The sequence below is a fragment of the Rhizophagus irregularis genome, chromosome 12 (genome assembly GCF_026210795.1).
Source record: "Rhizophagus irregularis chromosome 12, complete sequence".
Classification (NCBI taxonomy): Eukaryota; Fungi; Glomeromycota; class Glomeromycetes; order Glomerales; family Glomeraceae; genus Rhizophagus; species Rhizophagus irregularis.
Window position 1 is genome coordinate 798286 of NC_089440.1, and position 72039 is coordinate 870324.

The 72039-nt window shown below is 26.8% G+C and overlaps 11 protein-coding genes across 11 annotated transcripts; 4 read left to right on the forward strand and 7 right to left on the reverse strand.

The window, feature by feature from the left end:
- Positions 1–4270: 4270 nt before the first annotated feature.
- Positions 4271–6133, reverse strand: OCT59_003738 (uncharacterized protein). The gene has a single exon (XM_025332463.2). The coding sequence runs from the start codon at positions 6081–6083 to the stop codon at positions 4413–4415; it is 1671 nt and encodes a 556-aa protein (XP_025171597.1). The 5' UTR covers positions 6084–6133; the 3' UTR covers positions 4271–4412.
- A 2274-nt stretch (positions 6134–8407) lies between these two features.
- OCT59_003739 (uncharacterized protein) lies at positions 8408–8982 on the forward strand (the record flags this gene model as incomplete). The annotated part of the gene is made up of 2 exons (XM_066147844.1): positions 8408–8410; positions 8587–8982. The coding sequence occupies 2 exons, from the start codon at positions 8408–8410 to the stop codon at positions 8980–8982; spliced, it is 399 nt and encodes a 132-aa protein (XP_065996506.1).
- Positions 8983–16437: 7455 nt separating this feature from the next.
- On the reverse strand, positions 16438–17094 carry OCT59_003740 (uncharacterized protein; the record flags this gene model as incomplete). Its single annotated transcript, XM_066147845.1, has 1 exon — positions 16438–17094. The coding sequence occupies one exon, from the start codon at positions 17092–17094 to the stop codon at positions 16438–16440; it is 657 nt and encodes a 218-aa protein (XP_065996507.1).
- Positions 17095–19713: 2619 nt separating this feature from the next.
- Positions 19714–20519, reverse strand: OCT59_003741 (uncharacterized protein; the record flags this gene model as incomplete). The annotated part of the gene is made up of 4 exons (XM_025320324.2): positions 19714–19798; positions 19869–20053; positions 20133–20241; positions 20311–20519. 4 exons carry the CDS (start codon positions 20517–20519, stop codon positions 19714–19716), a joined length of 588 nt encoding a protein of 195 aa, XP_025171592.1.
- Positions 20520–27021: 6502 nt separating this feature from the next.
- OCT59_003742 (uncharacterized protein) lies at positions 27022–27840 on the reverse strand (the record flags this gene model as incomplete). Its single annotated transcript, XM_066147847.1, has 4 exons — positions 27022–27076; positions 27148–27350; positions 27446–27533; positions 27629–27840. The coding sequence occupies 4 exons, from the start codon at positions 27838–27840 to the stop codon at positions 27022–27024; spliced, it is 558 nt and encodes a 185-aa protein (XP_065996508.1).
- Positions 27841–29766: 1926 nt separating this feature from the next.
- OCT59_003743 (uncharacterized protein) lies at positions 29767–30572 on the reverse strand (the record flags this gene model as incomplete). The annotated part of the gene is made up of 4 exons (XM_025333531.2): positions 29767–29809; positions 29886–30088; positions 30179–30266; positions 30361–30572. 4 exons carry the CDS (start codon positions 30570–30572, stop codon positions 29767–29769), a joined length of 546 nt encoding a protein of 181 aa, XP_025171590.1.
- A 2095-nt stretch (positions 30573–32667) lies between these two features.
- On the reverse strand, positions 32668–33656 carry OCT59_003744 (uncharacterized protein; the record flags this gene model as incomplete). The annotated part of the gene is made up of 4 exons (XM_025332461.2): positions 32668–32934; positions 33011–33213; positions 33300–33411; positions 33478–33656. The coding sequence occupies 4 exons, from the start codon at positions 33654–33656 to the stop codon at positions 32892–32894; spliced, it is 537 nt and encodes a 178-aa protein (XP_025171589.1). The 3' UTR covers positions 32668–32891.
- A 4629-nt stretch (positions 33657–38285) lies between these two features.
- On the forward strand, positions 38286–39574 carry OCT59_003745 (uncharacterized protein; the record flags this gene model as incomplete). Its single annotated transcript, XM_066147848.1, has 4 exons — positions 38286–38427; positions 38558–38770; positions 38902–39282; positions 39414–39574. The coding sequence occupies 4 exons, from the start codon at positions 38286–38288 to the stop codon at positions 39572–39574; spliced, it is 897 nt and encodes a 298-aa protein (XP_065996509.1).
- Positions 39575–57925: 18351 nt separating this feature from the next.
- Positions 57926–60118, reverse strand: OCT59_003746 (uncharacterized protein; the record flags this gene model as incomplete). The annotated part of the gene is made up of 1 exon (XM_025324939.2): positions 57926–60118. One exon carries the CDS (start codon positions 60116–60118, stop codon positions 57926–57928), a length of 2193 nt encoding a protein of 730 aa, XP_025183753.2.
- A 4783-nt stretch (positions 60119–64901) lies between these two features.
- OCT59_003747 (uncharacterized protein) lies at positions 64902–65126 on the forward strand (the record flags this gene model as incomplete). Its single annotated transcript, XM_066147849.1, has 1 exon — positions 64902–65126. The coding sequence occupies one exon, from the start codon at positions 64902–64904 to the stop codon at positions 65124–65126; it is 225 nt and encodes a 74-aa protein (XP_065996510.1).
- A 5958-nt stretch (positions 65127–71084) lies between these two features.
- Positions 71085–71369, forward strand: OCT59_003748 (uncharacterized protein; the record flags this gene model as incomplete). The annotated part of the gene is made up of 1 exon (XM_066147850.1): positions 71085–71369. One exon carries the CDS (start codon positions 71085–71087, stop codon positions 71367–71369), a length of 285 nt encoding a protein of 94 aa, XP_065996511.1.
- Positions 71370–72039: the final 670 nt, after the last annotated feature.

Genomic DNA, 72039 nt, shown 5'->3' on the forward strand with positions numbered 1-72039 from the left:
AAATTTATTCGACATGATTCGACTAGTATTTTATTTTATTTTTTTTGTCAAGAATGCGAGGTGCTGAGCGTAAGGGAAAGCACAAGCAAAGTTTTTTTAAATGCAAGTGGGCGCTATTTTATGTAAATCATAGTCTATAAATGGAAATAGAATGATTAACAAGTTCAAATAATTTCAGCCGACAAGGTTTTAACTAATTTTAGTCAAATTAATTTAGTTTTGGTCGAAATGATCAGCAAGAAAAAATTGAAGAAATTTAGATAACGATCTTCACGAAAAAGTTTTGAAGATTTCATATTTTTCTGTTTGGAAAATCGATTAAAACGGGACACCTGACTTATCTGTTTTCATTTGATACGATTTAAAAAATTTCAATTTTAATTACCATTATAGAAAGGTATTGAGGTATCTGATAGCATAATTTTATGATGAAAACTTACTAAAATAGCGTCAATAAGTTTTTTTATTTTAATATGCTTATTAGTTGAATTACTCTGATGTTTATAAAAACGAATTACAGTTATTTTTAGTCATGTCCTTTGGTATTTGGCTTTAATAACGAATATAGCTTTTAAATTTCCTTCAACTGAAAGTATTATCGATGTAGATTTTCAATACAGTAAGCTTTCCTTCAAGCAAAAGCATACCACCATTGTCTCAATTTGACTAAAATCCATTTTGTTCAAATGGCTAATTTTAAACTAAAAAATGATGTTTGTAAATTGTAATAAAGTAAGTATTATTTTATTAAGTTTATTACGCTATAAACGACTGACATAAGTATTATTATTGAAAGAAAGAAATTTCCTAAGCAACACGTTCTGTTTTTACATTTGATGAGAATTTTAAATAGAAACAAGCAAATACTGAGTGCAAGGGAAGGCATAAGAAAGCTTTTTTTGTAAATGCAAGTAGGCGCAATTAATCAAATCATACCTTCCTTAACTATTCTTCTCGTAAAGAACGAAGTATGGGAAAAAAGAATTAAAAAGAATTTAATGTAAAAATAGTCTATTTATACGTAATCATTGCGTCATAATCAAAAATAGTTTATTTTTACGTAATTATTACTAGGTTATTTTTTAAATATATTTCGCTGTAAAATCAAAAATTTTGATTTTCGAAATTTCCTCTTTTAAAATTTCTTTTTATGGTAAAATTTCCTTTATATAGTATAGAACGATGTTATACGTTTTTATCAAAAAAAAGTTTTTTCAAACGAAAAACTCTTAATAAAACCAATTTTCAAGTAAAAAAAATTTAAAAATCGCTTTTTTTTAATCTCTCTTTTTTTTTAATAAAAACAAAAATACAGTTATTTTACTAGAAAAAAGTCCGGAATTCATTTTTGTTCAACAAAAAATGAAAATTACATATTTTCTTATTTAAATAATGTCCAGAATTCAATTTTTAAATGAAAGTGAAAATATAAGTTATTATTATATTATGGGTCGAAGTAATCGACCGGATCAAATAAAACCTATCTGTTGTGGCAATTTTGTTATATATACATGAGCGGATTAAATTTTGTATTACCTTTAAAGAAAAAAAAATATGATAATATTACGAATTAGGTTAGAAACTATTTATTTTTATTTTACTTAAATCACTTTTATTACATTCAGAATATTAAGTTAAATTTAATTTTGTCATACTTAACTACTTATCTGATTTATAGTCAATTATTTTTTATAATAAGAAGGTATATTATAAGAAAATTTCTAACTAAAAGTTTTCAAAATTTTATAACATTAAATGAAAACTTAGGATCAATAAGTTTTTTTTATTTTGATTTATGAGTATTTTCTTTTTTTTATGAGAATTTAATGGTTTGAAACAATCTTATGTTTATATCAACATAACAGTTACTTCAAGAACTTGCTCTTATCTTTTGGTGTTGGCTTTAATACTGATGAACATACAGTATCTCTTAAAATTCCATTTTCTCAGAAGTATAATGTTTGTAATCAAATATTATTTCATTATGCTACGGCTGACATAATATTATTGAAAGAAAGAAATTTCCTGGCTAATTGGTTAACACGTACTAATTATTTACTGTCGCACTAAGTGTTACTCATCCTTAATACTAATTTTTAAAAAAATTGGAATCTTCGTTTATTATTTCCCGGCCTCATATAGTAGTTTAAAATTGTTTCTTAAAATAGTTAATAATTAATGAGTGACACGCTCCAGGGGATTACCCATTTATTTCATGAGAAGGGAAACATTAGGGGTTTTTTCCCTTCGGGAAAAGTCCTATTATTCACAACCCTCCATGAAATAAATCGTACAAATATTTTATTTACAGACCTAAATCATTATACATAATAACCTTAATAATTTTTTATTAACTTTTATTACATTCATTGTATTTTTTGCATTAGATTTTGGTTAATATATGAACAACTTGTTTAAGTTTTAACATTAATAAAGGTTTTATAGCATTTAAGAAATAAAGAAATAATTATTGGCTATTTTAATAATTCAAGAAATTGTATGATTAAAGATAAACAATAAAATTAAAATTTTAAAATTTTAATTAAATCATCAAATCATAAAATAATTTTATTAACTTTTTATTTACTTCTACATAACTTGAAAAACTTCATAATTATCTGCATTCACATTATTTGAATATTAGAATAATTATCGTTACTAATATTCCATAAAGTACCATCTCTGACATGAAAAAATAACTGCTAAACACTGGTCCATGTTGTGTGTAAACAACTCATAGAATATTGATCATTACTATAGCCTAATTTTGCGAATTGGGACGTCTCGGTAAAACTTTGAGAGTTGGTGTATATCCAGAAACCGTATGAAACTTTAAAATATCATCTACTAATTCCTTTGGTAAAACTTTTTCATAAGGTTTAACCTTGTTAAAATAATCATCAGATGATATTTCATAATATCTAATTAAAGGAATTAATTTATAAAGAATTCCTTGAAAATGGTTAAAATCATCTTGATTCCATTTAGTAACATCTTGATCAGGTGTTTTCTCTTGAGCTAATCCCCATTTGATTAAACCTTCTCAAATTTCAATTTCGGCTAAATTCAAATCATCTCGTTTTAAAACAATTTCTAACAAAGTAGCAGGTAAATAGATAAACTTATTTGAGTTGAACAAAATTTTAGGATCAGAACAGATTATTTTTAAGCAATTCTCTTGTAAATTAACAAGTGATTCATTACAATTAATAATTTCAATAAGGATTCTAACTGGATCCATTCGTAAGAATCCTTGATGATTTTCAATCATAAAATCTTCAGTAGTTTTAGTCAATGGTTTCAACTTCAATTCGTCAGAGGCGATCACAATGTCCAAAAGCTCAGTTCCGGTTTTATTATTGAGATTAACTTGACCAGTATAAATATACCTAGAATTAAGATTAATAACAAATTTAATTTTTTTTTTGTAATTTCATACAAAAAGATTGAAAATTAACTTACATAAACATAGAATTAAAAGTATAGGGATTAATATTTTCTATCTTAATAGTATATTTTCCATTTTTCTTCACCATATTTCCAGAAGAAAATATTTTATTAAAATATTCGGATGTTGAAATTAAGAAAACAGAGTTCATATGAAATTCCTCAAAATCATGTTCTTTTCCAACTTGAACAATAACATTATAATCCATTTGAGTTTTAAGATGTTGCATTTTAAGAAATTCATCGAGATCAAATCCAGACGACATGATTTTAACTAATGCTTTATTATTTCTATCAAAAAATAAATGTTGGAGTCAAAAAATAAAATGTTGGAGCGTGAGAAAAAGTAAAGATTGCAAGTTGGAATTGAGAATAGAATGATTTAAATGACTGGGTCACGCTGCGGTCGCTGCGTCTTTTGCCAATCATATTGTATTATGATTTATGAGATCAGATCATGATATATCTGCTGATAAATCTGGATGTCGTCATATTTACATAATAAATTTTAAAAATTTGTTGGTGAGTCATCGTTACATTTCATCGTTACATTTCGATTTGAAATCAAGAAAAATCTTTTCATTTGCAAAATTAGTAAAAGGTTGAATTTAGAAATTTAGTTAATTGATTCACAAAAAATTTTGCAAACTCAGTAAATCACAAAAAATTTTAGATAATTTGAATTAAGATATTTATATTTGTCCCATTTTTGAAATTATAAATTTATTGCTTTGAAAATTAAAGCGAGTCACCGGACTTGAATATTAAAAATCTCATATACCCGGTTTAATACGTCCTGGTAATACATTATCATTAATAATTTTTGATTTTAAAAAATATTTATTTATAATATAAGATAACATGTTATATAATTTGCTACTAAATTGATAAAAAAAAAATAATAATAATAACTTATATATATAAAAATTTAGTAAAAAACAAATATATGACTAAATTAATACCTTTTACATTATAAAATTACGAGCTCGAATATTTAAACTATCATAATTTTGAATAATAATATTATAAAATTCAAATTCCTTCACTTCATCTTTTAAAGAAAATAAATCTTTTGATTTTCCATCAGGGTAAAGACTTTTCATAGCAAAATATCTTACTTTTTTCTCTTTCATAATATAATTCTTTATACAAGGTAAAATATCATCACTATCTAAATGTAATCTATTATATATGAGTAATTTGTTAATAAAAGTATTTTCAGATTTTTTAAAAAATACTTCCAAATCAAAAATATTAATATCATCAAGAGATAAACTTAAATATTCTAATTTATAAGGAAGAATTTGTCCTAAATTAAATAATATAACAGAACTAAGAGTAAATTCCCAATCAAATTGATAAAATTTATATAAATTAATAGTAAGATAATTAAGATTATGTCTAATATTTTTAATTGAATCAAATGCCAAATAAATATTTTGATTATCAAAACCAAGTAAATCAAAAAATTTAATATTTTTACAATAATTTTTTGTTAATTCAAAGAATTGTTGTCTTAATTTGTTACTTATTAAATGTTTAAAACCAATATTTTCTATATAATCACCAGTTTTTCTTAATAAAGATTGTAATAATACAATTTCTAATATATCAGGTTGTTCATTTAAAAATAAAGATTTTAATTTAAATGGTTTTGTTAAATTAATAATTTGTTGTATAATACCAGAATTTAAAGATGAACAATAAAGAAAATGAATAGATTCCAAAACATTTAAATTTTCAAATACTTCCTTAAATATAACAATATTTTTAAAATCTATTTCATAAAGTATAATAACTTTTAAAGTATTTGAACAATTTGAATTTTTTAAATTATTTAAAAAATATTCATCTTGAAATAAAATTTTTTTAAGATTATGTTGAGAATTAATAATTTGTGAAAAATTTTTATCATATGAAGAAATATTTTGATTTAAAGGATTGAATATATAAAATGATGAAATTAAATCACAATTAATATAAAAACATTTAAAACATGTTAAATTTGAAATAATTATATTTAAATGAAATTTTAAAATTTTGATATTATAAATGAAATTTGGATTTTTTAAAATTATTTCAAAAGTATTATTAAAATTTTTAATTCCTATAAAATTTAAAGTATTTGAAATTTCAAGGTTAAAAGTATGTAATTTAACTTCATTTTTAATAAATATTTTAATTAATTTCAAGAATATAAATCCTATAAGTTCACGTGATGATTCAATTTGTAAGGTAAGGTTTTCTATAATTGGTAAAGTTTTATTATTTTCAATCCATTCATCAATAGAGATACTTGATACTTCAGTAGAAAAATATTTAATAAAACTAGGATAATTAAATAATGTATTTGAAGGAAATAAATCACAATTAATTCCATATTCTTTTAATTTTATTTTATCATCATCATTTAATTCATGTAAATAAATTTCAATAAATTGATATTTTTTTCTACCAAGATCAAAATTATCTATAACTGAAAATGGATTTTCCCACAATAATGGAATTGTTAAACGACACAATAATCTATTAACTAAAATACATGATCTTAAAGTTTTATAGTCATTTTTAAAAAATTGAATGATTCCATTTAATAATTCAGGTAAATCCCCTGAAAATACTTTTGAACATGCCATAATGTAAAGCGAAGCGATGGGAAAAGACAAAAGGGTGAGGCGTTTAATCTAACGACCCAATATTTGTTACGCGAGTATTTATTTACGCTGACAAATTGCTGCACTGATGCATGAACCGCAGCTAGATCTAAAATTGGTAGATCAATTTTCAGTAAAGTGAATTTATTATGAAATTATAAAAGAATGATACTTAATCTTTTTAAATTACCTTTTTGGGATACAATAAATCGATAATGTCTGCGCGAAAAAAAACAATATATTATTTACATATTATTACATATTATTCATATTATTTACATTATGAATGAACACCAATCATGCATAGCCACGAATAGGTGTGACATGTAATATTGACTGTCTAAGCCTTGCCTAATATGACATGAATATATTTGTCGATCGTCATGCATGTTATTTGTCACTCATGACAGAATCGTAACACTGTGAAACGCGGAATTTGCGCCTGAGGCGCAACAATAATTAAATATGAAGCTTTTAAGGTCTCACGTTGCGGAATGCGGAAAATAAAAAATAAGCAAAAATAAGCCTTTTATTTACAATTAATACAAGTATACAACAAACAATTTACTTTATTCAAAAATTAATAATTTTTTTTTTAGGAAATAATCGTCACAAATTCATGAGCGTCACATGAAAATTTTTTTAAAATTAATTATTTGTACTTTCATACTTTCACAATTTTTACCTTATTCTTTTCATTATCATTATACTATAAAAATTATTTGATTATAATTTATAATTATTATTTTATTTAAATTAGAGATCATTTAAATTAAGATATTATTCAATTTTTATATTGTACTTTATCTAATTTATTATAATTGTTTAACATTCATGTCGGTAATTTGCGCATTGCATAAATAATTTAATTTAATTTTATCAAAGGGAATTTTCTAAGAATTTGGCTAAATTATTTCCAAAACTACTTATTATCCGTCGATCAGCAAAATGCATATTATTTTTCTAAATTTTTCTAAAGTTGTTAGCTACGGCTGCATTTTGTAGATCGAAATAAAATTTGTCGCACAAAAAATCAAACTTAGTATATAATATATCCCCCTTGAATTTCCGAATATTTATTCATTATAATATTAATTAATTTTCTTTTTAAAAACTTAAACTTTATAAAAGAAAAAAAAAAAAAAAGTAAAAAAATAAATAAATAAATAAATAAAAATAAATATGTCCTACGAATATTATCAGGAAGTTATTATTGATTTAGAAAAATTGTTCACAACAGAAATTGGATATGATGTTATTATATTCGCTGGAGAAAATAAAAATACAGAAGAATTACATGCTCATTCAAATATTTTATCCACTAGGTCACAATATTTTTGTACGGCGTTTTCTAATGAATGGGCTGAAAAAAAGAATGGAAAGTTTATTTTTAAGAAACCTAATGTTTCACCCGAATTATTTAAGATTATTTTAAGGTAAAAAAAAAAAAAATTCGTTTTTCATTTGTCGTTTGTCGTTTATTAACGTAATTAACGTAATTAACGTAATTATTATCTAACTTTTACTTATATTTTAATTAATTAGATTTATTTATTGTGGGAAAATTGACTTTATAAAATTACAATGTCCCGAGATTTTAAAACTTTTGGCTATAGTGGACGAGCTTGGTATTCAATCATTAATATCTTGTATTCAAGAATATTTAATTAAACATCATGATGAATTTTTACAACAGAATCCTATAGAAATTCTCGAAACAGTTTATCAGCATGAATCATTCGAACAGTTGTGGAACCATTGTCTTGAAAAAATTTGTGAGGATCCAAGAATTTTATTTAATTCCGAAAAATTCATTAATTTAAAATCATCTTTATTAGAATTATTATTAAAACGGGATGATTTATATTTAGAGGAAATTATTATTTGGGATGGTTTATTAAAATGGGGTGTCGCACAAAATCCTTCTATTTCAAAAGATGATGATATCACAAAGTTGAAAAAGGATGATATTACAATTATGAAGAAAACTCTTCATAATTTTATTCCATTAATAAGATTTTATCATATTTCGTCAGAAGATTTTCTTGATAAAGTATATCCTTTAAAAGATTTATTACCAGAAGATTTACTTGATGGTTTATTAAAATTTCATATCGCATCAAGTAGGAAATCAGATGTTAATGATATTCAACGTCCTAGACAATTAAAATGTATTTATGACTCAATATTGATCGAAAATCATCATTTTGCTAATTTTGCTAATTGGATTGATAAGAAAGATTCTTTACTTTATAATATAAAGAATAATCCTTATAATTTTAATTTACTTTATCGTGCTAGTAGAGATGGTTATACACCTGAAGCGTTCCATTCTAAATGTGATAATAAAGGTGCAACTATAGTTGTTGCTAAAATTAGCGATTCTGATCAAATAATTGGAGGTTATAATTCACTTCAATGGGATTCAAGTGATCAAAATAGTTCCACAGTTGATAGTTTTATATTTTTATACTCTGATAGAAAGAACGCAAAATTGAGTTATAGTAATGGTGATCAATTTTCTATAAGAAATATTGCGTTAAATGGACCAACATTTGGTGGTGGTAATGATTTATATTGTGATAGTAATGGTACTTGGAGAAGTAATGGTTCATGTTCGTATCCTAAAATTGATGGTATGCGAAAAGGAATAATTAATGTAAATGATTATGAAGTATTTCAAGTTATATTAAAAAGGAAGGACGAAAATATTCAAGTTCAAAAAATTAATCAAGATTTAAATTTAAATTTGAAAAATAATAATAATATAGTAGGAAAGACTAAACCAGATAAAATTAAAAATAATGAAGATAAACTCGTTAAAAGAAGAAGTTTTAAATTATTTAAAACTTTATTTAATGAAAAAAGAAAACAACAATAATAATTTAAATTATATAATAATACACATAATTTTTAATTTTAAATTTTTAAATAATTAATAATTTCATAGAATTAATATTTTTTTTTATAGATTTTTAATATAGTATAAACAAAATTTTATATTAAGTTTTTTTTTTATTTTTTATTTTACAATTTTTTATTAATTTCTTAATAATTGTACAACATAATTTAAAAAAGTTTGTAGATAAATTTTTATAATAAAAACAAATATTAGAATACATAAAGCTTAACTTTGAGCGTTCGACTATTAATTAGGGATGAATCCAGGTTTGTGGGTTTGTGATATTAGTTCGATTGATTCGATTCATAACTGATGGAACCGAAATTACGGAACGCCCAATTACTGAACTTACGACTTACGACGCATTTCCATTCATCCTTTTTTTTAAGGAACGAAAAAATTTTTTACGACGATCAACTGATTCAATCAGTTCGTACTGGAAATTATCGGAACCGAAATTACGGAGCTCCCGATTACTAAACTTACGACTTACGACGCATTTCCTTTCATCCTTTTTTTTTAAGGAACGAAAAAAATTTTTTTGCGATGATCAGCTGATCAAATTCGAGAACCTGTTAGAGTTCGATCGCACACTGATTTTTTCATAAGGTCATAAGGTCATAAGGTCATAAGGAATTAAGGGATATAATGGGATCCGCCCTATAATTTATTTTTCCACGATTTGTTTTTTTTTTTTGAATTACATTAATATTGAAGTCAATTGTAGATCAAATCATTTTCAAATCTAATATCTTTCTTTCCTTTTTTAGTTAGTAATCTCTTTTATTAAAATTTCTTTTTTAGCGCAAGTGGCTTTTTTACAATTTCCGCTTTTCGCCCCTCTTTCCATTTTAGCGTTAGTGAAATTTTCATTCATAACATAATAATATTAACTTCCTATAGTACATATTTATGATGAACTATAATAGAATGGCACGTACCAATTGTTTTCACCGAAAAATTTAGCCAATCAAACTAGAAAAAGAAAAATTAAGGAACAAGTTCGAATCTTTATCCAGACTCGATATATATTTATCTTGTACATAACTTACATAACTTGTAAAAATTTTTTAAATGCGTAATATAATATAACATTTCATTGGTTGAATATCATGTGATAGATATCATTTAAGTACGTAATACATTACAATGTAACGTATTACGTACATTACATGGAGTTTATTCAATAAAATAAAGTTTAGATGCTGATAAAAGGTCGTACAAAATTTCTTGGCTTTTGAAAATTAAATTTTTCGAATTCTCTAACAAAAAAAAAATGTCTCTCGATTACTCTCAGGAAGTTATTGGCGACTTGGAAAAAGTGCTTGAAACTAACGATGGATATGATGTTATTATCTACGCTGGTGAAAATGAAAATGTAAAAGAATTACGTGCACATTCAAGTATTTTATGCATAAGGTCTAAATATTTTTGCACAGCATTTTCCAGAGTATGGGCCAATAAAAAAGATGGAAATTTTATTTTTGAAAAACCAAACATTTCTCCTCAAATATTTAAAATTATTTTAAGGTAACGTAAAATTATGAAAATTCAATGTTTAATGTTATATAATTTACATATATTTTTTAATTATCTAGATTTATTTATTGTGGAAAAATTGATTTAACAAAATTGTTGGGCCCCGAAATATTAGAGCTTTTGATGGCATTAGATGAACTTAACTTCCATTCATTAATCTCTCATGTTCAAGAATACTTGATTAATAATCAAGATAAATTTTTGCAACAAAATCCTATTGAAATTCTTGAAGCAGTTTATCAACATGAATCATTCACAGATTTATGGAATTATTGTCTTGAGAAGATTTGTGCGGAACCTGAAATGTTATTTAATTCTGATAATTTTATCAATTTAAAAGCGCCTTTATTGAAATTGATTTTAAAGCGAGATGATTTGGTTTTAGACGAAATTGAAATTTGGAATAATCTATTAAAATGGGGTATTGCAAAAAATCCTTCTATTTCACAAGACATCACAAAATGGAGTAATGAGGATATTACAATTATTGAAAGGTCTCTTCATGGATTTATTCCATTAATAAGATTTTATCATATTTCATCTGATGATTTTTTTGATAAAATATATCCTTTAAAAGAATTACTACCAAAAGATTTATTTGATGAATTGGTGAAATTTAATATTGCACCAAATAGGAAACCAAATATTGACGAAATTCAACCTCCTAGAAAACCAAAGTTCATTCATGATTCAACCATTTATGATTCAATTATAGTTAAATGTCAACATTTTGCTGTTTTTTCTAGTTGGATTGATAAGAAAGAAAATTTACATTATAATGTAAGAAATATTCCTTATAAATTCAATTTACTTTATCGTGCTAGTAGAGATGGCAATGCACCCGCAGCATTTCATGCTAAATGTGATAACAAGGGACCCACCATAGTCATAGTAAAAATCTCAAATTCAGAAAAAATAGTTGGAGGGTATAATCCACTTTTTTGGAATTCAAGTAATCAAAATAGTTCTACGAACGATAGTTATATATACTTATTTACTGATGGGAAAGATACAAAAAGTGCAAAAGTTAGTTACAGTAACGGTGATAATTATTCTATAAGAAATTTAGCTGTATATGGACCGGCATTTGGTGGAGGCGACTTAATAGCATATCTAGATGGTAATAATTGGTACAGATGTTCAACAAATTCTTATCCTAAAATTGATGGTATTCCAACAGGATATTTCAAGGTAGATGATTACGAAGTTTTTCAAGTCATTAAAAAATAAATAAATTCATATTCATTTAGACGGAACTCTTTTAAATATATTGAGTTATTCAGAGATTAAATAGCTTTTTTTTTGCTTGTACTTTATCATCAAATTGGCCTAATTTTATTTAATATATTATTAAAACTAAAAGATAGCAAGTGTTTATTTATTGAATAGATATTACACTAAACACTCATAAATTTTAGGAGACTTTCATGAATCACTTTAATCACTTTTCATTCTTAACCTGTAGATTTAATAACTACCTCCTAATTATCGCATTTTTTTCGTGAAATATTCTTCTCATAAGTAAAAGATTTTTGATATTCAATTAATGTCTAAGTCTTTTATCTGAATAAATTTAAATAATGACTATAAGATACTATATTTTAAGTAAAGTTTAAGTAAATAGTATCTTATAGTCATTATTTAAAGTTACTTTAATCTGAAAGTTATTGGATTTAACAGAATTTTTAGTTTTACTACATAGTAAATTATTATATTAGAATCTAGCGTATAATAAAAATATCTTACGCACTATTTTTTATTCTCTTGACTTTTTTTTTATACTAATTTATATTCAACAGAGATTATTTTAACTAAATTTAACTCCCTTAACTATTATTCTACGATTAATATAAAAATATGTAACTAACTATAAAGATTAAAGAAATTTTTATACTTGCAACACAAATGAAAGATCCTGTCATAATTGAACATTAATTTACATTTTCCACCTAAATTAGTCTGACTTAAATATAAATCAAAATCAATTTTTTATCTTTGCTATCATGAATCAACCAACTAATAAAAGATCTTTTGCAATTTCAAAACAACGTTACATTTTGTAATATACTTAATACTCAATACTGGTAATTAAAAAAGTAAGTATATATATTTCTTTATAAAAATATCATTCCAGTTATTCTAGTGTCAATTTTAATCCCACATTGACAGAAATAATTCGAAGAAATTAGCCAAAATTTCATTTGGATAAACTTTTTAGTTTTGTAGATTTTAATTTAAAATCGAGACTTAATTATAACGGCGGTCAAAAATCAAATCATCCGGATATTAATTCAATAAATAATTGTCTGAATTTTTCATTGCCTCTAATACGCTATATAAAAAATGGTAGCTCAAATTTATTTACGTAGTTCATGTAAAGATTTTTATACTTCCCCCGTATTTTATTAATTAAATTCTCTACTTTCTAAACAAGAAAAAATAAAAGATGATTAAATATATATACATATATAAAATTACTTTCGGTATTAAAAACAAAACAATTTGATTAAAAAAAAATTTTTTTTCGATTCGACTTGAACCAAAAAAAAAAAACGATTAAAAAAGTTTATTTTTCGGAAATAAAAAATAATTAAAAAAACAATTTTTCGGTATTGAATAAAAGAAAAAAATAAATTTTTTTCGGTTCCGAAAAAATAAAAAAAAATTCAAAGAAATACGATCTGCTGCGGCTGATCGCATCATCCGGGAAATGGCTTCGTTAGTGAAAATCTTCAGTTAAATCTGTATTTGAGATTGAGTGACCAACAATACATATACATTCAATACATACATAATTATATCACATACACATAATTAACTTTAAGTGTTTCAGAGAATATTGATCACATTTACAATAATTTTCTTTCTGGTAAAATTTAATTAACCGAGCCACAAAAATCTACATATGATCATGATATCTTATCTATAATAGATACGGAATAGATTGGGCGCAATTATTTATACGAATTTTTTTAGTTATATAGATTATTCATAAACTAATTCTTTAAACAGTTTTTGCTTAAAATTTTCGTTATATCTTTCTAATACAACTGAAAAGGGATATGATGTCATTACTAGTATCTACGTTGGTGAAAATGAAAATATAAAAAATATAAAAAATATAAAAAATTTCATGCTCATTCGAATATTTTATGTACAGTACAAGCACACGTATTTTTTGTACGGCGTTCTCTAATGAATGGACCAATAAAAAAGATGGAAAATTTATTTTGAAAAACCAAAATAGATTAAAAATAATAATTTTGTATTTATATGATATGCAAATTATGTTATTTTTTTTTAAAAAAAAATTTATCATAGGAGTTTCGCCAAAAATTTAGTTTCGGTTTCGCCCGAAACACTATTCCTATCTGTAACGGTATGTGAGCTCTTATGAAGTCCAATAATTTCGTCGCGTTCAAAAGGAGTAAGCTCACGAGTTTTTGGCATTTTTTACTTTAAAAGAATGAATACTTTTGATCTTTTCCGCAACTACCGCAAGAGGTTTCTTTTGTGAAAAAAAAAAATAATTTTAATATTAGTATTATTTATATGAAAGTCAATAAAAAGAAGACAAGACGATAACGATAACCATAACCATAACCATAACGACAAAGACAATAACAATAACTATAAAACCGATAACGATAACGATAACCAGTTTCTTAACTATCTACTAGTCAAGCAAGGTACAGTACATAGCTTTCGCTACTAACGCGAACAGATGCCTAATTCTTACAAAGACATATTAGCATATGATAGCATCTTGAATTTTCACAAGAGACTTCCAAAGCAATTTTTTTTTTGTTTTAAAGCCGTTAAAGAGGGAACAACCGTATTTTTTTTTAAAAAAAAGTCGTACCGTAAGACTACCGTAAGGTATATACCATCATAATTAATAATAAAATATACTCAACAGATCAGTGACTTATAATAACGATGTGAAAGAAATGATTTTATCATTAAAAAATCTGACGTCACTGCAACCTAATATATTTCGTATTTCGTCATAATAAGCCCCCCATACTATGATTCCAAGACTTCGTTAAAATAAGTCGTCATGGAGCTTTTGATAGCAATAGATGAACCTAACTTCCATAAATTAATTCCTTGCGTTCAAGAATACTTGATTGAACATCGATATGAATTTTTGCAACAAAATATTATTGAAATTCTTGAAACAGTTTGTCAACATAAATCATTCACAGATTTATAGTGAAGACAATTTGTGAAAATCCTATACTATTATTTGATTCTGATAAATTTACCAGTTTAAAAGAACCTTTATTAAAATTACTTTTAAAAATGGATGATTTGGAATTGGTCGAAATTTTTATTTGGGATAGTCTATTAAAATAGGGTATTATTGCACAAAATCCTTCTATTTCACAAGACGCCACAAATTGGAGCAAGGATGATATTACAATTATTGAGAAAACTCTTCATGATTTACTCTATTAATAAGATTTTATCATATTTCATCAAACAATTTCCTTGATAAAATATATCCTTTAAAGGAATTACTACCGAAATTTCATATAGCACCAAATAGGGAATTAAATGTTAATATTCGATCCTAAAAGGTTAAAATCAGAATGTATTTATGATTCAACCATAATTGAACGTAAACAGTTCGCTATTTTTGCTAATTGGGTTGATAAGAATAAAAATTCGCATTATAATTTAAGAAACATTCCTTATAAGTTTAATTTACTTTATCGTGCTAGTAGAGATAGTTATACACCTGAAGCATTTCATGATAAATGTGAGCTACTATAGTTCTTGCTAAAATTAGCGATCCAGATCAAATAGTTGGAGGATATAATCCACTTCAATGGGATCGTAATGGGTCCACAGTTGATAGTTTTATATATTCTTTTGAAGATAAGGAGAATACAAAAACCGCAAGGATAAACTATAGTGGTAGTGGCTGTGATTTATTATGTCATGGCAGTGGCACATGGTTTAGTTGTATCGTATACCAACAGAGTTTGAAAATTGAAATAGATAATTACAAAGTTTTTCAGGAATCCATTGAATGTATTTAGTGTATTCTTAAACAAATATTGTCAAATTACACAATCAATTTAACGTTACAAGAAAAAAAGTTCTTAAGTAAATTGAAATAACAGAAAAGTTAGTGCACGTATTTATATAACAAATTTATTGAAAAAATTGTTATACTCGTAAATCTAAGCATTTAACCGATATTCAGGAAGCGTTTCTACCTGATAACTCTATTACACAGGATCGTTATTTTCGTTAAAATATTACTTAATTCTTTCTTATTGATAGTTAACCCATGTAATATTCCTTTATTCACCCCTGAATTTTCCTTTTTGATTATAATGTCCGTCTGTCCGTCCGGCACGTGACGTCGTGACGATGTAAGTGGTTAATTCTATTTTTATAGAACGAATCAATCAATAAGGCAAGGAAAGAAATGCTGTTTCCATGATGGTAGAGGCTTGTGGAGACATAATTTTATATATGTTGTTCTTCACTCATAAATTGTTATTACGTTTCGTTTATCTACGAGAGCACATCAAATACTGAAAAGGAACAATAAATTCTTGAATACTTCGGACTTAATAACGGTTTCCCATTTCCTAGTGTAATATACAATATAATTATATATTATTGGATAATAGCGCCGCATTAGACTATTATATATAACTGATAATTACTCATATGAGTCATATCGGTCATATGAATAAAAGTTACTTACGTGATTACTCATGCAAATATGCAAATAATAATTTAAATAATATAAATATGTCAGTTTTCTTCTTTGTTTTTTCTTTGTCTTCTTTTTTTAGGTCTTCTTTATCGGTCTGTTTTCTCTTTGCTTAGGTCTTCTTTTTATTCTTAGGCTCCTTTTCTTCACGTCTCCCTTTAGGTATGTGGGTTGTTGTGCGTAGGTTTGTGTATGGGTTTGTGTGTGGGTGTGTGGGTGGTGTGTATGTTTGTGTATTTCTTTTCAGTTTCCCTTTCCCTTTCGTTTCCCTTTCCCTTTCGTTCTCCCCTTTCCCTTAGTTCTCCCTTTCCCTCTCGTATCCCCTTTCCTTCCCTCTCGTTTTCCTTTTCCTTCTCGTTCTCCCCCTTTCCCTTTCGTTTCCCCTTTCCCTCTCGTTCTCCCTTTCCCTTCCGGTTACCTTTCCCTTCCGTTCTCCCCTTTCTCTCTCGTATCCCCTTTCCTTGCCTCTCGTTTTCCTTTTCCTTCTCGTTCTCCCCTTTCCCTTTCGTTTCCCCTTTCCCTCTCGTTCTCCCCTTTCCCTTCCGGTTACCTTTCCCTTCCGTTCTCCCCTTTCCCTCTCGTATCCCCTTTCCTTCCCTCTCGTTTCCTTTTCCTTCTCGTTCTCCCCTTTCCCTCTCGTATCCCGTTTTTCCCTTTCCCTCTCGTTTTCCCCTTTCCCTTCCGTTCTCCCCTTTCCCTTTAGTTTCCCCTTTCCCTCTCGTTTCCCCTTTCCCCCTTGTTTTCCCCTTTCCCTCTCGTTTCCCCTTTCCCTCTCGTTCTCCCTTTTCCCTCTCGTTTTCCCCTTTCCCTCTCATTCTTTCCCCGTTCTCCCCATTCCTTCTCGTTTCCCCATTCCCTCTCGTTCTCCCCTTTCCCTTCCGTTTTCCCTTTCTCCCCTTCCCCCCTGATCAATGTTGCTGCACCTCAACGTGGTGATCAGGTGACAACAAGTTTTTTAAAAGACTTGGCTAAGTCAGCAACAAATAGTAATTAATATTACATAAGTCATAAATCGATTCGTTCATTTTATTAAATTGATTCATTATTTCATTTAAACATAAAAAATTAAATATATCAAATTATTTATTTAGTTAAGACTATTTGATTTGAATTATTGGGCAAAGTTTTTCCATAATTACATTCTTAAGATTAGCACGTTGAAGAAATTTTTAACATTTAAGTTTAAACAATGATTTCTATATGTTTTAAAAAATCCTTTCAAACATATTCCTTTTTTTTTTGTAACACTGATAATCTGCTATTTTTTGTAATCAATTTTTTTTGTTTAGCGTTGTAATATTCATTAATTAAATACTTTGGTATACAATGTTTATCTGTTTCTTCTCATAAAATTAATAATTGCTTATACCATCAATAAAACTGGACTCTCGTACAGTACGTACAGTATCCGTATAATTCCGATTTACGCTCAAAGCTATAAAAAAAACTTAAACAAAGCAATGAATTAATTAATTTTAATCTTTAATTTTCAACAATAGTATGCATTTTTCATAACTATCTCTTTTCCCATTATAATAATTTAAAATAAATAAATTAGTATCGGTTTTGATTTATCGAATACTTGTCTTGGCCAGATATAGTTAACCTATAACTATCTCTCTAGGAGTGAGTACCTTTATAACCAATTTATAATTAGGAAAAAAGCTGCTATAAAATAAAAAATGGGTTGGTTACTAAGAAAAAATTGAGTATACTTTCTTATCTGTGCATCTTCTGTTAAGTATATTACATTATAAATCCGTTACCTATGCAACGTGGAGAAAGAAATGACTTTTTTTAAAAGAATTGAATCGATACGTAAATAAGTAATTTTTACATAAACTTTCTTATTTTTACCTATATAATCATATTTTATTTTTGACCAAGGATTAAACACAGGTTTCTCGGTTTTTATGTTAGTTTTAAGTATGTTTAATATATGGAGGGTTGTACGAGAAGAGAAGTATTTTGCCTCACGAGTTTATCTAAATATCAATGTACTGACGCATGCATCTTATTCTTTGATATGTCAGTTTACTATTTTTGGTATGATATATATTATAATAGTTAGCTGAATAGCCGTGTACTGATTTATTAGTAATTTTGAGATAAAAAAAAAAGATTTAGATTAATTTTAAAAAAAAATTCAAGACTTTTTGAATAATCACATTATTTAGTGGAGATTTACTCATCTTTTTTCTTTTAGTGGAAAGGTCTAATATGAACTATTTTAGTCACATTACTCATCTTATATGTTTCTGTTCATGGCAACAACTAGTTTTTCTTCGGTTTGGTCTTCTTTGTCAGAATCCACATTTGCTATCAGCATTGTGTATATAACTTAATCCAAAAACTATTAATTATAATTCGCGTTAATTTTTTATATTAACTATTTAAAGTCTTAAACTTCATCGTTATATAACCTAATTTAATAAGTTTGCAAAGTCGATTTCGTATTACGATGTCAATTCAATTGATTCGATTCATAACTGTACTGGAAGCTATCGAATTCAAAATTATGAAGCACTTAATCTATTAATCAATGAACAAAAAATTTTTACAATCGAATTTGATATTGTCATATTGCCGTAAAATCGTATTGATTTTTCATAAACGTAGGAGAATTTAAAAAAAAGTTTTGTTTTTAAAAAAAATCGCGTGCACATAATCAGGTGATCATCACGTTGTTTAAGGATCGTTCGCTACGTAGGTTAAAAGCTGCGACCAAAAGTCGCATAATTCGAGTATATTGCCAAATAAAAATTCGACTTATTATTAATATAAATCTTAAAATATATTGTTTGTGTAATAAATTTATGTCGAGTTTTTACTGATATAAAGTATCAAATGAAATGACTGAAGGCCCTGATTATGATTTGTTCATGAGCGAATTTTGTTTTTTCAAAGAATTAATATAGAGAAAACAGAAACTTCGAGAGTTGATTCATAAATTATGAAAAATTAATAATAATACATAAATCTTATTTTTATTTTATTTATTAAATTATAATTAGAAATGGAGAAAATTTAATAAACAACAGCTTCAGCCTCATGTTCGATAAAGAATTAGCAGCTAATAGTAGCTAATGTTCTCATTTCTCAAACATAACTTAGATACATATGTGTTGAAAATTAAAATATTGAAGCAATAATAATAATAATGATAATAATAATAATGATTATTATGATAATGATAATGATAATAATAATGATAATGATAATAATAATAATGATTATTATGATAATGATAATGATAATAATAATAATTATTATTATGATAATGATAATGATAATAATAACAATAATGGATGACGATATTATTGATGATAATAACAACGAAATAATCCTCCAATAAAAATCCGAGTGCACCTTTTTCTTCGAAATAATATTTTAAAAGAATGATTTTTCAAAGGAGAGGTGGGAAAATATAGAAGCTAAGTGTCAGGCACTTCAATAGGCTCAGTTATTTCAGTATTCTGAAAATTTTGACTAAGAGTAATTTTGATTTTGGCATTAGACCTAAAAAGAGAGAAATTATTATTATTATATGATAAAGGTTGGGAATATTTCTAAGCTTGAAAATGCATACTTGTTATCAATAATTCCAGTGACAATAAAATCATGTCTATTATCATGATACTTAACGGTTTTATTTGGACAAGTACTACCAGTACTACCTCTGTGCAATTCTTTAAGTAAACTTTTGTCCAGTGATGGAAATTCCTCATATTCACGAACATTGATATTTATTGAGTTTTCCCCGGATAATTTTACCTACAAGTGTGAATAATGCATGATCAAACATTTCTTAAACGTACATCATTCGATAGCTGAATATTAAGTAATTACTTACTTTCCAAGTAACTATAAGGTACAGAGGATTTGAGTTTGATCCTCTTTGCCCTATTATCTTATATGATATTATTCCTCTTGAATCCTGACCCGAACCAGCGGTGAATTCTCTGTGTATTAAAAATTTTATTGTCACATAAACTCTTTTATTTATTACAAAACATACAGATTATTCTTACGTTGAATCGGAAATTTCTCCTGGGTTTATGACTGTGTCTGGTGGATTTTTTACTTCTCCAGGTGAAAAAATCTTAGGTTCAGTAAGTATCAAATTTTGATGTTTATTTTTAATGGTAAGTGTTGCACTTATTTTAACGAGCTTATCATGAAGGTAAGCGATTAATACCATGAAGACGTTTTTGGTAGTCTGAAGTTCAACGTTATTCATTATTATTATTTATTTGCGTAATTCTGATATAGCTAGATTAATTTTTTTTTCACTCGGAAAAGAAGGATAGTTTTTTTTTATTCGAAAGTTATTTTTCACTCGAATTCTTGGAAGAAAAGGATGAGAAGGTCACTATTTTTTACTCAGAAGAAAGGTACATTTATATACTTATTAATCATTGTCCTAATTAAAACACTAAAAGATTTGTTGGTTGCCGATCGTACTAAAATAGAAAAGCTTGATTTGAAATGTATTTATATAATCAGCAAATCAATACCAAAGATGGGGGATCAGCATCTTAAAATGGAAATCACTCAAAAACTAATCTTATGTTAACGTTAAGTTAACGTTAACCTATCATGACATGTCAATCATTTCAAGTCATGACAATAACGTGACGCGCCACCCACCCACCCATAGGGTGATATTGCACTTATATAGAATGATCTTTCTTGCTTAAAAATTATGGGATAAAATTTTTAGCAAATCATGTCAAAACTGAATAATTTTTTTGTTAGCCAAAAATGATCAACAACCGGATGACAAATTTTAATATTATGTAAATAAACAATTTGTTTGTATTACTTATTTAAATATAGATACATTTTTTTTTTATTTTGAACCAAAAAATAAACAATAATCAAATGGTAAATTTTCATTATCGTCGTCATTACATTATCGTTATAATTAAAGTTGCCTGCCGAAATTAGGGAGTTTTGGCATGTCAAAATTGTCAAAACTATTTTGACATGTCAAAATTGTCGAAACCTAAAAATATTACGTTTCACGTAATAACTCGGCGTCCAATGATCGTAGAAAGATGCACCATAGCTCGTTGGAATCGTCTCATAACGACGAGTCGAATGGTGGTTAGATCGTCTTTCTACGATCACTGGATGCCGAGATATTGAGCGAAACGTCAAAAATCGGCATTTTGTATTTTGCGCTACTGCGCCGTTTGACGTTTCGTCTATTATCTCGGCATCCAATGATCGTAGAAAGATGATTTAACCACTATTCGAATCGTCGTTATGAGACGATTCCAACGAGCTATGGTGCATCTTTCTACGATCATTGGACGCCGAGTTATTAAGTGAAACGTCAAATGGCGCAGTATCGTAAAATACAAAATGCCGATTTTTGACGTTTCGCTCAATATCTCGGCATCCAGTGATCGTAGAAAGACGATCTAACCACCATTCGACTCGTCGTTATGAGACGATTCCAACGAGCTATGGTGCATCTTTCTACGATCATTGGATGCCGAGTTATTACGTGAAACGTAATATTTTTAGGTTTCGACAATTTTGACATGTCGAAACTATTTCGGCATTTCGGCATTTCTACAGGTTTTAGTTTCGACATTTCGACAATAGCCTGTAGAGTTTTGGCAGGCAACTTTAGTTATAATGCTATCATGAAAATTTTTTCAGGGTAGTAATTCTAAAAATGATTAACAATCGGATAATATAATTGTTGTTTTATTATAATGTTATCATAAAATTTTTTTTTCTCAACAATTGGATGATAAAATTTAAATAAATGTTATATCAAGTAATTTTTTATTTTGAAACAAAACAATAAACAACAACCAAATGGTAAAATTTCATTATCATTGTCTTATTAGTATTATGATGTTCAATTATCGTAATTTTTCCAGAACTAAAAATGATCAACAATCGGATAGTAGAATTGTTTTATTACAATGTAATCGTGAAAAATTTTTTTCCAGAGCCATAATTCCAAAAATGATGATAGTAAATTTTAAATGATGCTTTATCAAGTAATAAACAATCTTTCTGTATTATTATTTAAAGTTAATCACATATTCTGATATATATATTTTTTTATTTTTGAACCAAAAAATAAACAACAATCAAGATAATTAACCTTAAAATGATTAACAAGTGAAATAACTAAGCCAAAAATGATTAACAAGCAAAATAAACCGAAAATGATCATCCTTTACCAAATGAGAAAAAAATTATGTTAATAGCTAGTTAAGAGTAATTTTCTCAATTTTTTTATAGATATGTTAAATATAATCAAAAATTTTGCAAATAAAGTGAAAGTTATGGTTTGGCTAGAAAAACCCGGCGAGCGAAGCGAGCCAAATGAAATTGCATCATCATAATAAATCACATGAATATTTAATACACAATCACATGATCTACCAGTAATTTTTCCACCAGTTAAAATTTAGAAATTCTCTTTAAATCTTAAAAACTATTTATCATAATTATGATACTGTATGGTAGTATAAATCAACTTAATTAAAAAAAAAGTCAGAATTATTACAGTTCTAATTATACTATGACTATAGCTCCCTGCCATGTTTAATGTTAACTTGTTCTAAATTAAGGAAATCCGATATTAGGCGCAGATACAAGAAATTAAAACAAGTTTAATAACCATTTCACTATATATTACCATATTTTGCTATTTTTAAAAGCCCGATAATAAGCACCCCGGCCTGCGTTATGGAGATTTGATCAGAATTATGGGGACCTTTTGTACGGAAATCACTCATTCAGGTGATCATCAAAGGTTATAAACTTAACTATTCTTACTATTTATGTCACAAGTGTATAGGTAAAAACCTTTGATGATCACCTGAGTGTGGTGACGGAAATTTAAATGAAGATGTACAATAAACATCAATTATCCACTTCTATAAATAAGGAAGATCACTTTCATTTTTCAACCTTACATGGCTCTTCCGAAAATATGATAACCATGTTCACTATTCCTTTCTTAGTTAGATTTGTTTGAAGAATTCAAAGCCATTAAACATTAAGTGCTAAATTTCACAATAACGTGTAAATTATAGACCCGGATGGAAATTTAAATAAAGTGTAATGAAAGTAAATTACCAATCGGAATTAATTTAACAGCTAAAAGTGAAATAGGGGAAAAATTGGGAGAAAATAGAAAGAATGAAAAAAAAAAGAATAGTTATGTTTGATATCTTTTCTCAGAAGGAAATTGGAAAAACATCTCGATCAATAAGATTAATGAGCATAACAGTTTTTTTTTTTTTTTTGAGCAAGATGGTATTCCTTCCTTCATTAAAAAATTTACGTAAGACCACAAATATACAATAATAAAAACCAATTAAAAAGCGACTTTAAAACATTCGAATCAATTTCAAAATTCCTATTTAAAATTTGCACCATTATTTGCACATAAAAAATATGGTATCCGGACTTTTCGCCGAAGTCCATTTCACCAAAACCTATTTCGCCGAAGCAATTTTGCCTCACCAAAGTGCCATTTCGTCGAAATACCATTTCCCGAATAGTCATTTTACTGAATGGCCATTTTGCAGAAGGACATTTTACCGAAGCCATTTCGGCGAAGGGATATTCCGAAGATATGGAATTTTTAATTTTCCTTTTCTTTTATTGAAGGTAAACAAATCATTTACACATTATATTAAGTCACGTTTGTCTATTTTTTTTTAATTAAAGATAACTAGTTTTATTAGACAAATTTAATGTACTCATCAATTTTCCAAAACAAGTAAAAATAAAATAGTTTAAAGAAAATTTGTTCTTTGAACATTTTTTATTTTTTTTGTATCGAATTGTTAAATATTTTCGGTAAAATACCTTTGATAGAATGGATGATTCGGGGAAAAGGGTTCGGCGAAATGTCTATTTGAAGAAATGTCATTTGACGAAATAGTCCTTCGACGAAATGGCTTTGGCGTAACGGATTTCTCCAAATATAATTATTCTTTTTTTTTTCAAGCATAGATTTACTTTTGTTTTTTATTATTATAATTCCAATTGAATATTATTTTTAAAATTGTATAAGATCCAATAAGGTTCAAAGTTTTTTTGTAGCATTTTTTATACTGCATACTGACTGTAATTACAGTACGTGATGGAATTATTAATTTTGAATATATTGTTATCAAGTTAAAGTGTAGACATATACAGTAAAACCATTTTATGAATATCGTAGTGAATTTAACCGAGTCAATCATGCTCCATCATTTATATATAATAATTTGAATAAAATTTTTAAAATAAATGAACGATTGACGCATAATTTTTTTTACGTCATTGTATAGTTGGAGACACAACAAATCATCAAGTTGTTTCAAATTGAGATTTTAAAAAATCACATGATATATATAACACTAATTTGCGATTGGTTAAAAATCAAACCATATTGGGAAATGTTTTACTTTATTAATCATCAATATTTTCAAAAATAAAATCTGGAACAAATCGTTCACAGCTTTTTTTCTTTTTTTAGCTATTTTTTGACAGTGTTGTGCTTGTCTCTTTAGTCATGCCATAAGAAAAAATTCTATGATCTACATTACCTCTCAACCAGTCATAGTTCTGGCTTAAATTATAGAATTTTGTCAAATTCTGGCCAAAATTAGATGTTTCAAATCCTACCGTTTATTAAGAAAATACCGAACTTTACAGGCTAATAACTTTTGATCTAGATTACCAATCAGGATAATCTCAACGTCATTTTGTAGTTTAAGTTAGTAACAATTAAACTATGTTGAGTTATTTTAAATATATGCATCCAAAATATTTTTATTAAATTTCTAATTGGACAATTTTATTTGATGAATTGTTGTGTCCCAAACCGTAGATCTTTGTATAAATAAAAAAGAATGGAATATCTAAAGAGCTCCTTTTGTGCTAAAAGAAATATGTATTTTCTAACTTATGATTGAGATCGACTGTCATGATTAATTACATGTTCGCTTACATGTGATCTATTTCACGCAATCAAATTTGAGCTGAGCTTTTACTCGATTAAATAAATTTTAATTTTAACCTTTTTTTTGAAGGAAAATCTCATGATGAAAATTATCCTTTATAGGATGATGAACATTACACTACCTTAAAAGAATCTAGTCGCAATGGGTGCATTATTGTGTAAAAGTTTCCATGTGCATTGTAAATTTGTAATGGTTACGGTACGTTTCGCCTAAGTCCATTTCGCCGGAGGCCTTTTCGAAGCAATTTCATCGAAAGGATGGGACATTTCGTTGAATGGAAATTTCGTTGAATGGACATTTGCTAAATCCTTTTTTTCCGAATCATCCATTTCACCGAAATCTACCTCACCGAATAGGACATTCCGCCAAAAATGTTAGCGATTTAATACCCAATTTTTTATTAATAAATGTTAAACTATAAACCGAAATAAACATTATCAACAATGTTTTTTGTAAAAAAATTTTCGTAAATGGATATTTTGGAAAAATATAATTTGAAATTTTGGTGAAATGGCTTCGGCAAAAAGTCCTTCGGCGAAATGTCCATTCGGTGAAATGTCTATTCGATGAAATGTTGCTTCGGTGAAATGTCCTTCGGCGAAATATACTTCTGATCAGTATTTGTCAAATTAATGGTTTCTTTTGGTAGATCACGTAGAGAATACTAGGATCAGCCCACAAAATTACTAAGTAGTGAATACTGACCGTTTAGGTTTAAAAAATACGCAAATGCAGTATAAAAATTCAACTTGTTATAAGGTTTAGAACATATTGCTTGTGTAAAATTTATACCGCGTTCTTTTTGTACGTAATAATAGAATTGCGATGAGATTATTTTTTAAAATTATTTTTTATTTGTCATAGTTAATAGTATAATTAAACAATCAATGTTCTTTTTCTTTCTTTAAACTAATATGAATACATGTATTTCGAATAAGAATAAACCAAATATAATACATGATTACCTTTTCTTTCCTTCCCTCTATTGCCAGTAATTAGTAATTTTTATTGTAAATTTTTTCTAATACTAGTAGATTTTTACTTTTTTTTATTCCTTCTTACTTTTTAGTGTTAATAAAATTTAATTTTTACATAAAAATCTAGTCACGTTAAGACAACCTGGATTGTGCATCGTGATTCGTTCATTAGCGAACATTTTTCATTTTTTTTTCAAAGGATTAATATAATATATAGGAGACAGATTACGAAAAGTTAATTCAAATGATAATAATAAATGAAATAATTTTATTAGGTTTTTTTTTTATAAAAATTAAATTTATGATGATGAAAGCTTAATAACCAACGACTTTAACTTTATGTTTGTTTCAATTCAAAATGATTAAAAGTTAAATTTAACCTCACAAGTGAATGCAAGCTAGTATTCTTGATATAAAAATTATTTTATTTTAACAACTTAAGTATACTATATATATTTATCGTTCAGCTCAATAGGCCGATATTCTTATTAGGCATAACAATAATACATGATTGATATAATAAAGTGGAGTAAAAAAATGTTATGAGTGAATATTTTATAGGAAAAGCTTAAATAAAGCTTTATAAAGTGGATTAAAAATAGCATAAAAATGAAAGCTTATTTATGATGTTATAATTAATGCATGATCAAAAACGCCAAACTTTTATTGGATGTGGGATGTGGGGCTGTATCGGTCCTGTGACCGACATAGCTACTCCCCCATCCAATATATATACTGTCTGTACATATATGTTGCATAATTAAACAAATGTTTAATAACCTCGTAATAATTGTTGATCAAAACTAACTTTGATTGTTGCGTTAGACCTAAAATAAACAGAAATTATTATATTAGATAAAGGTTGGAAAATGGAAATACTTTTAAGGTTTATACATACATATTATCAATTGTTCCTCTGGCAATAAAAAAAGAACTGTCATCATCCCACTTAGCAGTTCCACCTGGATAAATCCTATTTTCTTTTTTATGCAACTCCTTGAATAAAAAATATTTTTCTTCAGGGGTCTTATTTTCGAGTGGTGGTGATTGATAATCACGTACATTAATACATATTGAATTTTCCCCAGCTATTAATTTTACCTATAAGTGCGAATAATAATCAAATATTGCTTAAACGGCTTAAACGTACAGTACATATTCAATATAATAACTAAAAGCAATAAAAAATTACTTACTTTCCATGTAACTATAAGGTATAGAGGGTCCCAATTTGGTCCGGTTTGGCCAATTATCTTATATGATATCATTCCTTGCGAAGTGAACCTTCCAAGTTTAGAGACGAATTTTCTATATTAATAAAAAGTTTATTACCATATGCATACTTATTTTTTACTACAAAAACCTACAGTTATACTTACGATGAATTCGGTGTTTGTCCTGGGGTAATGGTTGGATTCAGTGGATTATTCATTTCTCCAGGTGCGAAGACATCAGGATCAGTAAGTTTCATCTCTTGATGATTGTTACTAATGGTAACTGTTGCCATTGTTTTAAAACCTACGAATCTTCTTACAAAATGCTGCATATAGAGCAACAATATTTTAGCATGTGCAATAGTAGCAACCTCCATTTTTGTTATTTTAATCTGTGATTTTCTAAGTTCCGTCAGAGAGAAGGATACTTTTTTTTTACTCGAAGAGAATGATTTTTTTTTTACTTGGAAAAAAAGGATATATATTTATAATTATTAATCATTGTCTTAATTCTAAATTAAGGAATTCCGATATTAGGCGCAGATAAAAGAAATTAAAACAAGTTTAATAACCATTTCACAATATCTTACCGTACTTTGCTATTATTAATAAGATACACTTACATCAATTACATTTTTTTTTTCATTTCTATAAATAGGGGAGATGTACAGCACTTTCATTTTTCAACCTTACACAGCTACTTCCGAAATATGGTAATCATCTTGCTATTCCTTTTTTAGATAAGTTCTGCTTTAAGAATGTAAAACCATTAAACAATAGCCGCCGCATTTTGTAAACTATAGCTCCGAATGGAAATTTAAAGAAAGTGTGGCGGAAGCAAACTTAAACCAAAATTGTTTAATTTAATAGCTAACAATGAGATAAAGGAAAAAAGAATGAAAGAAAAGTATGATTATTTTTTGGTGAGTATCTTTTCTAAGATAAGCTGAAAATTATCTCAATAAGATTAATGAACATATTAATTTTCCTGAATAATAAATTTTTTACCTTATGGGATTTGTAGCATGCTCGATCATTGACAGGAATTTAATCGATTAATTATTAATATATAAAGTAGTTATTGTCTATATTGTATATAATAATAATTAAATAAATTTTTATGTTAGAATAAATGAATGAATGGCACGTTCATCCGTTCACGTCCCTTGTAACATAGGTTTGTAATTTAAATATAATTTATTTCTTTCACGTAATTGTAGATCTTTGTCTAAATTTTGTGGCTGAAAAAAAGGAGAATGAAACATTTTAAGATCCTCTTTTTTGTTAAAAGAAATAGGAAATACTACAATTTAAATATATTAACCGATTTAAGTAAACATTCGACTCAAGATTATGGTAAGATCGTGTGATGATCATCATTTACATGTGATCTATTAAACGTGATCATAGTTTATTAGTATATTTGAACACAATTACTAGATAGTTAACACTGACCACCGTTTAGGTTAAAAAAATGCGGCCAAAGTCAGTATAATGTAAAATTTAGAACATGATATTGCTTGTTTAAAACATTTATGATGTGATAAAACCAAATGAAATAGTTGAAGATCTTGCGTAATAATATAATTGCCATGAAATTATTTTTTAAATTTATTTTATCATAGACTCGTTTAAGAATATTTTTTTTTATATATATTTATTTCCGGGAATTAGTTAATAAAATTACCATTTATTACATACCATTATACCATAGAACCGATCAATAATTACTACACTTCTATTATAATACGTCTAGTACAATTTGATCACTCCTATTTTCCATATGTTGTTTTTTTATAATTTGAATTTTCTTTTCATTGTAAATGTTTAATAAATTTATTTTGAACAAGAATGAATCTAAATACGATATTGGTCAATGACTGCCTACCCTCTTAGTTAGCAATTATTACTTTTTATTTTAACTTTTTTATCCTTTTTTACTTTTTAGCGTTAGTAAAATTAAATTTTGCATACAAGTCGATCGTGCAATGATTATGATTTATTCATTAGCGAACTTTTATTTTCTTCAAAGAATTATATATAGGAAACAGAGATTTCATAAATTACAAAAAAATGATAATAATCAAATACTTAATTTTTATTGGAAATTCGTTTTTTTATAAAACTATATTTATGGATGATGAAAGCTTAATAAACAACAGCTTGACGTTATGGTTCACTTCAAAATAATAAAGGTTAAATTAACCTTACTAGTGAAGCTTAACTTTTATACTATACATATATGTTGAAACTTAAAAATAAATAATAATCAACCATCCATTAAAACATATTTGGGGTAATAGCTAATTTTTTTGATCAAAACTAACTTTGATTGTTGCGTCAGACCTAAAATAAACAGAAATTATTATATTAGATAAAGGTTGGAAATACTTTTAAGGTTTATACAATAACACATGCATACATATTATCAATTGTTCCTTTGACAATAAAGATAGATCCGTCATCTTCCCACATAGCAGTTCCACCTGGATAAATCCTATTTTCTTTTTTATGCAACTCCTTGAATAAATAATATTTTTCTTCAGAGGTCTTATTTTCGAGTGGTGGTGATTGATATTCACGTACATTAATACATATTGAATTTTCCCCAGCTATTAATTTTACCTATAAGTGCGAATAATAATCAAATATTGCTTAAACGGCTTAAACGTACATATTCAATATAATAACTAAAAGCAATAAAAAATTACTTACTTTCCATGTAACTATAAGGTATAGAGGGTCCCAATTTGGTCCGGTTTGGCCAATTATCTTATATGATATCATTCCTTGCGAAGTGAACCTTCCAAGTTTAGAGACGAATTTTTTATATTAATAAAAAGTTTATTACCATATGCATACTATTTTTTACTACAAAAACCTACAGTTATACTTACGATGAATTCGGTGTTTGTCCTGGGGTAATGGTTGGATTCAGTGGATTATTCATTTCTCCAGGTGCGAAGACATCAGGATCAGTAAGTTTCATCTCTTGATGATTGTTACTAATGGTAACTGTTGTCATTGTTTTAAAACCTACGAATCTTCTTACAAAATGCTGCATATAGAGCAGCAATATTTTAGCATGTGCAATAGTAGCAACCTCCATTTTTGTTATTTTAATCTGTGATTTTCTAAGTTCCGTCAGAGAGAAGGATACTTTTTTTTTACTCGAAGAGAATGATTTTTTTTTTACTTAGAAAAAAAGGATATATATTTATAATTATTAATCATTGTCTTAATTCTAAATTAAGGAATTCCGATATTAGGCGCAGAAAAAAGAAATTAAAACAAGTTTAATAACCATTTCACAATATATTACCGTACTTTGCTATTATTAATAAGATACACTTACATCAATTACATTTTTTTTTTCATTTCTATAAATAGGGGAGATGTACAGCACTTTCATTTTTCAACCTTACACAGCTACTTCCGAAATATAGTAATCATCTTGCTATTCCTTTTTTAGTTAAGTTCTGCTTTAAGAATGTAAAACCATTAAACAATAGCCGCCGCATTTTGTAAACTATAGCTCCGAATGGAAATTTAAAGAAAGTGTGGCGAAAGCAAACTTAAACCAAAATTGTTTAATTTAATAGCTAACAATGAGATAAAGGATAAAAGAATGAAAGAAAAGTATGATTATTTTTGGTGAGTATCTTTTCTAAGATAAGCTGAAATCATCTCAATAAGATTAATGAACATATTAATTTTCCTGAATAATATATTTTTTACCTTATGGGATTTGTAGCATGCTCGATCATTGACAGGAATTTAATCGATTAATTATTAATATATAAAGTAGTTATTGTCTATATTGTATATAATAATAATTAAATAAATTTTTATGTTAGAATAAATGAATGAATGGCACGTTCATCCGTTCACGTCCCTTGTAACATAAGTTTGTAATTTAAATATAATTTATTTCTTTCACGTAATTGTAGATCTTTGTATAAATTTTGTGGCTGAAAAAAAGGAGAATGAAACATTTTAAGATCTTTTTTGTTAAAAGAAATAGGAAATACTACAATTTAAATATATTAACCGATTTAAGTAAACATTTGGCTCAAAATTATGGTAAGATCGTGTGAGATCATCATTTATATGTGATATATTTGAATTTTTAAAAATAAATAAAAATATCTTTTTATGAAACTATCTTTTATAGGATGATAAATATTCCACTATCCCTTAAAAGGAAAGAATCTAGTGAAACCGATTCTGTCTGTCCCGTAATAGGCCAATGAAAATGCATTACTGTGTATAAGTTTCCGCGTACAGGTGATCAGGTGATTAATATTTCAAAACTAATGGTTTCCTTTGGTAGGCCATTAGGATCAAGCCAAACACAATTACTAGATAGTTAACGCTGACCACCGTTTAGGTTAAAAAAATGCGGCCAAAGACAGTATAATGTAAAATTTAGAACATGATATTGCTTGTTTAAAACATTTATGATGTGATAAAACCAAATGAAATAGTTGAAGATCTTGCGTATTAATATAATTGCCGTGAAATTATTTTTTAAATTTATTTTATCATAGACTCGTTTAAGAATATTTTTTTTTATATTTATTTCCCTTAAATATTAATGTTTAATATTATAACTTTTTTTGTATATATTGGTGCGCTACGGGCATTAGTTAATAAAATTACCATTTATTACATACCATTACCCTATAAAAAATTTTTATCCGAATATTTCCATTATTTCTCCGTGTCTTCCGTAAAAATTCCGTGAAAATGATACATTCACGGAAAGAACATGGAAAGATAAAACACGGATCAGATTTTTTACAGGGTTATACCATAGAACCGATCAATAATTACTACACTTCTATTATAATACGTCTAGTACAATTTGATCACTCCTATTTTCCATATGGAAATTTGATTTGTTTTTCCATAATTTGAATTTCTTTTCATTGTAAATGATTTAATAAATTTATTTTGAACAAGAATTAATCTAAATACGATATTGATCAATGACTGCCTTTCTTTCCTACCTTCTTATTTTAACTTTTTTATCCTTTTTTTACTTTTTAGCGTTAGTAAAATTTAATTTTACATACAAGTCGATCCACAATATGACAACCCCTGATCGCGCAATGATTATGATTTGTTCATTAGCGAACTTTTATTTTTCTTCAAAGAATTATATATAGGAAACAGAGATTTTATAAATTATAAAAAAATGATAATAATCAAATATTTAATTTTTATTAGAAATTCGTTTTTTTATAAAACTATATTTATGGATGATGAAAGCTTAATAAACAACAGCTTGACTTTATGGTTCACTTCAAAATAATAAAGGTTAAATTAGCCTTACTAGTGAAGCTTAACCTTTTATACTATACATATATGTTGAAACTTAAAAATAAATAATAATCAACCATTTAAAACATATTTGGGGTAATACCTAATTTTTTTGATCAAAACTAACTTTGATTGTTGCATCAGACCTAAAATAAACAGAAATTATTATATAAGATAAAGGTTGGAAATACTTTTAAGGTTTATACAATAACACATGCATACATATTATCTATTGTTCTTCTGACAATAAAGATAGATCCGTCATCTTCCCACATAGCAGTTCCACCTGGATAAATCCTATTTTCTTTTTTATGCAACTCTTTAAATAAATAATATTTTTCTTCAGGGGTCTTATTATCGAGTGGTGGTGATTGATATTCACGGACATTGATACATATTGAATTTTCCCCGGCTATTAATTTTACCTACAAGTGCAAATAATAATCAAATATTTCTTAAACGTACAATATTCAATGAAATAATTATAAATAAAAGTTTACTAATTACTTACTTTCCATGTAATTATAAGATATAAAGGATTCCAATTTGGTCCCATTTGGCCTACTATCTTATATGATATCATTCCTTGCGAAGTGAAATTACCAAGTTTAGCGATGAAATTTCTATATTATTAAAAAGATTATTATTACATGTAATCTTATCTATTATGAAAACTTGCAGCTACTTACGATGAATTTGGTGTTTGTCCTGGGGTAATGGTCGGGTCCAACGGATTTCTCATATCTCCAGGTGAGAAATTGGCAGGATTTGTAAGTTGCATATCGTGATGATTGTTACTAATGGTAACTGATGCCCTTGTTTTAAAACCTATGAAACTTGTTACAAATTGCTGCATGTAAGTGAGCATTGTGTCAGTATGTGTAATAATGACAACCTTTATTGTTATTATTTTAATCAGGAGAGAAAGATACTTTTTTATTTCGAAGAAAATGATATTTTTTTTCTTTACTCGGAAGAAAAAGATATATATATATATAATTACTAATCATTGTCCTAATTCTAAATTAAGGAATTCCGATATTAAGCGTAAATAAAAGCAAATTAAAACAGGTTTAATACCATCCCATAATATATTGCCATATTTTGCTATTATTGAGCACCCCGAAAATAGGCATCCTGGCCTGCGTTATGGAAATTTTGGTCGGAATTATGAGGACCTTTTGTCGGCATTCGTTGTTTAATTATCGTAAAATACGATATATTGGACAAAAAACTTATGACAATTTTTTGTATGGAAATTTAAATGAAGATGCAGATGAATACAAAGACACAATAAATATTAATTAACATCAATTACATTTTTTTTCACCTATAAATAGGGGAGATGATCAGTACTTTCATTTTTCAACCTTACATGGCTACTTCCGAAATATGGTAATCATCTCGCTATTCCTTTCTTAGTTAAGTTTTGCTTTAAGGAATATCAAGAATACAAAGTCATTAAACAATAGCCGCCGCATTTTGTAAACTATAGACCCGAATGGAAATTTAAATAAAGTGTGCGAAAGTAAAATTAAACCAAAATGGGATTTATTTAACAACTAACAATGAGATAAAGGAAAAGTTGTAAGAAAATACAAGGAATGAAAGAATGGTTATATTTGGTGAATATCTTTTCTCAGAGATAAGCCGGAAAACATCTCAATGAGATTAATGAGCAATATTAATTTCCCTGAATAGTATATTTTTTTATTCATAAAACAAATATAGTAATAATAAATTGTTCAATTAAAAAATATGCTTCATTTTGTCCTAATAATATTATTCTTTTTCTTTGTGTATGTACAGGGATCGCATTAATCGATAATATTGAGATAAGAGAGATAAGAGGTCACATTATAGCATAAATTTTTTTCAAAATTTGACATCAAGTAACATAAAAAGAAAATACACCATCATGAAATTTTAGGTAGATCGGTCCACGTAAGATTTGTTTGGAATTCCATACATTCCAATATATCCTACGTGGTTCCACGTAGAATTTTGTGGAAAATACCATGTGTTTCGTCACAGGGTAATTGGAAAATATTGGAACTATTCGGATTTCCGTATAATTCTACAATTATTTGATGTGGATTTCCATGTAGATTTTACGTGGAAAAATTCCTGATGCATATTCGGACGATTAAAAACCGATTTGAAGTTTTCAAAATTTCCATTTAAAATGTGTATCATTATTTACATATATGTCCAATATATTTATTTTATTTTATTTTCAAGTGTAGATACGTGCGATGACCTGACTGAATAATTTTTTGCTTTTATGAATTTCTTTATCAATTCCATTTGAATTTGCAAAATTGTATAACATCTAATTTTAAATATAGTGTTGTCAAATTAAGCATGTCATGACAATGATGATGATGATCCTTCAATAATGTACATATCGTAATGCAAACGTTTAAAAGTAGATAAGTAGATATATAACATTTGTCAGTTTTTATTAAATTTTTCATATGGTAGTATGACTTTCTAAGATATCAAAGATTTATACTTTCTAATTAAAATAATCTCATAAAAGCATAGTTTTAGCCTTAATTATAAAAAGCTCTATAATCGTGTTTGTAAATATGCGGCACAGTAATGTACTTGATTGTCACATGACTAATATATTGTTATGTCTTTTGCAATCTTTATAGTATTTTATATAACTTTAGTAATAAATAAATCGACTGATGATTTTTATATGATTGAATATTAATAATTAATAATTGTCCTAAAATTTGGTATTCCAGTTATGAATTATGATTGGTTGAATTTCTTATGATTTTTTAAAAAAAAGACTAATTATAAATTAAAAATTTTTTTGTTAGCATTATTTAGAAGACATAATTTGTTTCTCCTTACTAAAGTTATTACCTTTGGGTATGTATTGTAAATCAATAAATTATGATTACTGCGCATTCGGATTATCATATTTGATCAATCTTGTGAAACTTGTCTGTGAAACCCCATTCATCGACGAATTTATCAATGAAAGAATTTCATTGTTAAACTTCCATTTATATTTTTCAATGAAAATATTCGTCAAAATAATAAACACGTTCAAAGTCAATCTATACAAATATGTTCATTTACAGCATTTTAAAGAAGTTATTGTTTCAAAAATGTTTAGTTTAATTACAAGTTACATAACTTAATAGAGACCATGGATTAATAAATCGGGTTCAAATAGTCACATAAAATTTCTTAATATACTTGCAAAAAAAAAGTATCCCATTAATTTCCTTTCTAACAAAAAAAAAAATGTCTTTCGATTACTCTCAGGAAGTTATTGGCGACTTGGAAAAAGTGCTTGAAACTAACGATGGATATGATGTTATTATCTACGCTGGTGAAAATAAAAATGTAAAAGAATTACGTGCACATTCAAGTATTTTATGTATAAGGTCTAAATATTTTTGCACAGCATTTTCTAAAGTATGGGCCAATAAAAAAGATGGAAAATTTATTTTTGAAAAACCAAACATTTCTCCTCAAATATTTAAAATTATTTTAAGGTAACGTAAAATTATGAAATTTAATGTTTTAATGTTTATAATTTATATATATTTTTTAATTATTTAGATTTATTTATTGTGGAAGAATTGATTTAACAAAATTGCTGGGCCCCGAAATATTAGAGCTTTTGATGGCATTAGATGAACTTAACTTTCATTCACTAATCCCTCATGTTCAAGAATACTTGATTTATCATCAAGATGAATTTTTGCAACAAAATCCTATTGAAATTCTTGAAACAGTTTATCAACATGAATCATTCACAGATTTATGGAATTATTGTCTTGAGAGGATTTGTGAAGAACCTGAAATGTTATTTAATTCTGATAATTTTATCAATTTAAAAGCGCCTTTATTGAAATTGATTCTAAAGCGTGATGACTTGGCTTTAGATGAAATTGAAATTTGGAATAATCTATTAAAATGGGGTATTGCAAAAAATCCTTCTATTTCACAAGACATCACAAAATGGCGTAAGGAGGATATTACAATTATTGAGAGGTCTCTTCATGGATTTATTCCATTAATAAGATTTTATCATATTTCATCTGATGATTTTCTTGATAAAATATATCCTTTAAAAGAATTACTACCAAAAGATTATGCTGATGAATTGGTGAAATTTAATATTGCACCAAATAGGAAGCAAAATATTGACGAAATTCAACCTCCTAGAATATCAAAACCTATTTGTGATTATGATTCAATTTTAATTAAGAATCATCATTTTGCTGTTTTTGCTAGTTGGATTGATAAGAAAAATAATTTACGTTATAATGTAAGAAATATTCCTTATAAATTCAATTTACTTTATCGTGCTAGTAGAGATGGTAATGCACCTGCAGCATTTCATGCTAAATGTGATAATAAAGGAGCTACTATTGTTATTGCAAAAATTAAAAATTCAGAACAAATAGTTGGAGGATATAATCCACTTCAATGGGATTCAAGTGGATTATGGCATTCCACATTTGATAGTTTCATATATTTTTTTGCAGATGTGAAAAATATAGTAACTGCAAAAGTAAGTTATAGTAATGGCAATAAATATTCTATAGGAAATAATCCGAGTTATGCACCATTATTTGGTGGTGGTTGGGATTTATACCATGATGGAAATGGTGTTTGGCATAGTAATAATAATCGAAATAATTCTTATCCTAGAATTGATGGTATGCCAAGGAGGGAATTTAATGTAAATGATTGTGAAATATTTCAAGTAATTAAAAAATAAGATTTTCTAGAAAATTAGTCATATTTAAATATAAGTAAAAATATTTTTCTTTCCATTAAGAGTGCAGTATTTGATAATTAAAAGTTTGATAAAAAATTGCTGACATAATTCCATAAGTGATATTGTGATCTAGAATTAGACGATAATTAAGAAATTTAAAATTTAGGCATTTGATTACTGTTTATTAACAATAAAATTAACAATATTACACAAATATAATGTCATTATCTTTGATTTATGATGATACATTTATACTATATGTACTATCTCTTAATTTCTTTTTAAATTAACTGTTAATTAATTCACCTTTCTTAGTGATTCAATTTGCGGAAATCCTCCATCCGTTTAACCTTATCCATTTTTTAAATATTTTACATTTATTTTTTTTTTCAGTTTTTTGTACCGAAATTTTTCTTTAAATTCTTATATTTATTTATTTTTTTTTTAAAAAAATATTTTTTTTTTCCGAATATTTTTAAAAATTATTTACTCATCAACTTATATTATTTTTTTTTTAAAAAAAGTTTATTATTATATAAATAAGATCAAAACGCAAAAAGCAGAAAATACGAACGAATGGGTTTGAATACAAATATTTTAGTAATATTCAAGAAATTGGATCTGGAGATTTCAGAAAAGTTTATCATGTGAAATGGAAAAATTCTAAAGATAATTCACCTATGTCAATCCAAAAAAGATTCATTAATCAACGAAGAAAAGATTCTCCTGATGAAAATAGTGATGTTTACAGTATTGGTGTATTATTATAGGAAAATATCAAGTGATCAACCTCCATTTTATATCAAAGTCCAAAGGCGTAAGGTGAAGAATGCGATGTCAATTTGGTTATTGTCTGAAGCAGATACGCAAAAAGTCGCAAAATGTTCGTCTATTCCGCACATGACTTAGATATGACCATATATACTGTATAGTTTATACTTTATATCTTCCCCAGTAACATCATAAAAAAAAAAAAAAAAAAAAACTCTTTCCCCTTTTTTTATTTTTGTTAGCCTGTAATCATTCCCGCAATATTACAGCAGGTAGAACCAATATGTATCACAAATTATTGTACAGTTTTCAGTTCACTCCAAGTTCAAATCCACGGACAGCGACCAAGCAGAAACAACGTTTTGAACGTTCCGTTCGAAGAGTCCTAAAAGATGAAAACATCAATCCAGGTGGTACTTCCAGTACTTCAACAAAGCTTGCTGCAGCTAGGAAACGTAAATTCCTTTTCTTAGATTCTCAGAAACTTAGGCCTCGTGTCAAACATTTACATTATAAAAAATCAGGATTAATTCCCGATCAAGATGACTATAATGCCAGAATTCTACTTATGATCGTGCAAAATTAGTGGCACCTAATTCTTCATTTTCTCCTAGTCCATATTGTCCAATACCGGACATGCCTTTTCCTCCTCAGTATTGGGATATTATTCCACCGGATCCTATTTACGACAAGAATGATAATTTTATTGTCCCAGGTTCTCATGAATGGTTTTCTTATATGCATAATCTATCAAAAATTCATATAGCCAATAATAGAAAGGCTGAGACGACTCAATTAACAATAGATCAAAAAGCCAAGGCTAGAGATAAACGTTTACAAGAATTAGCTACAAATAGCGGTACAACTCCCAAACATATGAATAATAGATGGCGTGTTGTGGATAACCTTACTACTTATAATAACACTTATAATCGCATAATGACAGTGCATAGAAATTCTGCTTTACGTAAAGCATCAACACGAAAAGTCAACGATACTCTAAAAATGGAGATGGATAATATTTTTTGGCACATCCTTATGCCATACGTGATCATCATCGTCGTAGTCACAAACTCCCGGATGAATATCTTACATCAGATGATACAAAAGAAGTCAAGATGCGTCCTCTTAAACGAGATATTTATGTCTCTTCGTCTGTTGATGATGCACGAAATATGTCGAAACGAATCCGCACAGATCCTACTTTAGCTTCAGATTCCAAGCAAGCGGGTTCATCTCGGAGCACCAATACTAACTAATTTTATTTTATTTGTATATTAGTTAGTTTTGTTTTTTTTGTTTTAATTTAGTTTCTTTTTCTACTGAATTTTATTCTTTTCTTATTTTTGGAATCATTTATATAAATAGATTTATCTATTTTCTTGTTTGTTTTTGTTTTTACATCCTTTTTATACAATAAGAATAGTGTAAACCATTCCACTTATGACAGTATTTACAGGTGGCAGCTATTGCTGAAAGAAAAATACGGGTTAATTAGTTCACTTTTTAATTGTTTTTCTTTGGTTCCTGTTCTTCTTTCGGTAGTGGAGGGGATCAGGCTGGTTCCAACGTCTTCAAAGAAGTTCGGGTCCGTCCTGGTGATGGATGATAGCTAGAAGTAGGATAACTCTCCCTTTCGAGGGAATATGTTCTGTTGAATAGTCTGTCCGGCTTCACATAAAATAAATAAATAAATCCCCAGTAACATCATCAAAAAAAGCTCGGGCATGTGATTTTTGGGCATGTGATTTTGTTACATACGGCGCAGTTTGTGGCAACTGATCTATTTAAATATTTATCGCATATTATTTAAGCTATTATTTAAACTTTCCTTTCTTTTCGCGTCTACATTACCGATACCAAAGAATACAAATTTTTTTTTTAAAAAAAAAGTTGGCTTATTTTATTTACAATAGCTACTTGCAGAAAATATGAAACCTGTAGAATAAACCTAATATCTTGGAAATCACCAAGTAAGCAATAATACCAGTTCAACAAGCTAATCCCTATAAAAAAATCGGGATACGTTTTTTATAAAGTTTTTATACGATTTTTTTTCCTTAAAAATAACGTATCATAATAGGATACGGAAAAATGCACAATTCCGTATCACTAAAAACATGGTTTGGATACGGAATTTGCATGGAATTCATATGGAATTTACATGATTTGATCACTGATTTTATCACGAAATTTATACGATTTGGTCACTGAATTTACTATTTGTATTACAGTTTACTATAATATATTTATATAAATCTAATTTTACTTTATTAAATTAAATAAAAAATAAAAAATAAACAAAATACAAATACATTATGAAAATTCCCTCCTTATTAAAACCACCTATTGCAACCAAAATTACCTATAAGTTCAGGTTCATTTGGAGTCAAACAACCTAAAAAAAACAAAAAAAAGAAACATAAGAACGTCTAATTTAATTGGAAACAAAAGCCCCCTTCATATAGTATCTGCAATCGTCCAAGTCACCAAAGGTCGGCATTCCTACAAAAAAAGAAAGAGAACTCCAGAATGTCTGACCTATATAAATGAAAAGAATTATGAAGCATCTGATGAAAAAGAAACCAAAACAACAAAATAAATCCAAAACTGACCTACAAAAAAAGAAGACTCTGAAGCAACAAAACTGAAACAACCTACAAAGAGAAAAGAATCTGAACCCAACTTACAAAAAAAAAAAAAAGAAAATTTGAACTGACCTAAAAAAAGAAAAAAATCCTAAACAATCCTACAAAAAGGAAAGGACTCCCAAACTGATCTACAAAAAAGAAAAAAGAAACTGAATCTTCACACAAAAAAAATCTGCTGGCCTATGAAATAAAAAAAGGGATAAATATAAATAACAAAGAAAGGGAATAAAGAATAAATCAAAAAAAAATATATTTTTAAAAAGAGGGTAACGAAGTTACAAAAGTTAAAAAAAATTTTTCTTTTAAAGGGAGGACGTCAAAGTTAGAAAAATAAAAAATTTTTTATAAAGAGGAAATAGAAATAGAAAGAAGAAAATTTTTTTTTAAAAAAAGAAAAGTGGGAATAGTGGGAATAAAAGAATAAAATCAAAAAAAATTTTTTTTTTAAGGGAGTGACGAAAAAAAAATTTTTTTTTAAAAGAGGGGTGACGAAAAAAGAAGAAAAATTTAGAAAAAATAACAAAAATAAGACAAGAGAAAGGAGAAGGAAGGGAAAGACAGAAAGGAAGATCGGAAGATCAAACTCATCAAAGTAAAGGTTTATATAAAAAACAAAAAACGTATCATAACAAAAAAATAAACAATCACGTGATCTCGTGTTATGATACGAGATTTTTGTAAAATTATTTTCTAAAAATATTAAGTTTAAAAATTCCGTATACATTCCGTATGATTAATTTTTTCCGTATACATTTCGTATACATCAGTTTTTTAAAAAAATGTTCAAAAATGAATTGCTTATTAAATATACGGAATTTGTATACGGAAACTATAGAAACGTACATAAAATGTATACAAAACGTATCCTTTCCGTATACATATTTCTTATAGGGAATTTGCAACTGTTATTTGACAGCCTAATTAATGCTACCTTCTCTTCTAGAAGAGCAAAACTAGTCTGCATCATAAAGTAGTAAGGCAAAATAAGTGAACCATGCCTTTAACATGGAAGGCATACTGATAGCACTCATTATTTAAAATAATTTATTTTAAATTAATGTATTTTAATAAATTGGAATTAAATAAATTTTATTGTCAAATTAATATTACATTCTATTTTAATAAAATAATTACACTAATTTATTAATTTAAAAGAATTTGTTTTACTCTTATGAATTAACATCTATAAAATTTCATTATATTCTCAAGCAATCATCTTTGGAGTGGAGTAGGAAAGTTACTTTAGGCTGAAATACTTATCTTTGAAGATAACATTGACGTTGGAGTATCTTAGGGTTAGGGTAAGGAAAGTTGGTTTAGGCGGAAATACTTATCCTTGAAGATAACGTATACATTGGAGTATCTTAGGGTTAGGTAAGGAAGGTTAGTTTAGGCTGAAACTTTTACCTTTGGAGTTAGTGTTGACCTTAGGAAGTTAATTTAGCAATAACTGCGTAGTGCAATTTCCATAGCCACACTTAGCCGCAGTCAAATCACATGAATCGCGTGCCCGAGCTTTTTTTGATGGTTACGCTGGGGGAGTTTATACACTACATGTACGTTTTGTATTTGGAGATACTGAAATATGTATCATGTGAGATAATGTATTTTCAATAATTCAAGATTAATATTTATAATCTTTAATTATTTCTTATTTTGTCAATATAATTTTGAATATAATTTTGTATTTTTGGTTTTGACAATATGGAATTGTGTATTTTCCGACGTATCTAGATATCTTTCAGTATGCAAATTGCAAAACGTATCTATTTTTTTTAGAATTTTAGAGAAAATGAAACTTATGATCAACATGAAGCTCACGATCGGGGAAAATATCAAAATAAATGGAAGAAATTACTGAAGAAACTGTTGAACAACGTGAGACACGGCTTAGTAGAGAATGTGAATGAATGTGTAGAAAAAGTGTAAAAATCATTTTAGGAAGTATAGATGAGTATAGCAATCATCAGGAACCAAGATATTATTGGACAGAAGATTTCTGTAAAGAGATTGATAAATTAGTGTCTTATTTGTAATGAGCAATTCCCATTAATTGATATTGTACAAAAATGTGTCGTAGCTGATATCATGGTCATAATAAGGTATTAAAGAAACTTTCTTCAGAAAACTATATGGATCTGAGAGATATACCTGAAGAATTACAAGGACTTACTGAGATAGAGGTTGCACAGATTTCACAATCGTCTCAGTAGTAGGGTCAATATGCATACCGTGGTAATGTTATAGATATACCTAGAATTTACAATACGACTCACTAGATATACTTCATACATCATTGAATATTCTTATTGTTCGTCTTCCCCAGCAGCTTGAAGAGACAACAGATGAAGTCTTTGATAATGATAATAAAGAAGCTGAAAATATAGACACAATTTTGTTCCTATACCGCTTCTGTCTTCTAATAAAGAAACTGCTATCACTAATACTGACATTAATTGAATGCAAGCTAATAATACTCCTATAATGTGGCCAAGCATGGATGTCCTATTAATAAATTTCTGACTCCAGGATACGCCTTTCCGACTTTATGCCCAACCGGAAATGCTGATCTTTGATTTGAACATATTAGAGATGCTGTATTAAACCAGCTGAATACTTTACAAAAGAAATCATAAAAGATACATTTATTAGGAATAATAATGTGAAACCAGAGCTTATCACAGCCAGAAATGATCCTTATATCAACTCTCATGATCAAGTTCAACTTTAAGGATAGCACACAAATGTTGACTTAAAAATTAAAACCGATCTCAACATTAGTACTGCTCTACAATGTATTGTTAAATATCGCAAGCAAGTAAAGCAGAAACAAGATCGGCAGCTTTCTCAGAAATATCGAAGCGAATTCTTAATAATAGTAGTTCTGATAATTCATCACTTGGGATATTTCAAAAGCTAAAAATTCTGTTAAATCCAATAACTTTCAGATTAAAGTAACTTTATTTAAAATATAGTATCTTATAGTCATTATTTAAATTTATTCAAATAGACATTAATTGAATATCAAAAATCTTTACTTATGAGAAGAATATTTCACGAAAAAAATGCGATAATGAAGAGGAAGCTATTAAAACTACAGGTTAAGAACGAAAGTGATTAAGGTGATTTATAAAATTTATGAGTGTTTAGTGTTATAGTGTTATAAAAATATCATTCCAGTTATTCTAGTGTCAATTTTAATCCCACGTTGACAGAAATAATTCGAGAAAGCCAAAATTTCAATTGATTATTAAAATCGAGACTTAATTATAACGGCAATCAAAAATCATCCAAGCATTAATCATTATTAATAATAATTATTAATAAACAAAAAATTCAACAAAATATATAATAATAATAATAAAAAATCTATTTAACAATAAGAAAAAAATCATAAAATCAAAACGAATGATAAAAAAAAACCCGAAAATAAAAATTATTTTCAATAAAAAAACAAACTAATTGAAAAAAATTTTATTTTTCAGTTTAAACCAAAAAAAAAAAATAGATGAATGGGTCTGGTACAAAATCCCGAATGTCAAAATCCCGAAAATCCCGAACCGGGCAGCATTATGCTTAATGTTGGCCAATATTTCGGGATTTCGTACCATTCGGGATTTTGACATTCGGGATTTTGTACGGATCCCAAGATGAATACATATATATCTTTCGGTATTGAAAAACCAAACAAATTGATTAAAAAATATTTTTCGGAAATAAAAAAAAAATTTTCGGTATTGAAATAAAAAAGATGAAAAGAAAAAAATAAATTTTTTTTGAAAAAAAGAACCGAAAGAATAAAAAAAATAGGAAAAAATGAAAAAAATAAAAAAAAGGTAACCAGCAAATACGATCTGCTGCGGCTGATCGTATCATCCGAAGATTAAAACTTTTTTCGTTAGTCAATATACTGTATATGTACATCATATATATTATATACACGTAATTATTTCAACACAATCATTTTTACATAATTAAAAATTTCCGATAAAATTAATTAACCAAGATTGGATTAGCCACAAAAATCTGCATATGATCATGATATTTTAATATTTTATCTATAATAAATACGGAATAGATTGGGCGCAATCATTCATACGAGAGGGTAATCTAAACATCACCGAATTTTTTTATTTTAGTTATGTAGATTGTTCATCATAAACTAATTCTTTTAAACAGTTTTTCCTTAAATTTTCTTGTTATAAAAATATGTCTCTTGAATATTTTCAAGATCTTTCTAATGACTTGGAAAAGTTACTTACAACTGAAAAGGGATATGATGTCATTATCTACGTTGGAGAAAATGAAAATATAAAAGAATTTCATGCTCATTCGAATATTTTATGTACAAGGTCGCAGTATTTTTGTACAGCGTTCTCCAATAAAAAAGATGGAAAATTTATTTTTGAAAAATCAAATATTTCTCCTCAAATATTTAAAATTATTTTAAGGTAACGTAAAATTATGAAAATTTAATGTTTAACGTTTAATGTTATATAATTTACATATATTTTTTAATTAACTAGATTTATTTATTGTGGAAAAATTGATTTAACAAAATTGTTGGGCCCCGAAGTATTAGATCTTTTGATGGCATTAGATGAACTTAACTTCAATTCGTTAATCCCTCATGTTCAAAAATACTTGATTAATCATCAAGATAAATTTTTGAAACAAAATCCTATTGAAATTCTTGAAACAGTTTATCAACATGAATCATTCACAGATTTATGGAATTATTGTCTTGAGAAGATTTGTGAAGAACCCGAAATTTTATTTAATTCTGATAATTTTATCAATTTAAAAGCTCCTTTATTAAAATTGATTCTAAAGCGAGATGACTTGGTTTTAGATGAAATTGAAATTTGGAATAATCTATTAAAATGGGGTATTGCAAAGAATCCTTCTATTTCACTAGACATCACAAAATGGAGCAATGAGGATATTACAATTATTGAGAGGTCTCTTCATGGATTTATTCCATTAATAAGATTTTATCATATTTCGTCTGATGATTTTCTTGATAAAATATATCCTTTAAAAGAATTACTACCAAAAGATTTAGCTGATGATTTGGTGAAATTTAATATTGCACGAAATAGGAAACCAAATATTGATGAAATTCAACCTCCTAGAAGCATAAAGCCTATTTATGATTCAATTTTAATTAGAAATCGTCATTTTGCTGTTTTCGCTAGTTGGATCAATAAGAAAGAAAATTTACATTATAATAATGTGAGGAATATTCCTTATAAATTCAATCTACTTTATCGTGCTAGTAGAGATGGTAATACACCTGCAGTATTTCATGCTAAATGTGATAATAAAGGAGCTACTATTGTTGTTGCGAAAATTGAAAATTCAGAACAAATAGTTGGGGGATATAATCCACTTTATTGGAATTCAAGTAATTGTAATATGTCCATAATTGATAGTTTTATATATTTTTTTGCAGATAAAAATAACTATGAAACTGCAAAAGTAAGTTATAGTAATGGTAATGAGTATTCTATAAGAAATTACTCTGGATATGGACCAATGTTTGGTGGTGGTAACGATTTAATTTATAGCAGCGATGGTATGTGGTATTGTAATAGAGGTATTTATAGTTCTTATCATAAAATCGATGGTATGCCAACAGGAGGATTTAATGTAAATGATTACGAAGTTTTTCAAGTAATCGAAAAATAATATTTTCTTGAACATCATACTTAAGTATAAAAAATAAAAAATATTTCATAAAGAGCGAAATATTTGATAAATGTACAAATTTAAGAAAGTTTGTTAAAATATTGTTGACATAATTTCATGATTGATATTGTGATCTAGAATTAGAATACAAAAGTGAAAATTAAGAAATTTAATTCTTGTCACCTTTTTTTATATTAGTTGGAACATTATAATGTTTGCATATTTTAATGAGCGTTTAGTCAATTGAAGGTTTTAAAATACTTTGCTATACAACTTATAAATTTCATTTTATGATATTTAACTATTAATAAATTTACATTTCTTAGTTGCTTCAATTTGCGGAAATTCTCCATCCGTTTCAATTTTATCCGTAGGAATCTGATGGATTATTATGTTTGGAAGATATCGGATATCGGATTAATTGATTAACTAGAATATAGTCACATGGCTGTTCGTTATAGAAGATATAATAATATTATATGGCTAATATATAGAGGCTGATTAAGTTCGTTCGGATTCGTTATATAGTGTTTTATTATAAAAGTTTGTTATATCCAGTGAAATTATTTATAAAAAATCAGTTCCGGAAATTCCGGTTCAGTATAGCGAGATTTCGGTTCTTTATAACCAGTGGCGACTGTAACTTTCTAGGGCCTTGTAATTATGTTAAATCAATCATTATTAGTATAGTTCCTTAAAATACTAATATTAAGGTTTTTTTTAACAGTAAATCTTCCATCCTTTTTATTTGCCCATTTATTAGAGAGGGAAGTACAAAAATATTGCGTTCTAGCACATAAAATACCCGAATGTGATGAAATTCTTTCATATTTTCACCCCAGCGTAGATAATAACTAAAGTAATTTTTCAAAATAGTCAAGTACTACTACTTGATAGTATTCATGAGACAATTGTGACATATTTTTATAATATAGTTTTCGAGAAAATGTTGGAAGTATCTATATAATAATTTGGATTTTTGTACGACCGTGATTAAATTAAAATTATCATGCTTAACTAGAGTAACTTGGTAATTGTTAGTGAGTTATAATCATTATACTGTCAGATTGACTCGAAAATTTTGGGTCGGGTCATCAAACGTTTTTATAATTAAATATAAAAAAAAATGATTTTTTTTTATTAAAAACGTCAGAATTGACGTTTTTATGATTAAAAAATCATTTTTACGTTAGATTTGATTAAAAATCAAAAAAATTGATTTTTTTGGTTAAAAACGTAAGACTTGGCGTTTTTGTAATTAATAATCAAAAAAAAAATGATTTTATTAATTAAAAACGTCAGACTTGACGTTTTTGTAATTAAAAAATCAAAAACTGAATTTTTTTAGTTAAAAAACGTCAGACTTGACGTTTCTGTGGTTAAAAATTAGAGTTCTGAACAGGTTGTCCAAATTCAGGTAACCTGACAGGTTGACCTGAATTTATCAGGTCAGGTTTAGCAATTTCGATTTGGCATCAGTTCAGGTTGTAACATCAGTAAAATCTGAATGACCTGTTGACCTGAAACTAACAATACTATTATTTTATAATAATATATTAAAAAAAACATTGGGAAAATGATTTTTCTATAAGATTATATTAGAAAAAAACGTTTTTAAAATTATTTTTAAATTAAAACTAATACTAAATTAGCTAAATTAGAATTAAGCAGTATTAAGAAAAATTCGCGAGAATTTCCCTTGATACTGCTTAATTTTTTAAATTAAAACCTAATACTAAATTAGCTAAATTAGAATTAAGCAGTATTAAGAAAAATTCGCGAGAATTTCTCTTGATACTGCTTAATTTTTTAAATTAAAACCTAATACTAAATTAGCTAAATTAGAATTAAGCAGTATTAAGAAAAATTCGTGAGTATTTTCCTTGATAATGCTTAATTTTTTAAATTAAATCTAATACTAAATTAGCTAAATTAGAATTAAGCAGTATTAAGAAAAATTCATGAGAATTTCCCTTAATACTGCCTAATTTTTTAGGTTAAAACCTAATACTAAATTAGCTAAATTATAATTTAAGCAGTATTAAGAAAAATTTGCGAGAATTCTCCTTGATACTGCTTAATTTTTTAAATTAAAACCTAATACTAAATTAGCTAATTAGAATTAAGCTATTAGGTTGTAACATAGATTTTTTCGAATGTCATGATTTTATTGAAATGAACAAGTTCAAAATAAATCATATTTCATATGCTTTACATTTTATAGTCCTAACTCCCCTTTAAACAGAACTCTTGTTTTATTGAAAAATATTGCGAAGACGTTTTTTCTATAGAAAAAAACATTTTGCAATGTTTTTTTTTTGATATTTTATTGAAAAACGTTGCAAAATATTTTTTCCTAATATAATGATATAGAAAAAAACGTTTTCACAACGTTTTCCAATAAAATATCAAGAAAAATGTTGCGAAATGTTTTTTCCTAATATAATGTTATAGAAAAAATGTTTCGCAACATTTTTCTTGATATTTTATTGGAAAACGTTGTGAAAACGTTATTTCTATATCATTATATTAGGAAAAAATGTTTGCAACATTTTTCTTGATATTTTATTGCGAAATCAATTTTTCTATAAGATTATATTAGGAAAAAATGTTTTGCAACGTTTTTCTTGATATTTTATTGAAAAACGTTGCGAAAACGTTTTTTCTATAACATTATATTAGGAAAAAATGTTTCGCAACATTTTTTTTGATATTTTATTGAAAAACGTTGTGAAAACATTTTTTATATAACATTATATTAGAAAAAAACATTGCGCAATGTTTTTTTTCAATAATTTAATAAAAATCATTTGGGTTAACCTGAAATTTTTTAGGTTTCAGGTCAGGTCAGGTCAAACAGATAATCTGATATAACCTGACCTGACCTGACCTGACCCGTTTGACCTGAAAGTATTCGGGTCATTTCAGGTAACCCGTTTTGACCTGAAAATATTCGGGTCATTTCAGGTGACCGGGTAACCTGATTTATAAAAAAAAGAAAAAACGTTGAGAAACGTTCTTTTTAAATTAATTGTATATTAAAAAACGTTTTTGCAACGTTTTTTTTATTTAATAAAATGCTAAAAAATGCCGTTTTGGCATTTTTCCATCAAATAATATGAAAAAATGCCATTTTGGCGATTTTTTCATAAAAGAAGTGGAAAAAAATGCCGTTTTGGCATTTTTCCATAAGATAATATGAAAAAAGCCGATTTGGTGATTTTTTTCATAAAAGAAGTGAAAAAAAAATGCCGTTTTGGTATTTTTTCATTAAATATTAATATGAAAAAAATGCTGTTTTGGCGATTTTTTTCATAAAAGAAGTGAAAAAAAATGTCATTTTGGCGATTTTTTTCATAAAAGAAGTAAAAAAAAATGCCGTTTTGGCATTTTTACATAAAATAATATGAAAAAACGCCGTTTTGGCGATTTTTTTCATAAAAGAAGTGAAAAAAAATGCCAAAACGGCATTTTTTCATTAAATAATATGAAAAAAATGCCGTTTTGGCGATTTTTTTCATAAAAGAAGTGAAAAAAAATGCCAAAACGGCATTTTTCCATTAAATAATATGGAAAAATGCCGTTTTGGCGATTTTTTTCATAAAAGAAGTGAAAAAAAATGCCAAAACGGCATTTTTCCATAAGATAATATGAAAAAAGCCGCTTTGGCGATTTTTTTCATAAAAGAAGTGAAAAAAAAATCCCGTTTTGGCATTTTTACATAAAATAATATGAAAAAACGCCGTTTTGGCGATTTTTTTCATAAAAGAAGTGAAAAAAAATGCTAAAACGGCATTTTTCCATAAGATAATATGAAAAAATTGCCGCTTTGGCGATTTTTTTCATAAAAGAAATGAAAAAAAATGCCGTTTTGGCATTTTTCCATAAGATAATATGAAAAAAGCCGCTTTGGCGATTTTTTTCATAAAAGAAGTGAAAAAAAATGCCGTTTCGGCATTTTTCCATTAAATAAAATGAAAAAACGCCGTTTTGGCGATTTTTTTCATAAAAGAAGTGAAAAAAAATGCTAAAACGGCATTTTTCCATAAGATAATATGAAAAAATTGCCGCTTTGGCGATTTTTTTCATAAAAGAAATGAAAAAAAATGCCGTTTTGGCATTTTTCCATAAGATAATATGAACAAAGCCGCTTTGGCGATTTTTTTCATAAAAGAAGTGAAAAAAAATGCCGTTTCGGCATTTTTCCATTAAATAAAATGAAAAAACGCCGTTTTGGCGATTTTTTTCATAAAAGAAGTGAAAAAAAATGCTAAAACGGCATTTTTCCATAAGATAATATGAAAAAATTGCCGCTTTGGCGATTTTTTTCATAAAAGAAATGAAAAAAAATGCCGTTTTGGCATTTTTCCATAAGATAATATGAAAAAAGCCGCTTTGGCGATTTTTTTCATAAAAGAAGTGAAAAAAAATGCCGTTTCGGCATTTTTCCATTAAATAAAATGAAAAAACGCCGTTTTGGCGATTTTTTTCATAAAAGAAGTGAAAAAAAATGCTAAAACGGCATTTTTCCATAAGATAATATGAAAAAATTGCCGCTTTGGCGATTTTTTTCATAAAAGAAATGAAAAAAAATGCCGTTTTGGCATTTTTCCATAAGATAATATGAAAAAAGCCGCTTTGGCGATTTTTTTCATAAAAGAAGTGAAAAAAAATGCCGTTTCGGCATTTTTCCATTAAATAAAATGAAAAAACGCCGTTTTGGCGATTTTTTTCATAAAAGAAGTGAAAAAAAATGCCGTTTCGGCATTTTTCCATTAAATAATATGAAAAACGCCGTTTTGGCGATTTTTTTCATAAAAGAAGTGAAAAAAAATGCCAAAACTGCATTTTTCCATAAGATAATATGAAAAAATGCCGCTTTGGCGATTTTTTTCATAAAAGAAATGAAAAAAAATGCCGAAACGGCATTTTTCCATTAAATAATATGAAAAAACGCCGTTTTGGCGATTTTTTTCATAAAAGAAGTGAAAAAAAAATGCCAAAACGACATTTTTCCATTAAATAATATGAAAAAATGCCGTTTTGGCGTTTTTTTTTTAATAATATTATATGAAAAAATGCTGAAACGTTTTTTCTACAATTTTTTTTATTTTTTTGCAATATTTTATGAAATTTTAATGATCAACAAAAAAATGAAATTATGCAAATATTGAATGATGCAACAATTTAACAGGGAATTTTAGTGGCACAGGAAGAGTTTTTGCGAAAAGTTGGCATTAGAAGTTTTTTTCATTTTCATTGTCATTGACATTGACATTGACATTGACATTGACATTGTCACTGACATTGACATTGTCATTGACATTTTTTTTTTTTTTTTTTTTTTTTTTTTTTTTTTTTACTGGTTAACGAAAAATTTATTTATTATAAAAAGAAACATTACAGCACGTGTCATTAGTTTGATAACAGTAATAGAATAAATCTACATAACAATAATACAAAACTAAACATCTAGAATATACTAAAAATTACTATATTCCTGATGAACCAGGATAACTAAACAAAAATAAGAAAAAATTAAAAAAATCAACCCATTTGGGCGAAAATAAAAGAAAATATTTAAAAAATAAAATAAAATAAAATAAAAGAAAAAATTATTTGAATAGTATACTGATTAACACGAACTATAAAATCCAAAGGTTCTATATTAAAATATATATTATTCAAAAGCCCTTCTACCTTTTGATAGACTTTATGATTAATATCTTTTTTAACTATATTTTTATCATAACTATAATGTTTTTTATCTTCTTTAGTAACACCTAAACTTATTTCTTTATCTTTTTGTAAATCACATCTATCAACCCAAATTTTATGTGTAGAATCAAAAACGAAATCTAAAAATTTAACTCCAGTTTCAAATATATGAACTTTAGTCATTTTAATTTCTTGTCGTAAGAAATCAGCTAATAATTTAGGAAATAAGCCTTTAATAATATCCACGAAAGTTAATTTATTATTATTAACTTTAACTTCCCCAAATGATTCGTTTATAAATAAGTCAATTATTTTAGCTTCATCGAAGGTATATATATCGTATTCTTTGATTTTTTCAATTAAACATATAATCGAATAATATATAATATTTCTCATTCTTTTACGATTTGAATAACAACGCCAAACATGTCCAAAAGTTTCTTTTTTACGCTCACAGACCGGACATTTCCAATCCTTATATATATCAAAATTAGTCAATTTTCTTTGTTCTACAGTTGGAATTTCTTCAATTAAATTCTTAATTTTATAACGACGTCGTTTAGTTGTGTGAAAATTAGTTTGTAAAACATTTTCATTTTCCTTTAAGAATTCAAAAGTAATTGCCCATTCTACGCTATCTATTGTATATTTTCGATTTCTTCGAAGATTAAAAAATTTTTCTAAATTTAAAATTTCATTATAATATCGTATGAAACGTCTAATCGGTTTTTCGATAATAATATTATTCCATGTAAGCATATATTCGATTTTATCGAGTTGAAAAAAATTAAAATTAACCGAATATACCCTATTTCTATCTGAATAACGACCTTTAATTTGTTGATCTAAAAAATTGTGATATAAATCATCGTCATGTGCTTTGATTTTAGTAATTTTTGGTATAATTATTTCATTTAAGTCTATAAATTGTCGAATTAATGCCCAAATATAAATGTTATTTTGTGTTTTTAGTAATTTACGTGTATTATAAATTTCAGTTTTGCATATAATATCATTAAAATAATTAAAAATAAATTCATTATCTGTAATTATCTCAACATTACTAATATTATGAACAATAATCAATGCGATTATAAAACTTGTCACTTCTGCTTTACTTGGAGAAATCCAATGTTCAATGTTAACGTAAAATTCATCAATTAATTTATGATCTTTATCGTAAAAATGTAAACCAGCTATACCATCAATATTCTCTGTTCCATTATTTATAACAGAACCATCTATATATACGAAAATTTGTTCTCCCAATTGTTGGATTAATTTGTAGTTGATGACGTTTAACTTTTCGATCGTTAAGTTCTTATTAAATTTTTCTTTTTTAACATATTTTTCTATACAATTATGCGTTGATTTTTGCATATTAGATTCAAAAATATTTAATCTAATATCATCTTGTTTAAAAAGCATTGGTTCTATAATAAAATTATGTTCATGCCATATATTTGACTCAATATGTGATTGAATAATATCTGGTACTATATATGAATCAGTTTCATGTATTATCATTGCATGTGAATGTAAATAATTTTCAAGAAAATAAACATCTTCTATTCTCAATTTAACTAAACAATTACTTTGCTTATGTATTCTTTCAAGGGGACCAAGGGTGCTTGTTTCATCCAAAAAACATCCTAAACATTTTTTTAAACCCATAAATAAGTCATCTGGATTATTAACCGTTATATAATGTTCCAATACTATATCGTTAGATCCCAAATTGTAATTTTTACCATAAACTAAAATTATATCGTTATGTAACTTCTTTTTTCCAAAAATAAAACCATTATTTATAGGTTCTGAGTCTAAATTCATTTTAGTTAAAATTGTTCCTTTTAAATTATGAGCAAAACTAGTGCCTATTTTATTCGTAGCTTCAATAGAAATTCGTCTCTTTATAACTTCATTGTTATCTAAAATACAATCTTCTATAATTTTCCAACTTTTTTCAATTAAAGATCTATTTGGACTAAAAAATTTTTTAAATCGTTTTCCCAAAATTTCTTTTAACGTTAATAAATTTTTTCCATCTAACGTTAAAATTTGATCGGCAAACATAATATTGAGTTTTTTTATTGATCTTAAATTTTTGAAATAAATTTCTTCAGGTAAAATATCTTTAATTAAAATATTCCCTCCAATTATTTCCATTTTATCTATCGTATCGTTAATAGCAATGCTAAAATTTTGAGTCTTTAACATTTTGATACACTCTAATATATAATGATTTTTTAATTGCGTCGTGAAAATTTTCTTATATCTAATAATATCTTTTTCTTGTAATGAATAAATAGGATTATCGTTTAAAAATAACAATTGTTGAAGATTATATAAACAAATTTTTGTGATCATTCCCAATTCATTTTTATCATTAATTTGCAAGATAAAATTAGTCGTTTTTGCTTGTAATTGATTATCCTCAATATTTTTAACATTAAACATTTCTTTTAAGTGAACTATTGAATTCGGTGTAGTTTTCATAAATTTTAACTTATGTTTAAATAAAATACGAAATTTAGCCATAATTTTGTTACATTCATATTCTGATAAAATAATTAGTTGTGCCCTATACTCAATTCTTGGAATGATTAAGACATTAAAGATAAAAGCCATTTGTTTATCTGTTAATTTTTTTCGTAAGATCATTGAATCGCAGCAATTATTAATTTCATTTTTAATTTGATCAATCACATGATTTCTTCGATTAAAAGCGTTGAACCACACTCCTAGTAATCTAATTGATCCTTTTTTACTAGTAGGTTTAATATTAACTATCGATTTTCCAAAACTCAAAAATAATGATTCTGGGATATATTTTTTTCTTAATAATAATTCTGATTTATCCTTATTGATTTTTATATCATTAAGATTATAAAAAGTGTCAGCAATTGATAAAATTTTTTCTAAATTTTCCTGGTTTCCAGCCATGAAATTTGTATCATCCATATACGCTAAACCTGGAAAGTTAAAATTAATCTTTTCTTCGACATTATCATAAATATTATTAACTTTAAAACCATCTATATCGTAACCTAGATTTGAATTCTTAATTTTTGTCAATAAAGGATCGTAGTAAATAATCCACAAGAGCGGTGAAATTATCTCCCCTTGATCAATCCCGCATTGCATATTAAAGGCGTCTGTTAAACCATAAGGTGTAAAAACTTTGTTTTTCCGTCCAAATGATAGACCTGTTAATAAATTAATTAATTCTACTGGAAATTTAATTCTTTTCATTGCTTTTTCAAGCATAAAAACATTAATCCGATCATAAGCCTTTGACATGTCAAGAGCAAGAATCCATAATTCTTTATCACGTTCGTTACTATGTTGAATTATCTCATTAATTATTCGTAATGGTTCAAAAGTTGAATTTAGGGGCAAGCCCGCGTATTGGTATCCTTGTAAAATTTGATGTTCTACCATTATCTTCGAGATACGTTTTGTAATTATTTTCATCATAACTTTTCTAGCTGTTTCCAATAACGTGATTGGCCTAGTATTATTTAATCTATACCCCCAAGGTTTCGGCTTTGGGATCGGATATATATTTGCTAGTTTCCAGTCATCAGGCATTATTTGATTACATAAAACATCATTTATAATATCTCTTAATAAATGATTAAATTCTGACGGAGCCTTTTTAATTTCATCATATGCAATTCCTGTTGGCCCCACTGCTTTTTTAATTGGTAAATCTTTGATTACGATATCCCATTCATCATCGGTTATTGGTTCAAGACAATTATTATAAATTAATTCATTAATTGATCTTATAGGTTCATATTCATCAGACCACTCTTGTAAATCATCTATTATACGATTTTTCGACCCTGCTGCATTTTGAAAATGATCTTTAGTTATGTCTTTGATTTTATTTTCATCAGTAACTAAAATACTGTTTCCATCTTCGTCATCAATTAAAACTCTATCTATAAAAATTTTTTTCATTTCATTTTCAGTAATATTATCAATCATTCTTCGTTGATTATCTGCCAAATCTGCACAACGTTTATCTATGGCTTCTTTAATTTTATCATTTTTTAGATTAAACATTTCCAATGAAAATTTTGAAAATAAAGTATCGTATATCTCATTTAATTCCTTAACATATTGACCTATTAAAAATCGACTTAATCTATGTTGTAATAAGAGATATGTTGAATTCACTTCATCTATTGAATGTCTTTTAACTAAATGTTTTAAATAATTATTGTAGTATTTCCAATTTAGAGCGAGTTTTTCAAAACTCAATTTCTTTTTAAATTTTCTTCTTAAATATACAATATATCGTAAATCTTTATATAATTGTGTATGTTGAAATGTTTTGTCACGGTCAACATTAACTATAATTTCTTTAGATCGAATATGTTGTTGTTTAATTTTCAATAAATTATTTTTAAAAAACGACCACTTTTCTTCAATCGAACCATTTAAATTAAAAGAAGTAGCAACCTTTTTTAAGTCATCTTGAAAATTTAAAAGATCTTTTTCTTCAGTATTATCAAAATCAAAAATATATCTAATTAAATTTACATTAGTCGTATTCATTTTTTTTGTCTGTAAAATCGGATAAATCAAATCTTCATTAATAAAATCAAAAGTTAATAAGGCATGATCCGTTTTAATTATATCTCTTATATTAATAATTTTTGCCTTCGATGTTTTCGTAAAAAGATTTTCTGATATCCATATATAATCAATTCTTGATTTGAAACGACCAAAGTAAGTCATTATATCTTTTGTATTGTCCATATCATAAGTTTCCTTATGAACATCCCATAAATTAAGATTTTCTAATTTCTGAAAAATTTTCAACATTTTTGGCACAGATTGTTTATTATCAAGTCGTTTTTTAAAGCTTCTATATTGTAAATTAAAATCACCACAACAAATGATTTCCATTTTTTTAGATTTAGCTAATTTAATCTGATTAATCACGTGTGTATTCATATTAATTTTATTGTTCATATCTACACCCGTACGATGATTAGCTAAATTATAAAATAATATTAGACGTAATTTTTTGTTGTTTTTAAAGGAAAAATCAACTATTAATATACGTCCATTAATTTTTTCTATATTGAATATGTGTTTTTCTAAATTATTTCGTATTATAAGCATAACTCCTTTTCCAATAGCATTTTTATTATCATTATGTGAAATAATTTTATATCCAGCTTTATCTGCGTTGAAAAAATAAATTTCTTTATCAGCTTTTTGTGTTTCTGTAATTCCCATTATATCGACACCATTTTTTTTTATATAGTCGAAAATATTGTTCAATTTATATTCTGTTAAGGTACATATATTAAGCACCGCTATTTTTGTAAAATATTTCTGATTATCGTGCTCATTAAACATATCTATATTATTGTTAATTTGATTCGGAATTGTATTGTCTTCTGAAATTTCCATGTTTGTTTTTTTCTTCTTTTTCTTTTTTCTTTTATAATTAATTAAATGTGGGGGTGGATTGTTAGAATAATTATTAATTAAATTGTTATTATTAGGTTGTACAATCATTAAGATTTAAAAAGTGGATTCGAACTGGTTGGCTGCATTGCTAGTACCCCCAATACTTGCAATTTTGTTTGTAGTAGAATCATTTTGTTCTTTATCAGAAAGTTGTCCAGTAAGTTTCGTGATCATATTGAACATATTATTTAATAAACTATCTTGTTTTTCTACTCTTGATTCTAAGTTAAGCACTAAGTTGTTGTCATCATTTTCACTTGAAGATGAGTCAGGTTTGGCACGCTTATTATTATCGTTAACAATTGGTAATTTGTCAGCCTTTTGTTGGAGACCTTTACGATTATTATTATTTTTAAAGGTTTCTTTAATTGAATTAATTTCTTTTCTAACTATATCATTTTCTTTTCTAAATTCGGTAATCATTGCATTTAAAGTAGTAAGTTGTTTTTTGATCTCTGATAAATCATTTTGTGAAGATGTATGTGTGTTGTTATTTGGCTCATGCATAGAGCCTCCTTTCCTAGTACCGCCTTGAATTGGGTTGTGGTTGTTGTCACTTATATCTTCTTCGTCACCCCAAGCTTGCATTTCTTCTTCACTAAAGGTATAAGTATTGTTATTACGTTGTCGGTTGATAATATTATTTTGATTCCAATGTCGTTGTCGATTATTAGGATATCTATTTCCCTTAGTAGCATCGGCGTATGAATTGAATTTAGATTTATTACGATTTTTAAACTGTTGGAGCAGTTGATTACGATTTAATTTATTTGAACGTTGTCGTAATTCCGTTTGACATTCCTTCGCTACATGTCCCGTATATCCGCATCTATGACAAGATTTGGTATCTAACGGGGACCATTCTAGTTGTTGACCTTCATATTCATATACATTATTGGTTGCAATACTAAAATCTTTATCATTTCGAAAATATACAAAAGCATATTTCATAGGTTTATATGTCACGGGGTTGCGTGGAATAAAGATAGACGCAGCGCTGGTTTCAGTAACCAATGGTTGTAAATCACGTGCACAAGTATTGAACGGTAAACCATTGATTTTTGCTGCAAATTGGAACCTTTCAGATTTTTTATCATCAGATAGCAAAACAGGTACCACTGAGAGACATTCTTTGAACGCCCATACACTCCATTGAGCATAAAAAGGTTGTACGCTAAGTTCGTCTTTGTAGGTTATAAAAGCTTGTCTGTATATACCTTTAAGTCGTGTAGTAATGCCATCTTCTTCTAATTCTCCATATCGACTAAAAACAGCCTTTAAATTATAATTTTCCATATATAACGGTATATTGAATACCTTGATAGTACGGCTTTCACGACTTTGAAAAAGTTGTTTTCGTTTTTCTTGTAAATTATCTACTTTCTTAAAGGAGTAAACGACATTATTTTCATCGCCATCGGTTGCACTAGGCATTTTAAAAGTCATATTACATAAGCTATTTAAATCGACTTCAGTGTTGACTTTAATACTAATCACGTGACAGTATTTTTGTTCTTGACTGGTATCATCAGTCATTTTAATTGGTTTCTTTTCTTCAAAAGTGGTAACGACGTCAATTTTTGATTTGATAATTTTAACAATATAATGACAAAATTGTGTACTTTTGGGCGCCTCCGGAATCGTACAAGTTGCTTTCCATGTGTTATGTTTAGATAAGACGATTGGTGAAGATTCGGCGTCAGCCATTTCTTTTTCAGGCAATTGATTATCGGCAGATGGATCAACAAAATGTGAGTCATCCTGCATCGACTGATCATCTTGATCTTGTGTGTTGATCTTTCGTAGTACATCTGAATGATCTTCATTAGCTTTTCCTTTGTTCGCAGTTGGTGTTGCAGAGGTTGATTGTGTCACAATAGGATCAACATTTTTCGGGGTCTCGGCAGGTTTGGTTTTCTTTTTTTGCTGCGTATTTTGTGGATTATAAGCAACGAAAGGGTCAAGTTCTTGTCGTTTGAAAGTCGCTTGTTGTTTTCTATTATATGGTAACCTTGCAGAAGCCGCTGCTTGGTGTTGTTGTTTTTTCTTCTTCTTGTTTTCTTGACGTAAGGTAGCTTTAGACTTAACTGTAGTAAACTCCTCGTCATTAGGAGTGAAAGTAAAATTATTCGAAGTATCTTGCGCAGAAGAAGTTGTACCAACAACTCCTTCCATAGTTTCTCCCTGCTCCTGGTTGTCTATACCCTTCTGGGCCGCACTACGAGTAGTCCTAGCTGAGGTGGACATACCGTTATATTTAACGAAATAAAATAATTATGAGAATATCGAAAAGAATTTTTCTAAGTTTTTCTTTGTAAAAAAAACGAAATGAAGGAACGGGAGAGAGTTACATTGTCATTGACATTGACATAAAGTTATATAAGATTAATCTGAGAGTTTTTTACCAAAAAGGAAATTTTTTTATAAAAAGGGAAATGATTTTCAATTTCAAGGCAATTCAGCAGGTGTTTTAATAACAAATTGAGAAATGATTTCCATAGAAAATCTCGTGACAAAATTTATAATAAATTTAAAAATAAATGATCAACAAATGATCAACAAAATCGTTACTAGTTTTATAAAAAACGCCCAATAATATCTTTTTATTGTTTTAATTTGTTGTGAGCATGTCAAACTTTTCACGAAAAAATATAAAATTTTGAGAAATAACGACAAGTAAAAAATATACACGAATTTGAACGTTGTTGGGCTTTCGTTTTTTATTAAGATACGCCATTGAACAATTTATTGAGCTCATTTTCTTCATAGATTTCTGATAGTTGGTCTCCAAAAAACACTCTTTTTGCTAGGTACGAAGAGTTATAATTTGATGTGTGTGATTAAATGAATGGATAATTGTTAAATGATACACACTAATTTTAAATTGTGCTTATTAAATTTATAATGTTCTTTCGATCATTGAGTTTTTTGCTTTTCATCACGTGTTTTAACAAATATCAAACACTTCTAGGTACGTCATAATGTTCAAATCATAATATGATGATGACCCTGGATTTTTGGACTATTCTTTTTTCAATTTTCTCAATCCCATTTTTTTTTTCTTTTGATAAAAAATAAAAACTGAAAAATCTCGATGAAATTAATCTTAAAAAATTCTTTTATTATTGATTTTTATGATTTTTGCTTATTTTATCTTTTTTTTCTTGGTAAAACGTAGCGTCACGTTTCTTTTTGAATATTTACTGCGTCATTGTCATATTTTATAAAATGAATCAATAAATAAAAAAAAAATTAAAAATTAAAAAATTAAATTCCCTATAAAAAATATGTATACGGAAAGGATACGTTTTGTATACATTTTATGTACGTTTCTACAGATTCCGTATACAAATTCCGTATATTTAATAAGTAATTCATTTTTGAACATTTTTTTAAAAAACTAATGTATAAGAAATGTATACGGAAAAAATTAATCATGTACGGAATTATCATAACACGAGATCACATGATTGTTTATTGTTTTGTTATGATACGTTTTTTGTTTTTTTACTTTTTTATATAAAACCTTACTTTGATGAGTTTGATCTTCCGATCTTCCTTTCTGTCTTTCCTTTCCTTTCTCTTTCTCTTGTCTTATTTTTGTTATTTTTTCTAAATTTTTCTTCTTTCTTCATCACCCCCTTTTAAAAATAATTTTTTTTTTCGTACCTCACTTTAAAAAAATTTTTTTTTCGTCACTCTCCTTTGAAAAAAAATTTCTTCTTTCTATTTCTATTTCCTCTTTATAAAAAAAATTTTATTTTTCTAACTTTGACGTCCTCCCTTTAAAAAAAATTTTTTTTTTTAACTTTCCTAACTTCGTTATCCCTCTTTTTAAAAAAATATTTTTTTTTGGTTTATTCTTTATTCCCCTTTTTTCTTTATTTATATTTAATTTCATAGGCCAGCAGATTTTTTTTGTGAGAATATTCAGTTTCTTTTTTTTTTTTGTAGATCAGTTTGGGAGTCCTTTTCTTTTTGTAGGATGATTCAGGATTTTTTTCTTTTTTTAGGTCAGTTCAAATTTTTTTTGTTTTTTTGTATGTTGGGTTCAGATTCTTTTCTTTTTGTAGGTTGTTTCAGTTTTGTTGCTTCAGAGTCTTCTTTTTTTGTAGGTCAGTTTTGGATTTATTTTGTTGTTTTGGTTTCTTTTTCATTAGACGCCTCATAATTCTTTTCTTTTATGTAGGTCAGACATTCTGGATTCTCTTTCTTTTTTTGTAGGAATGCTGACCTTTGGTGACTTGGACGATTGCAGATGGGGGGTTTTGTTTCCAATCTTTTTTTTTTGTTCTTTTAGGTTGTTTGACTCTAAATGAACCTGAACTTATAGATAATTTAGGTTGTAATAGGTGGTTTTAATAAAGAGGGAATTTTCATAATGTATTTGTACTTTGTTTATTTTTTATTTTTTATTTAATTTAATAAAGTGAAATTAGATTTATGTAAATACAATTATAGTAAACTGTAATACAAATAGTAAATTCAGTGACCAAATCGTATAAATTTCGTGACAAAATCAGTGATCAAATCATGTAAATTCCATATAAATCCCGTGCAAATTCCGTATCCAAACCATATTTTTGGTGATACGGAATTGTGCATTTTTCCGTATCCTATTATGATACGTTATTTCTAAGGAAAAAAATCGTATAAAAACTTTATAAAAAACGTATCCAATTTTTTTATAGGGATTTTATAATTTTATATTTTCTTTTATAATAAAAAAGTGAAAACCATATTTATATTTTGATTATTTACTGTTCTACTAAAAAAAAAAAACAAATTGAAAAATAGACCCTATATTTTATTTATTAGAAAAAAGCGAAAAAAGTTGAAAAATTGAAAAATAAGTACTTTAAAAGCTTTTTTTTTAAAAAAAAATTTTATTATAAAAAAAAAGAAATAAATTTCAAGAAAATTCTTTTTTTTTTTAGTTAAAAATTTCATATATAAAATTTTCAAAGAAATAAAAAATTAGATTTATCCCCGAATGAAAAATTTTTTAATGAGCGAGTCATTACTACCTCCTAATTATATTTTTCAATAAAGTGTACATTTATCTTAAAAGAGTTACGTATTACTTCAAAAATATAAAGTTTAATTTAAAAATTTCAACTATATTTTTACATTTGATTAACATTATTTTATTATTTACGTACAGTAAGTATGTAATATCAGTTAGGATAAATTTGTTCTGAATATCATAAAATGAGTGTTGTTCAAAAAATGGCTATATATAATATAGTAATATAAAAGTAATAGAATAAAAATGATAATATGATTATAAATATACACTAGCAATCAATTCCACAAGATAAAATAAAATGAGATAAACAAAAGTATAAACGCTAAATTTCATGACCAAATGTTTGCTATTTTTGTCTTATTTTCAACTTTCGTCTTAATAAGCTTTAATAAATATTTTCGCTTTAAATAATGATGCAGTCGATAAATCTTTCACGCCAACATCGGCGGACCGAATAAATTTCGTTCAAGAAACTTTCTGTTTGACTTTTTTGATCTCCCTATTGTATCAAAAAATTAAAGCGGAAAAATGGTTAACAAAACAAGTTTTTACGGATAAAAAAAAAAACCTTTACGTTGAATTTTTAGTCACATGATTGGATTTTTGTAAAAATCATATCCCATAAAAATAGAAATTATTTTTGCTGATCATGCAAAAATCTTTTATAAATTTAGTAACCTATTGTTTCAATGAATTATTCTTTTTAAACTTTGTTTTTGTTTATTTATTTTATTGTTATAAAAATATGTCTTTTGAATATTTTCAAGAACTTTCTAATGATTTGGAAAAATTACTTACAACTGAAAAGGGATATGATGTCATTATTTACGTTGGAGAAAATGAAAATATAAAAGAATTTCATGCTCATTCGAATATTTTATGTACAAGGTCGCAATATTTCTGTTCAGCTTTCTCTAATGAATGGGCCAATAAAAAAAATGAAAAATTTATTTTCAAGAAACCTAACATTTCTCCTGAATTATTTAAAATTATTTTAAGGTAACATAAAATTATAAAATTTATCGTTTAGTACTTTAATAGTTATATAATATTAAATATTTTTAATTATTTAGATATATTTATTGTGGGAAGATTGATTTAACAAAATTACAAGGTCCTGAAGTATTAAAACTTTTGATTGTAGTGGATGAACTTAATATTCAATCTTTAATCTCTTGTATTCAAAAATATTTGATTAAAAATGAAGATAAGTTTTTGCAACAGAACCCTATAGAAATCCTTGAAACAGTTTATCAACATGAATCATTTACAGGTTTATGGAATTATTTTCTTGAGAAGATTTGTGAAGAACCCGAAATGTTATTTAATTCTAATAAGTTTACCAATTTAAAAGCGCCTTTATTAAAATTACTTTTAAAACGGGATGACTTGGGTTTAGGAGAAATTATAATTTGGGATAATTTATTGAAATGGGGTCTTGCACAAAATCCTTCCATTTCACAAGACTTGACAAAATGGAGCAAGGAGGATACTACAATTATTGAGAGATCTCTTCATGGATTTGTTCCACTAGTTAGATTTTATCATATTTCTTCAGATGATTTTATTAAAAAAGTTTATCCTTTAAAAAAATTATTACCAGAAAATTTAGTTGATGATTTGGTAAAATTTCATATTACACCAAATAAAAAATTATCAAATGATAATATTGGACTTCCCAGACAATCTAAGTTTATTTATGACTCAACTTTAATTGAACGTCAACATTTTGCTATTCTAGCTAGTTGGATCGATAAAAAAGAAAATTTACATTATAATGTAAGAAATATTCCTTATAAATTCAATTTACTTTATCGTGCTAGTAGAGATGGTAATACACCTGCAGCATTTCATGCTAAATGTGATAATAAAGGAGCTACTATTGTTATTGCAAAAATTAAAAATTCAGAACAAATAGTTGGAGGATATAATCCACTTCAATGGGATTCAAGTGGATTATGGCATTCCACATTTGATAGTTTCATATATTTTTTTGCAGATATGAAAAATATAGTAACTGCAAAAGTAAGTTATAGTAATGGCAATGAGTATTCTATAAGAAATGATCCGAATTATGCACCAATATTTGGTGGTTGGGATTTATACCATGATAGAAATGGTGTTTGGTGTAATAGTTGGTGTAGTTCTTATCCTAAAATCGTTGGTATGCCAACGGGAGCATTTGAAATGAATGATTACGAAGTCTTTCAAGTAATTAGAAAATAATATTTTCTTGATCATACTTAAATATAAAAAGTAAAAAATATCTCATAAAGAGCGTAATATTTGATAATTAAAAGTTTGATAAAATATTGTTGACATAATTTCATAAATGATATTGTGATCTAGCTGATATTTGCATAAAATACAAAAGTTACTGTAGAATATTTTGCTCATCCATCATTCGTAGTCATTTATGTGAGCAATAATATAAAATTTAATTTGAGGTTTTGATGATGAAAACCATTTTAACTTTGACTTCACATATACTTCGTAATAAATAAAGTCTAAAAATGGTTATTTATATTAATGTGTTAAATTTTAAAAAAAGGATTTACACGTTTATCAATTTGAAAACCCTTTTTTTTTTAAAAAAAAAAAATATTTTTTATTCGAATATTTTTTAATTTTATCTTTTTTTTTCGGTTCCAAAAAAAAAATTATTTACTCATCAACTTATTTTTTTTAAAAAAAGTTTATTACTATATAAAAAAATGCAAAAAGCAGAAAATACGAACGAATGGGTTTGAATACAATTATTTTAGTAATATTTAAGAAATTAGATCCGGAAATTTCAGAAAAGTTTATCGTGCGAATGGAAAAATTCTGATCATTGTAAAAGATCATTCATTAGGTAATTATAAAAAATAATCTACAATTTTTAGTATCTATATAAATTTTATATCTTAGACTTCAACCTCCAATGAGAAATATAATTTCATAGTAATAATATTAATTATTGATTTTTAAAAATTTGTACTGTACCAGATATGATAAAAAATATTCAATTCGACTTGGTGGTGGAAAAAGAATATAATAGTTTAAATAATTATTTCATTTATTTGTTAGAAAATTATAATGATCAATTAAAAAAAAAATATTTGTTGGTCATGGAATACGCTGATAGTGAAATTCTTCATGATTATTTGAAAAAATATTTTCGGCAATCTAGTTAGTTTCTGTCGTGTCATCCCTAATACAATATATTATAAATTTTTTAATTAAAGGGCTTTAATATATTTATGATATTATTTATCTTATTAAGCAAATATTTCTTTTAAAAATGTTCTTTCTTTTATAACTAATTGTAATTTTTTTTTAATTTTTATAACAATAAAAAAAGATTTTTATATAAAGTTTAAAAATTTATTAGTATTTCTATTATTTTTTATAGTTAAGTCCACTATAATAAAAATTTTTTCGATGATATCACAATAAAATTTTAAGAGTAATGTATTTTATCATTTTATCTGAGGATGAAAATTCTTCATTAATTCCTTTACTGTATACTGTATATTATTCTAGAAGATTGCAAAGTTGACAATAACTTTAGTTCGTAAAGGAATTAAAGTCAAAGAAATTCTATGCGAACTTGAGAGAGTTCAAATATAATAGATCATGAAGATGGATATCATCTTATGACAGAAGGAGTTGCTTAAGAGTCAGCACATAGTAACCTTCGCGAGAAAATCACTGAAGAAATTCGGCCTCTTGAAGCAGTTTATAAATGCGATCACAATAATTATTTTAGAAGTCAATTAGATAGTTTTGCAGAATGTGAGATAACAGTCTTCAACTGATCCAGTAGGAGACAGAGAGAAAATACCAGCAAAATAAAAGTTTTAGGTTAAGACGGGGTAGCGTTCCACATAATTTGTAGGTTATATAAAAGATTAATCATTTGTATTTACTTAATTCAATTAAAATATTTTTTTCAATATATTCCTGGTACTTTTATCATTGCATTACATTATAAAGGGAGGATGCTACTATCTTGGAATGGATCTTAAGTTAGACGATCTTTTAGAAAAGGTAACGTTTTAGACTTTTAGTCATACCAGATACCTACATTTATTTATTTCATATATTAAAGTATATTAATCACTTATTTAGAAACAAGATAATGTTACGCCATACATATGCAGTTAAAACATTCCAAAGTTATTACAGTTATTGAACAAGACATTTTCTAAGCGAAAGGCGTAGTTGTTGGGAAACAAATATTTTTGATAATTTGTTCATATTGTATGGTATTTTCTTTTATTTATTATATTTATTTTTTTTTTCATTTCAATAGGGATACTTCTGATGCGTGGGGCAAATTGTGTCTCCACATTATATGATGAAAAAAAAGAACCTGCTAAAGTTGGTGGATTATATGTTAATCTTAAGATTCACTCGTTTGCTTTTCTTGTTTAGAATCAGACCATTAGAATCATAGGTATTTTATTTCTTTCCTTTTTTTAAACCATTGTGTATTTCTGAATGTGTGAAAAGTAAATGACTTAAGTAATGCCAGATATTTGGTCCAATTGTGCAGATGGACAACACTAGCTTGCTTTCAAAAATCACGTGAATCTGATAAGGTGTTGATGGTTATCCAATATGTATATTTTTCTCAGAATATTTTTTTTTTAAAAAAAAAAAATTGATTGAGACCAAATCCAAATGCTCCTAAGATAATATAAGTTTAGTATATTAAAAATTCTTTTTGATTATCACAATATTACTCATAATTATGATAAAATGAATGGTCATAGTTCATTAGCTAAAAAATTTTATCTTTTTCTATACTCACCACCATGATAGTATATCCTTTTTGGATTATTTCAATTGATTTTTCATCGTAAAACGATAAATTTTATTTTTGTTCATTAACAGAATATCAAGAAAAAAATATCCATTACTTAAAAGAGATTAATTTCCTAGCACAAAAAGTCACATTGTGAAGATCTTGAAAAATATGATTGTGAATTTTCACATGGAAGTTGTGCACTTGTGCTATTGAAGCGAATACATTAGTACATCAGAATCACAGGAAATTTGGGACAGGCTGAACAAAACTTATGACCAGAATAATTTATTGAAGAATGAGAAATTTCCTCCTCCAAGTTCTATTTCTTCTTCTGATAAATCTGAGAGATTATTGAAATTCGTAATCACCTTCTTACTACGTACAATACCACGCATAAATTGAATCAAGAGATCAATATTGATGGGATAAAAAAAGTTCATCGCATTATGCTAAAGGAAACTTCAATGGACCATGGAATAATAGAAAAAATATGCAACAAGCAGGAAAATTTCGAACAATGATACGGTGATCATTTTCAAATTTACCTATGTCGATCCCAAAAGATTCACTAATCAACGAAGAAATGATTCCCCCGATGAAAATAGTGATGTTTACAGTATTGGTCAGAGGTGCAAGGCGAAGAACGCGATGTCGATTTGGTTATAGATATTAAAGAAGGTCTTAGAGAATAACCTGTTCCTGGTGCGCCAGAAGATTATGTAGAAATTATATACTGGCGAGTAAAATATTAAACTAACTAGTTTTCTTATAAAAAGAGAAAAAAATAAATCAAAAATGGGTAAGTGATTTCCTTTATTTTTTTTTGATTTTTTGATTTTTTTTTTTTTTTGAGAACAGAAAAGAATAAATAAAAATGATTTCTTTTTCAAAAAAAAAAGAATAAAGAAGGTTAGTTTTTTCATTCTTCACTAGTATTTAAATTTTATCCGAGTTTTTTTCGCCTGAATTGAGAATTATGGTGTAAAATCTAAAAACTAAAAAATATGGCAAGATCGCATTTTAGGAATATGATATCTAATCCAGAAAATATGCCAAAGTTATGATTGTAAAATTTTAATTATAATCATCAACTCGATGTAAAAAACCTCAGCATTAGTAGTTACATATAATTTAATGGTTTCATATAATATTTTAAAAATTTATTTACTTTATTTCACAGTTTTTTTTTTAAACATTTGAACATATACAAATAATTGATTACTACCGATTTTAATTAAATAATAGGTTTCAGCTTTCATCTATATAATAAAAAAAAAGTGGAGACGTTTAGACTACTTCCTGTATAAATAATGTTGAATTGTGCAATGTATGGTTGTCTGCGCCTGATCTATCCCGTTTACTGTTAGGTTGGACAATTTGATCGGATAGCTTGATCAGCGAGTGCCGTATTACGATGAACAATTTGATCGGACAATTTGATCGGCACTTTCCGTCCATGATGATTACCAATGTGTAAAAAAATTTAACTGCCATTACAATTATAAAATATAGGGCTAAGGTCTAGTAAAACAGTCGTTATTTGTCCGACACATAGCCAAGGACTTTTAAGTTACAGTCAAGAGTCAAGACCATGCAATATCTGTCTATCGTGTAAGAACTAATCTTATTTCACGGAGTCACTGGAATATCATGATTTTCACACAGCCGTGAAAATCATTGATATCCTTGAAATAACTATTACAAATTTCATTCTCTGACATCGATGATCCATAATCCTGATACAAAAATCCTGTCAGTTCTAAAATCTTGCAAATCAAAATCCCAATGAGGATCACAGAATCCCCGTCGGTTAAAAATCCTGCTGGTAAAATCCTGAAATTTAGAAGTCTGAAATTCAAATAAATTTGTAATACGTACTATGCAAATTACCTTTAAATTCTTTGTTAAACCAATTAATATAATTATTAGTAACATTATTAAACGCAAAATACAGTCAAACCTTTATATAACGATATGTCGGGACATATATGAAATTTTTAGAAAATATCGTTATATCAAAGTTATACCGATATTTATATGTCCTCACATATAGTGGGAAAATAAAATTTTATCGGTATAACAAGTTTTTAATAGTATATCGGTATATCGAATATCGGTATATCGAGGTTAGACTGTAAATGTTATTATTAACGCAAAATATTCGTAATTTCATTACAATTATTAAAAACAAATGATTTAGAAATTTAATAAGATTATATTTATAAATTTCCATTTATTTTTATATTTTTTTAAGCAAATTAATTAGAAATTTCAAATTCATAATCAAAATTATAAAAGCAAGGTTATTTGATGATCAATAATCGGCATAATTCTTTATCAAACGTTGCTCATCAACATCTACTTGTTCTAATTTTTTGTTATACCATAAAGCTTCACATTGTTTTAAAAAAAATCGATTTTCTAGAATACTTTTTTTTTAAAAAAAAAATACAATCATACAAAAATATATTAATTGAAATTTGCGACAATCTAAATAGTAATTTATTAGTGATGCAAATAGCTGAATATAAATAAACTAAGACTCGCATCATTTTTTAAATTATAATTCGCCTAATTAAAAAAAAATTATTATTTTTTAAATTTCGGGATTTAACTGTCAGAATTTTATATTGTCAGGTTTCTATAATTGTTGGGATTTTGATCTGTCGGAATTTTTAGGACTGTCAATATCGGGATTATGAACTAAGATTATGGATGTCAAGAATCCAGTAAACCGTAACTTATATTGCAGATCATGTGTTTATTATAATGCTTTGAAACGCAACTTATTTACGAAATGAATGTCAATTCTAGTTAATAATACTTATTAGATTAAAAATTTGTTTGATGTTCTAGAATGATGATTCTCAAATAATGTGATTGCAATTAAAGAAAAAAGCATGATTACATTGATAGAATTATTTATTTATAACGATAAAAAAATATTTGTTGGTTGTCACGCCTAAAAATTTTCAATGTCAAAAGTTTTTCAAAAAAATTCATTCGATACCATAAGTATGATAAATACTTTTAGACACATAATCAGTATGTTAAAAATTAATTTTGTAATTCATAATAATTTTAACAAATTTGGAATTTATCTCAAAAAATTTACACCGTGCTAAAAATCACATGTTGGTCTGATGTGTAGATTGGTCATCTAAAATTAATCGTCCATTTTTAATAATTTAGAAAAAATGAAATCTTTTAATGGAACTCAGAATACTGAATTTTGTTCTTTATTAAAAGGAAGTAACTCTGAAACCAAGCTATTAACAATTACATTATAACGAGATATTTAATAATCATATACCTCCAACTAAATGTTTTCAAGATGAACCGAAATTTTATTTTTGTCTTCATTTTATTTGCTACATTTTCCATGATCAATGCCGTTCCAACTTCGTGAAAGAGAAACGCGAAAGATGTTGACTTTACTCACTGTAACAGTCACATCTGGCCCTCCTGTTTCTTACAATCCCGCGAGTTTTACTGTTTCCGGTAAATTAAGTAAAGGTGATATAACTGTAAGACAAACCTTCCTTAGAATTGAATATGATGAAGCGGATAGTATCTCTCCAAAAACTCCTTTAGGCAACATCCATTATCAGGCCCTAGGCCAATCACTTAAAGCAGGAGAACAACTGAATTTACTATTACTGCAAAGTAAATGAGACACCTACCACATAGTATTAAAGTTGCTGTTGTGGATCAACCCAGTGATCCAAAAGATCCATATGAGGTCCATGCTTGTGCAATTGATACGGTTTTACCTTGAACGAAAGCATAGCTCAATGTTAGTTACCCTTAAAAAAAAAAAAAAGTAGTTAAATTACTAAATTTACACTACAAAACTTAACTTTTGGGGTTAAATTTTACACTATAATATAAAATTTAACTTTCAATTAAAAAAATTTGAATAAAAAAATATGTATTTTCATATAAATATATTTTGATTAATATATTTTTTCGATTAAAAAAAATTAAAACCTTTCTGTTTCAAAGGTAACATTATCAATTTCAATTTACCAAAAATATTTTTAGAATTTTTCATCTATTTCTTTTAAGGGATCCATTTTTAATTCTTTAATAATAACGCAATACAAAACAATTCATTAGAAACTATTGTCAACTATTTATGGTAAACTATTGTGCTAATCATTATGAGTTAAGAAAAAATATCAATTAAAATAATACAACGTAATATTATTGAACAATTCGAACAATTGTTTATTCTGATTATTCTAATTATTATTAGAAATTGGTTTGTTACATATAGAATTCACATGATTAGGACACTGAATTTATGATGATTACTAATTTGGTCACAAAATTTACCACTTA

Bases quoted from the DNA above. Each gene is read 5' to 3' on its own strand.
- OCT59_003738 (XM_025332463.2), bottom strand. From the start codon at position 6,083: ATGGCATGTTCAAAAGTATTTTCAGGGGATTTACCTGAATTATTAAAT.